The sequence below is a fragment of the Hippoglossus stenolepis genome, chromosome 24 (genome assembly GCF_022539355.2).
Source record: "Hippoglossus stenolepis isolate QCI-W04-F060 chromosome 24, HSTE1.2, whole genome shotgun sequence".
Classification (NCBI taxonomy): Eukaryota; Metazoa; Chordata; class Actinopteri; order Pleuronectiformes; family Pleuronectidae; genus Hippoglossus; species Hippoglossus stenolepis.
The window spans coordinates 1,081,115-1,153,203 of record NC_061506.1 but is presented as its reverse complement, the minus strand read 5'-3'; the positions used below and the strand labels follow the sequence as shown (position 1 = coordinate 1,153,203).

At 48.2% G+C, this 72,089-nt stretch overlaps 1 protein-coding gene across 1 annotated transcript; it reads right to left on the bottom strand.

Moving 5' to 3' along the window:
- Positions 1-37,714: 37,714 nt before the first annotated feature.
- Positions 37,715-71,380, bottom strand: klf7a (Kruppel-like factor 7a). Its single transcript, XM_035150691.2, has 4 exons — positions 71,065-71,380; positions 51,727-52,351; positions 45,649-45,772; positions 37,715-41,946 (listed from the first exon to the last, which is right to left on the bottom strand). Exons 1-4 carry the CDS (start codon positions 71,164-71,166, stop codon positions 41,895-41,897), a joined length of 903 nt encoding a protein of 300 aa, XP_035006582.2. The 5' UTR covers positions 71,167-71,380; the 3' UTR covers positions 37,715-41,894.
- Between the last annotated feature and the right edge of the window lie 709 nt (positions 71,381-72,089).

The window sequence follows — 72,089 nt, the reverse complement described above, 5'->3', positions numbered from 1 at the left end:
CAAACGCACACTCACATGCGAGACTACACACACGTGGCCTGACGACAGAGATGGAGAGCTCTAATTTCCACAGGGCCCACAAAGTCCGTCCATCCCTCTAAACTCAATCTCCTCTTTCTCTCTCTCACACGGACACACACTCTTCACAGAGAGTCACACACATACAGACGAGGACACGCACACAAATCTGCAAATATGTGCACTAGAACGAGTAAATAGACAACAAACCTTTCTACTAAACACGAATTATGAAAAGGAAGTTGTCTATTCCGTCTGTTTGTGTTGCCTCCCCCTCCCTCCATCGTGTTCTGCTGCTGCTGCTGTGACTCTGGTCACACGTGCACAGTCAATTACGAAGATTCACAACCAGAGAGAAACTTTATTCTGGAACTGAAATAGTCGGAGGTTTGATTCTGACACTCGGAGTCCGTCAGTCACCTCCTGTCCCGCTGTGTTTTCTTTACCGGCTCGCTCCGTCGCTCCCTGCTGTGGAAGCAGCCTCAGCTAAATCTCCAACACGTGACGCCCGGACACGTCCAGATGGCGGGCAGCCGCTCGCCGGTTCGTCAGAGACAGTGAAGCGATACAGGGAGACAAATCAAACAGAGACAGACCCCAAATGTCCATTGTTTTTATTTCATACGAGGAAAAAGCATGAAAGATGGATGATTTGCTTCAGAAACAATGATTGTGCCTCAGAGCCGACACAAAGCATCGTTAGGCTTCTGTGGAAACGTTGGAGTTGAGAAGGTTTATCCCAAAATGTTCAAGTCTTTCTTCTGAAGGCACAAAATGTGACATTTGAGTGTTTTCAATTGAATCTTCCTCGCTTGTCCCACTTGTCAAAAGTTACATCTTCCATGACGACATCTTAAAAGAGGTTAAGACAAAGCTTCAGAACTATTGCGTGGTGTTGTGGAGTTTTTATTTCTAAAGACGTTAAGCCTCTGTCATCAGTTCCTGTTTTATCAGGTCGAGTTCTGAGGGGGACTTTGTCTCCGTTTGTCCAACTGAGGCCTGTTTCTTCTGCAGCATCGAACCAGGAGTGCGACAGACGCCTCAGATGTTTCCTGACGCAGACACACAAAGAAGAAGTCCTCTTTGGTGTCTCGCCCCTTGACTCCCAACACTTTGATGTGGGCGATGGGAGCCGGGGCGGCGGCACCCTCCGCCCACCTGCGTCCTCTTTCATCCGCGGAGCGATGCTGGCCTGCGGAGGGGGACTCCTGCCGACCTGAGAAAGGCTCCGTCAGCAGAAGTTGCTTTTATGTCGTTTTACTCACCGTGAACTCCTGTGATGACGGGAGACGGACGTGGAGCATGCGTGTCAGGATTTGTGTCTTCAACAGGAGAGGCTGATCACTCATGTGCATGTGTGTGTGTCTGTGTGTGTGTTTGTGTTTGTCCTCCCAGCTCCTGCGGTGACAGAGTGTCTCTAATTGAGTGTGCTCGCTCAGACAGGAGGTCTCAGACAGTGTTGACATTCAGGCGGTGGAAGGCCACCATTGGGGATGACAGCTGATCATTCTTCCAGCCAGCGCCCTAATTACCCGGGGATGGGGGGGGGGGCAAAGGAGAGAGGCATAAACAGAGAGAGAGAGAGGGAGATAGAGGGAGAGATGGAGTGGTGGGGGAGGCGTTTGAAACAACAAACAGGTTCCGGTTGCCTCCAATCAAGATTCCCGTCCTGCTGTTTCTTCCATTCATAATGGGGCCCACCCCCCCGCACGCTGTCGGGTAGAGACGCAGCCAACGCCACGCTGCCTTCCTGCTCTCTGACTGCGCTCCTGTGACCACAGCGCCCCCAACACTCAAAACCCAGCATCCTCCACACCACTTTCCCAATTATACCCAAATCCTGCCTCTGTGTGTGTGTGTGTGTGTGTTGTGTGTTTGTCGCCTGAAAGCAAAGACAGGACAAGCTCTCTCTCTCTCTGGGACACACACACACACACACACACACACACACACACACACTTGATGTATGGAGTCAATCAGACTTCGTTGGACAGTGTTGTGATCGCCTCAGGATATTAGCGAGCTCACTCTCCGCTCACCCACATGATAAACTCTTTATGTGTCCACAGGCTTGTGTGGAGCAATAACAGCGTCTCTGGCCTTTCTCACCTTTAGCCATCCATTTCAGGGGGAACTCAAAAAGTGTGAGTGGCGTGTAGCGGCGTGTGGCGGCGTGTGGCGGCGTGTAGCGGCGTGCGTGGCGTGTAGCGCCGGCCATGACTCAGACGAGCAGGTGACCTGCCGACACACGGGAGCAGGTGAGTGACTGTATGTTCATTTCTACTAATCAACAGTTCCTAATAATAATAATTTGTTTATAGGCCTCTGAGCTTTTACCACTCACACATCTGTTGCATTGTTAAACACACTGACACACACATGCATGAATTAAAACAATGTACGCCACACACACACACACACACACACAGACACACACACACACGTCATGCACGTGAACAGGACACTTGAGATTCATAAGCTTCTAATGAGAGTCTTGTGGGTGGCGGCGTATCTGACCTCGCTCACACACACACAGGACGCTGACAGGGAGGTGACAGGTCTGTGTGTGTGTGTGTGTGTGTGTGTGTGTGTGTGTGTGTGCCTGATCACATCTCTATGTAATAATTGTTGGCATGTGAGTCGAACACACACACCCTCTCTCTCTCTGAGCGTACGCACATACCTCTGTGATGGAGCGGCCCTTTGAAACCTCGGTGGATGTGAGCACACGCGTGTCTACGTGTGCACGTGTGAGCGTGTGGCTGTTCAACATGGTTGTCAAGTGCTCGAGCGAGCCAATCTCTCATCTGCCGTCGGCTCGGATGAAGTGACGTGCGACATAAAGACGGAGTGGAAGCATCACTATGCAGCGGTGTGGTTTGTCCTGACCCTGTCTGGGGCCCTCTCCTCTCCGCTGATTCTAATGAGCTCCCCACGGGATTAGACTTAGTGCGGCCAGCGTCCCAATGAGGAGCTGTGTGTGTCTGTGTGTGTCTGTGTGTGTGTGTGTGACAGCCTGACAGCAACACACACTCACAAACATTGTGCCCGTCATTGTACATCCATCCAGATGCACACAGCTACTTTTTCTAAACACACATGAAACACAACTCCCTCAGGATTTAACCGTGTGGAAGAGAAAATCTGATATATATGTCCACATGATGGAGGCTGGAGTCCCCGCAGGTTCGATTCCCTCCCGACCCTTCGCTGCTTCCTCTCCTTCACATTCACTCTCCGGACCTGGAGTCCACGTCCATCACATATTTGTGTTGAAGTAGAAGCACAAAGAAAAGAGATGTTGTCGTATTTATCCGCTCACAAAGTCCGAGTGTGTGGAGATTACCTGCCGTCCATCCACAAGCGTCCACCGCTCAGTTCCTAAAGTCACGTTCGGTCTTTAAAGTGACACCGAACCCTTATTTCCCTGCGATTTCCCTCATTGGTATCAAAGGTTAAATGGTAAAAGGGCTGATCAGGTATTGTCTGCGCTAGACAAGCTCATTAATGTGTCACAATTCATTATCAGAGCCTTGTCCTCACCTTGTCAGGTGGCTAATGGGAATATCAATCATAGGCTTCCCCATCACGACCCTCCTCACATCCCCGCCTCGCATCTGGCCTCTGTTGACTCCCCGTCCCCAAAATACCAGCAGCCCCCCGAACAGATCCGTCTGGAACAAATGTCAAACACACGGTTCTGCTCGGGAGTAAACAGCCACAAACATGGCCGACATACAGAACCACGCTCGTTCCTCTTCACGCGCGTCGTCCAGCCGTCGTGTTCACGCTCAGTGTTTTCATCGTGTTCGTGGGAAACACGATAAAAATATACAAATAGAATAAACACTCCACAATATGAGCAGATGATCAGATGACGGGTTTGAGTGGCGTCTCCACCTGACACTGACAGTCCAGATGTGTAATCAGTTCCAAACAGAAGATTCATGAGTCTCTGATCTTTTTAATTATTCCACACGACATGTGAGACACTTTTCATTCGCAGCAAATATTCTTTATCTCACCTGCAGCCGACGCTGTGAATAAACACTCTCCTGTATAATCATTTTAATTTGCTTCTGAATTCATTAAGCAAACATAATAACTGTCAATAATAAAGTTGGAGGGAATCAAAGCTGCTTATTGAAGGATTCTCACGTCGTTATCGTCTGATTCTCTCCAATTTAAATCTAATAAGTTACAACACACGATCCCAGCTTCATCCAAAGCTCTCGCTGTAATGAGTTCATGTGGATAATTATAACAGCAAATCAAATCACATCACATTAATGTGTTTGTGCATCGGTGGCGCTGGTTAAAGTGTCATTCTAACTCTTTTATGATGGTTGCTGATTGTAGGAGGTGGAGCAGGAGCAGGAGAAGAAGAAGGCCGAGCCTCCACGTTTCTTCTTCTCTCCTCCACCTCCTCGACACGGAGCCAGAGGTGAGAGCGGTTTGACTCGGGCGGCTCGATACCCGGCGTCGCCTCCCGAGCTCCTCAAAGAGCCTGTAATTTCATTTCTGTGCGTAAATATGTGTTTCTTGTCAGGAGCGTGGCGGCGGGAAGAGAAACAGGCAGGCGGACGTCTCTGACAAGCAATTACACGGCGCCTCGTCTGGGCGGCAGGTGGGGATGAGCTCCGGCCGGCTGGGGGGGCAGAAGATTGAATACTCCAGAGACGGAGCAGAAAATGGCCGGAGGGAGAACACGGTGGTGGCACGCACACACACACACACACACACACACACACACACACACACACACACACACACACACACACACACACACACACACACAGCAGGTGAGAACAAGTGTGTAAGATCTACATGTCAGATTCCGCTTGTTTCACATGAAGATAATTATGACGATGACGTCTATGAATCCAGGTTTGATTCCACTTTTTAAAAACAAAATTAGTGTCGATCAATAATCTGTAATCTGTCAGAATCGCTGTGAGGCTGCAAATCTGTGAATGTCTCGTTCCCACGCACGCTTCAGTTGCCATAACAACTTTAAGATTTGTTCGCTCTTCCCTCAACTCGCTCTCCTCCTGCCCCTCTTCGCCCTCTCCTGTGGTTTAGCCCGGTCTCTTGAGCGTGGTGGTGTTGTCTCTCTGCTGGTTCCACAGAAGAAGACAGCTTGAAGGACGCTGGGTCGCTGCGTGTAACCGTGCCGCCATCTTGCCTCTATGCTGGATAAATGACTTTGCTGTCCGCTGATATGTTTGAGTTGAATCTGGACCCGGCGGTGACTCTGTCTGCAGCGTGACGCTCCTCGAGGCCACAGCCTTCACCGCCGCCCTGCCGTCGAAGGCGATATCTCTTCAGGAGTCCACAGCGGTGCGGCGGGCCGTGCCGGCGGTGGTTACATCTGATTCGTAACCTTCCCACACACATGTGGATGTCAGGGTATGAGGCGGAGGAAGCGACTCTGACAGATGGGTGGGCTTCTCTCACTTCTCTCCCCAGCCGTGAACCGGGAAGTCTCGCCCTCGGGGGTGAGTCCCAGGGCGCCGTGAGCCGGCTCAGTGGGAGAGAGTACAGTCAGTCCTTTCAGGGATGTGCCATTAACTTGATTAATGGACCAATTACCGCCGGTAAACACTCCTCGGAGATAGGAAGCAGGAAGGAGGAGGAAGTTTGGGGTGATAGATTCTAACTGGTTCATGGTCGGCCAATTATTTGTGTTATTTACTTCCACTTTAAACTTATTTAGACCAGGTTTTAACCTTCATTTAGCTGGAGAGGGATGCTCTCTCCTCCAGGACTCCCTTCATCCACACTCAAACTGTCAGACATCATCTGGAACACCGGCTGTGAATAAAGACGTACAGAGTGTCTCCACCTCCGCCCGGGATCCAGAATGAAGCTAAAATATCTGGTGTGGACGTCCTCCTGAGCTCACGTCTTCAGAAACCAGCCGGTGAACATAGAGGAGCATTGAGCAGCTGAAGATCTAGAACCTGCATCTCAGAGCAGGTTTGATTTGGCAGGATTGACGTTGCTGAGTCGAGGTCAATCTGTGATGAATCAAAGTTTGTATTGCATCACTTTAGAAGCTGAAAGAGAACCGGTCCAGAGGCCACGTTGACCAGCTCGAATTCAAACGAGGAAATGATTCTGTTTGCAGCTTTTAAAAGAAAAGACTTGATTATTCAAAAGGTTTAATGCTGAATGTAAATCACACAAACACATAATTACCAACCGAAGGAAACAAGAAGCCTCTGATTGTGAAACAAACACTCCGGCGTGTCTGGTGTCCCCTCTGCCATCTCCACCCGCCGTGTGGGCGGCTCGCCTCGGCCTCGCTTCCCACCGTCTCCCTCCGCACGTGGGTTGGAGGATTTGCGCGGCCCCTCGTGCTCTCTCTGAGAGGGGGGGGGGGGGCAAAGAGGCGAGCCTTCATCCTCCTCCGCACTCGTCTGAAATGCCGCCAAGTTCAGCGAACCCGCCCCGTGCAGCACTTACAAGAGGTTCAGAGGCTGCTTCCTGCTCCGGGAGGTGGACCTGAGATGTGGATAGTTACTGGAATAAGTGGAGATGATTATACGATTTATACCATCAATGATTTCTCCTTTGAATCTTTATTATGTACTAACTGTATTAAAGCAACACTTTCTCAGAGACTTGTTGTGTCTTTGAGTTGTTGGAGAACTCTCTCTCTCTCTGCAAGTTCTTCATGTCAGTACATCACCGGGTCGTCGTTGTCGTGACGTCGTGGACTTTCTCTGGAATTCTGACATTTCCCTTTCAACTGGGCTCGTTGGCCCTTTCCCAGTCTCACGTGTATATAATGAGACTCTCCTATATTGTTTTCATTGATTCTGTCATGGCGTCTTTACAGCAGAGCCCTGCTTCATAATTGGATCTCTGCATTGGACAGAGCAGGCTTCAATCCCCCAGTAAAGAGCCCGGGGGAGACGGAGGAGGATGGTGGAAGTGTGTGTCTGTGTTTGTGTGATGAAGGATCAGATTGCATGTCGGTGGCGTGTCGTGCGTCAGATGAAGATAAAAGGAGTTGATTCTCTTTGTGTTCCCAGGACTAAGTTTGTTCCTTGTGTGCAAACGTTGGTTCAAACCCAGCGAGGAGAGATAATAATTGTATCATCGGACTTTAATGATGAAGGATAAAACCTATTTTCTTGCGTATGTCTTCAGGCACAGTGTTTCTGTAAAGTGTTATCACAGAAGCCTGAATGCTCCCCTCCCGGTTGTTTTGGAGATTTGCAGTAATTGGGTGAAATTAAGAATGTGCCTGAGACGAGACCAAATCCCAATCCGATTTAATGTCACTTCTGTAATAAAGGAGAGAGCGAACAGCTCGACGCAGATCGTTTCCTGGATCTCCACCTTCGTCCTCCAGCACCTTCTCCTCGTGGAGCAGAGCGGATCAACAGATGGCCTCTCACAGCCTCTCATCCCTCCCAGTGGCCGGCTCTCCGCTGCCACTCTGGACACTGTGCGGCAGAATTCATTACCGGGATCAGAGCGGCAGTAATGAGAGAAGGAGTCGCTGGTCGGACTCTCTCCTGTGTCATTTCCTTCATTCATTTCTCCCCCGGCTCAGTTTGTCAGAGTCGTTGCTGCTTCCGGTCCAAACCCTCTCACCTCGGCCGGAGAACGATTATCACTTAGCCTTGCCGGGGGAAGATCCCCGAAAAACGAGTCATTGATTCGGGAAATGAAACTATCGTGAGCTAAACGCGAGTGTGTGTAAACACTCTTTGTCGCCACGCTTCAAAATAAATCCATACGGACGCCACAGCCCTTCAGGAGGGGATTTTCAAACGCCTCGCTCTGTCACAGGTCCGGATTGTGCCGGCGATAAACGGATCAAGGCGACAATTCACAGTAGAATGACCTTTGCCGACGACGCGCTCTCACCTCATCGCCGGCCGCATCGCAGCCTCTTGTGTTTGGCCTTTTTACACAAATCACATTACAGCCCGTTGGCCTTTTGCAGAAACGTCCTATTCAGAGGAATGAATAGGAGCGAACCGGGCACTTGTGCTAAGGAGCAGCTGCGTCATCGGTAGTAAGGCCATTGTGCTCCTTGTGTTCCGCAGTGAACTTTACAAAGACCCTGAACGACAGAGACGCTACAGATCCAGCTCCTGGTTATGAGAAAAACACTTCTCTGTGCAGCTGAATTCACACTTATCTATTTTTTACCTTATTTGGCAACAAGGCTCCTCACTTATATCTCCTCCTTTGCATGAAGGTGCGATGGCTTCATTTGCATTCTGGCACAAATCAAAGATATGGCTGCTCCACATCTGGTGCCGTCTGCTTCGTCGGCGAGCGCGGCGGTCGTTCAGGTCTATTTCTGTCCGGTCCAGTCAGCCCGCCTGTTTGTGTGCGAGAACAACTTAGTCCCCAGAAACGAGCAGGAGCTGCAGCTCTGTTCCTTATTACTTATTCCCCCTGAAGAAGTCCACACTGTGTTCTGCTGAAAACTCCCGAGACACGCCGACTCTCGCTCTCTCACACAAACAACATGACTCCTGGATTTCCAAACCCGAGCTGCATATCAAGGAGGGAGGAGAGTGCAGATGTTCTAGTTTCAAGTCGGATCTGTTGCACATAACTGACCTTGTGGTTTCGCCTGCGTTTTATAAAAACAAACCAGTAAACATCCCGAGAGTTGAGATTCCAGCTTCACCTGTTCGATCGGATTCACCTCGGCCGCGTTCGTCAAACACGCGGAGCCAAAATAAACAGTTTTCTTAAATTATACAATGTGTTCTACCAGAGTAAATAATGATTTTTCTCACATGTCTCTGCAATATGCATCATCAGCTCGTGTCTGAGGAGCAGGGGGGGAATTTGGCAGATCAGGTCCAACAGCACCACCCTCTGCTCAATGCGAGGAACTGCAGGTGGTCTCCAGTTCTCATGGATGACTCATAATAATCTGAGAGAATATGTGCAGTGGGGGAAGTTAGTGTGATGTTAGAAATAATAGACGTGTGGAGGCTTGAGCTCGTCCATCACTCACATCTGAAGTGGCACCTTCTGCTTTGACTCAGTTAAACAACGATGAAACCGAAGCAAATAAATACCACATTAATATCCTGTGTTCTCCAGGTACTGAGCGACACGGGGTCGATTCCCCGGCTTCCTCCGAGCTGTTTGAGCAAATCTGACACTTGTCCACTCGTCCGCTCCAACCAGCTCCTCCAACCCGTCTCCTGAGGGTCGACCTGAGGCCCGGCGCCGGCTGAGAATCCCCAGTAACATTGTGTCAGAGTTCCTGGACGTGCTCCTCGTCCCATACACTGCACACACACATACGTGAGAACACACACACACACACACACAGTTAGAAGTGCAGGCACATCTGCACACTCCTGTCTGTCACCACTCACCACCGGGGCTGCCACAGACATGCACTGACATCACAATTAAACCGAGAACGCCACGGCTCTGCACGGTCATCCATCACATGCATCCCCCCCCCCACCCCAAACACACACACACACACACAGTGAGACAGCCGAGCGGTGGCAGGAGTGTCTTCCTGAATGCTAAGAAGCAGGCTGGCGCCTCACGCTGGGGGCTCCGGACCATCTTGATTGGGGTGTGAAAACGAATGTTCAGCCTGGATTGGACGCTGCTCCTCCACTGTGCATGTTCCTCCCAGATAAAAAGAGAAAGATGTCCCTCCACCTCCGACTTTCTCCTTTTCGCTCCCTCTGTTGCGCTGCTGTATCGTAGTATCATGACCATCCTATGTGTTTCCTGCTAACACCCCCGTAGCTCGTACCCAGTCGTGCCCCAGAGGTGCAGATAATTCCTTGAGTGTGGGGGGAGATGCCCCCTGCAGGGCCCCCCGGCAGCCTGCAGGCGGGCGGCCGTCCCCCCTGACTCTCATCCCCATCATGCGAGCACGTCCGCCTCCATTAGTCTCCGGCATTGTGCTCGAAATTGCTCTGACTTGTCGGGTGATTACCTCAAATGAACAATTAGGCGGCTGGCTGTCACAATAACTTGCTCCCTGTCTGTGAATTGGCTCGACAGTTTTAACGGCTGCTGCTGCTGCTGCTGTCATCAAGGTGCTCCGGATAAATGATCCATAGTGGGGGATGTCAGCCAAGAGCCCTCCTAACATCTAGTCCCATCCACTGTGAAGGGCTGAAGGGGATAGTGCTGTGTTTGGAAAATGAGATCGTTGCCAGAGGAAGTTTCTTGATGGAGCCGTGGAGGCATGTTGTGGGTTGGGGGGGTCTGTAATTAAAGGTTTTAAATATCGTTTTGATTTCCACGCTCCCACTCGAAAGCTGGTGCCTACATTACCCACAACGCAACACGACTGGGGGAGGTTTAGCTTGTGTTCTGCTCATGATGGCAACTGTGGAATCAACTTCCTGCAGCATCAATCTGACGAGGGATATTTTGAAGTACACGTAAATCAATGTTTTTCTCATTTTACATTGAAGTTTGGTTTTAAATGATTATTATAACGAGCTGAGACGCCTTGATTGACAGCTGAGACTGACTCCTGACTGACTCCTGATTGGTCGAGCGTGTGTGTTGGCACCACACCATCACTACTTTGCAGCCTTTTACCTTTTTTACTTTATCTCTTTGCCTGAAACTCTCTTGTTTCTTTGAAATTGTTCCTCTCTGAGTTCAGGTGAAGATCTGCTGTAATAACCACTCGTTCTTTGTGGAGTTCAGTGACTGAGCGGCGTGTGACGCTGGATTTGGGACTTGGGGACCTTTTGTTCCATCAAAGCTTTTTATCTTTTCGCTTTTGTTTCAACTACAACAAGGAGACGTGTGGACTTCATCTGAAAACACGATCGTTTCGTCAGGGAGTCGACTTCTAGTTTCTCCTCCTCCTCTTCATCGCAGAACTCCATCGCTCTCAGCCCAGAGTCAGCTCGGCTCTGATTGGTCTCTTCACGCAGATTGTAACGCACGTCTGTCTGTACGCGTCCAGTCCAACTGAGAAGAGCCGCCGCCCCCAGGAAGGAAATCCTGCATCAGTTCCGACCGGATTACCGATCAGGAGCGTGACCGATGTCGGAAAGCGCCGAGCGGAGTAATGTGGCCTAATGGTGAGACAAGCCGGGGACTCTTTAATGGTAATGAATACACAATGTGAGCCTGAGGCGCGGGGAGTCGTGACCAGACTGGTGACGAGATAAGAGAGAGAGAGAGAGTGTGGGAAAACCAGAGGAAGGTGTAATGTTCACTGTGTGTGTTCAGAGGGGGATCACAATCCAGTTTGAAATCCATCAGCTGTTCTGCAGGAAAACGACAAAACAAAGATTTTATTTCTTACCAAAAACCAGTTGCTGTGCGTCGCTACTTGTTTCCAAAGCAGTTTACAAAGTTTATTTCCCATTTTCCTGCAGAAGAAGAAAAGTGTAAAGTGTGTTTATGAGACCTAACTTTGAGTGTGAGAGGTTTTACATCTCGAGCGGTTCGTGTCGAGTCCCTCCAGCTTGATTTGAATACAATATGCACACAAATAGAAGCCTGCACCTGCTGTTTTAATGCTGTGCTTGGTTCCAGCAGCTCATTTTAACGTCCTTAAAATAAACATAATGCATCAAATGTTATCAAGTCAACATGTGCTTTGTGTTTACAATCCTAATTCTCCAGGTAGCTACCAACTACAGCTGTTAGATACACGAGGGGGGGGAGTAGAAGTGATAAGTTACCGAGTTGTAACTGGGAAACGTCTCTTCAATATGTTTCCTGAGGATAAAAAGGATTCAAACATTTGCGTCGGTCGTGTTCTGAGGTGTTTCTGTGATTTCGTCCTCCTCAGATTTGTCAGTTTTCTCAGTAGCAGCAAACAGAGAGAAACGAGGAGGTCGGAGCTCGTCTTGTAATATTCCTCACTCACTGTCCCTGTCGGCCTCGTGCTCGGCCTTCCTCTCCCCCGCGTGACCGCTCTCAGCCCGTGTGGAACAAAGGCCTCCTTCAGCGGAGCCGCCGCCAATAGAAAACGGGGAATTGAGCGTGATCGGAGCGGCTCTTCACCTTCCACGCGTCCTCGGGCAGGAGGCCGCGGACGCAGGCTGCCAGCTGAGCCTCCTCTGCAGCCGTGTGTGGCTCTGCAGCAGAGGAGGTCTGTTTTCAGAAAGAGCTCAGTCTTTACTTTGAGATGATCCGTGTCGTCTGTACGTCACGTTGATGGACGCCGGTTTCCACCAGGACAAAGTCTCAGACGTTTAATTTAGTGTCTCATTCTTCTGATTTACGACGAGTCACGGCTGCATTTTATTAACCAGCAGCGCGGCCCACCTGTCAATCGCACCTGTCAATCAGGACTTGAACTGTCATACAGGCTGACGTGACATCTTACATTTGAATAACATTTCACTTCTTATCTCATGATTTAATTGGATCTGCTCCAGTTGAGATGTTTTTAAAAAGTCTTTTCTTTGTAGAACTTAGTGTTAAACCCATGAAGGTGTAATGTGTTAAATCTTAAAACATACAGTGTCCTCTTATAATCCGTCCTCGCCTGAGCAGATCCATTATTTGGATGATTACCTTTTCCGCTCATGAACCAAGTTACTGCGGCAAAGTGCAGCCGACGGTCGTGAAGCGGAGCCGCCCTCATCAACATGCAGCTCCGACTCCCACACGCAGTCTATTGGATCCAATCAGGAGGTGGAATGGATCTTTTTCAATTCACGTCCCCAGATTACACTTCACATTAGATACTGAGGGATCGAGAGCAGAGGCAGAGATTCTCCTCCGTCAGCACAACAGGGGAGAGAGGCTGATTCAGTCTGGGTGTTTCAAAGCCTGAAGAAATCTATTGGTGTTCGGTGTTGGAGACAGAAACACAAACTGAACTCTATATTTGACTGTAAGATATTCAACATTATAAATTCATGACGCTGCTTTATGTTGTTTTAAAGATCTGATCCAAGCAACTGATGAGTGTTTTCTCTCATCCTTCTTTATTATCTAGGATCATTTAATCGTCTTTGGACATTTCTTGTGCAATCTTTAATAATTTCCAGCCTGTATTAAATAAAGACAGAGACTTTATAAAAGCAGAGACATCAGCCTTGTCGTCCTCTGTTTCTCAGAAGACGTCTTGCAGCTCCAGGGATCTTTTTCTCTTTTCTCTTCTGTCAGTTTTGTCTTCCATCTTTGCACATGCCCCATTAGCCGGCATCTCCCTGCCTCTGTTGGCTGCGTTTGTTAAAAGCTGCAGTTTACTGCCGCCACGCTTGGTCGGGCCTGTGATCCGCAGAAGATGATGAGGTAAAGTCTTAAACCTGGCCAAAAAGTATATGGCTCAGAAAATGGATGGAGCGGCTGCGAGGCGCTGCGTGATTTAACCGGGCAGAAACTTTAACGGCCTTAACGGTGTTCACGCTTCAGACCTTTAACACTCCTCATATTATGTCAAGATTCCTTTCGCCTCCTCTGTTTCCGTTCGGCGGCGAGCCATCGACCTTCTCGTGAGAAAGTCATCAAGCACCATCGACTTTCCCTGACCCGCTTCCCGTTTTATTTTAAAGCCGTCTTAATTTGGAGTCATTGCTCGTGAGCGTGGCTAATAATGTCTTCTTCCTTAGCCGGGGAGGAGGGATAAGTAGAGGAGCATCTGAAATCAATGGCGGAGGATTACGGAGGACCCCAGGGCTTCCTCCTTCTCTATTCACACTCCTGCAATGAACACGTGCGTCTCCGTCGCCCCCCGAGGACAGGAGGGGGGATTACCTCCAGGCTACACCTCAACCAGCGGCTGACCTCCCTCCATTTTGACGCTCCAACACTTCCAGTGACATTTCGTTGGATCCACATGTTTCCGCCTGCAGCCATCTGCTTTTCTGTTTATGGTTTAACTCGGACAGGAGTGTTGCGTTTCTCCGATTGTGAGGAGGTAACCGTGTCGTACATCTCGCTGCAACACAGGTGGGACCTTTAAAGCTGACATTTCACTTTCAATTTAAATATGCAGCGTAGCATCGGAGCACTCTGAGGCCGCACGCCGTCACGGAGACGCCGGGGGAATTCGCGGAAATGCAAACCTCAGCAAGGAAGCGGCTGCCCCTCAGCGAAGGAAATTACACTGCGACAAAATAATTAAAAGCCATGTCTAATTTAAATACATGCCTCCGTGCTCTGAAACACCCGTCAGACCCCTCGGTGCCGGGGCGGAAAATGCCGCTTCCACAGGTTTTGAAGTGAAATCACCCGCGGGCGTGTGCGCCTCAGCGACAGTGATTGGACCTGCCTGTGAAAAGTGTAATAGAGAAGAAAATAAGACGTTACCCTTTCAGCAGAATCAAAACATTGCCTTGATCTGTGTGTGTGTGTGTGTGCGTGTGTGTGTGTGTGCACGTGTGTGTGTGTGTGTGTTAAAGAACAGTGTGGATCTGTGCAGAGAGAGAGAGCAATGAGGTGAAACAGACACGAGAGAGAATAGAGTGGATGCAGAGGAACGAATGGAAATGGAGACAGAAGAAAAGGAAATACTGTGTGTGTCTGTGTGTGTGTGTGGTGCGTGCGTGTGTGTGTGTGTGTCAGCATCTTCCTCCATTCACGAGTGTCTCTCCTCCCTGCGCGTGCACGTGCTCACACATCTGGACTGCATGTGGCCGCTGTAGGTAACAGCCCCATTACGAAGCAGCCAAGCGGCTCGGCCACCGTCTCCGGGCCTCGCTGACAAAACTCTAATGTATAGGGCCGGGTGCTCTCTGTGCTGGGATTCAATTAGGCTGCCTAACAGTGGGCCCTGCCTGGAATGGGACGGAGGAGTTAGAGCCCTGTCATATGGGCCCATCGAGGCGGCAAGCCTCCACTCCGTCTGCCTAATACCGGTGTCACCGCCGCAGGGAGAGAGCCGCCGCCCCCACTCTGACTGACGGATTTAACTCACTTTATTTGTTTTTGTCTTTTCCTCTGTACCGCGGCACTAGATAAGAGTTTTATTTCAAAACAGTGTTCTGTCAGCCGTGGGTTGTGGATTTATTCCCTCAGTCCAGATGAAATTCTGCTATTTACATTCTGCAGGCTGCAGGAGGAGGAGAAACCGAGAGAAAGATCGGACCTAGTGCAAAGAAATTGTTTTATCAGAGTGTGAGGTTTGTTTTTTGCAGCTTGAGAAGAGCTGGTGGTAAAAAGGAGCTGGTGGCATGTTGGGAAATGTCTGGAAACCACAGTATGACCTTGAATACTTATGTTAAGGTCATTTAGCAAAGTATAAGGAAAAAGTTAGGTCCAAAAACAAATGCTGCAGCGCCAGAAGAAGAATTAAAACATTTTCCGGAATAATTACCAAATGAATCTTTATTTTATCTTTCTCATGAAGACGTCGTTAAACGAGTCATTTCCTCAAACGGGAGGAAAAGGTCAGGGAGTGTTTGGATGAAGCCCTGAATAGACTGAGGTCTTCACCATGGAGACACGGCACCTGAAGGACTTCTCATCATACCAGATCCTGATGCTTCTTTCTGTCTGAAGTACAAACGCATTAGCTGATGAGAGTCTGAGGACGAGCTCAGATCAAACATGAGTGAATCATGGACAGCGAGTCAATGATTCACTCACTTGTTTCTCACCTTTTCAGGGGGAAGCCTCAGGATTTACGGTGATTACCCGATGAAGTCGTGTCCACAGGGTTTCACTGTGTGATTATTCGTTTTATAAACGTCCTGCTGACGACTGGATTCTACTCGGAGCCTGACTTTTAATAAACTTGAGTTTTCAGGCTGCAGTTTGCGTCCATCGTGAGAAACCGACTTCCAGCTCCTATTTGCCATTTTCTGACTCGTCCTCCTTTGTCCAAACATCACGCCCGTCTCCTTTCACCTCCCTCTGATTGGTGCATGCTGAACACCGCGCCCGCGTGAGGCTGTGTCTGCGAGCCAAACCAAACAACTCTCCCCACACGGCACAGATTGGAGCGTAATCAGGGACAGAACCTGTGAAGCACATCGCCCGCTTCAAAACACTCAACATGAGCAGATAAAACATAACCAGGTAGAGCTATTCCGAGCACTGTCCTCCGCGCCCGGCGCCCGAGGCCGCAGCAGGACGGTGCCCGGCCCCACCGCCGGCCTCTCCTGCTATCAGCAGACCCAGCGTGGGGCGCCATAATCACCGCCCCACCGCCGGCCTCCAGCCCGGCCGCTAACCAGCCACTGAGTGCAATCACGGAGAGGGAGGCCCATCACAGAGAAAAAGACACCGCGGTGCCTGCCTCCGTCTGGCAGATGCACCTCAGCAGTGACTCCAACACAAGAGAAGTTAGTGGGTGAACTTCAAGCTGCTGGAAACCAGCACGAAGGGAAAAGTTCAGAAAGTTCTTTCACAATCAGCAGCGAGGACGTCGACGAGTAAAGAACAACGTGTCTGACATAATCAACCTTAAAGACAGAAAGAATTCAAATACTTATAATGTGTCTTCATACGTCTCTGTCTCTGCTCGTGTTCCAGATGTTGGACTGAGGCGACGTCCACACTGGAAAGTTTTAGTTTTAAAACTAAAACTTTCTCCATCTAGACGAGTGGTTTGGATCCGTATCAGAAATAACCTCCGTCCACATTAACACACCTTTATAAAGTTTCATTTCATCATGATTAGCTGAGTTTGAATCATTTATTTCAGGCTTTACACTTTAAGCCTCCGTGTAAAACTTTCATCTTTACTTTTATCAGATTTTGCTTCATTTTCTGTAAACTAAACATTATTTTTCCTGAATTTGCGTCGTTAACCTCTTTTTCTTCTGCCTTTAATGCACCTAATTGCGTTTCTCTTCACAGATGAACTCGCAGTTTTTGTTATAACTGCCAAACGTACAATTACAAGTCCCATTAACGTCCCTTTGTGACGGGCGCCGCTGCACAAAGGAGACGGACTGGATACACGAGACCAAATTACAGACAGTCATCGATCGTCATGGAAACACGCTGGCGGTGAGGAGCGGCTCTACGGCAGAGACGCAGCGCTGGTGTTTGTGTCTCGGGGGCGAGCAGGCGGGGGGGTCACAGTAAATCACACTTTAATTCAACAGAAGATGACGGTCGATGTCAGCGGATCCAGTTTAATCCCTGAAGGAGAAAGTAATTCAGCTCCTTCCACACGACGACGGAGACGAGTGGAAGGAGCTGGTTTTCATTTTGAATTCTCTTGGCGTGTGGGCGACGCTGTAACGTTTGTATTCTGGAAACTTTACGTGTGCTTTCCGTCGACCCGTCAGACCTGCACGGCACCGTGAGAACATCTGGAGCCTCACACGTCACTTTACACTCTGCAGCTTCACCTGTACACTCATTCTGCAGGGACGTGAGCACCAGGCTTCTGCTGTGCCCGCACTTCATTGTTCAGCTGCAAAGCATTGTGGGAGTTTTTTTTATTTTAGTCAGTGAAGCGTCTGCAAGTCTCACATGAAAGACGTTTTTGAAAGAGTCTTTGAAAGTGGGGGACAATGTCCTAAAGTGTCCTCAATTAAATAAGAAGGGACGGTGATAGCAAGAGGGTCAGAGACGCCTGGGTCACCAATCTCCAAAATCAGATTAGCGTGTGTGTTTGTGTGTCTGTGTGTGTCTGTGTGTGTGTGTGTGTTGTGGACTCCACATCCTCCGGAGGAATCTTAAAAAATTCATGTTTGCTCTTCGGCAACAACCCGAGGTTTTGTTTTGTCCTTCCTGGCAAATACGCAGGTTTCTGCTGAACACAGAAATGGATTATTATCCTGTCTGGCAGCATCAATATGTCTGAGTGGAGAAAAAAAAAAACACAAATAATCAGAATTCAGAGCGAGTGCGTTCCACGGAGATGTTTCTTTCTTTGCATAACATCAATCTGCCGACGATTCAAAACGCACACCTCCACCTTTAACCCTTCAGGAAACAATTAATATCCCGGGTTTTGTACTTTCTGTGTTTTCCGAGGCCTGATTTGATTCCTGGAAACTGACGTGAACGGGAAAATGGAAGTGATTAGGAAGAGGGGAAGGGAAGGCTAACTGCTGTCAGCGGGTTCCTGCGTGTGATCTATGAATCATGACAGGTCGGCACAGCGCGGGATATGTGCAAAGAAAACACAAACGCCGTCTGAATTTCTATCAGACGCTCTAAATGATAGATTCCAGGAGTCTGACTCGCTTCATTTCCAAACTCTGAAGTCGACTTTCTTCCGCTGCCTGATTATCATTTTAAAACGTAATGTTTTTGGTAATATACACTGAGTCATGCTGCCTCTCTCTGAAGCACATCCTCGGACCATGGCTCCGTCCGACAGCGGAGATAAGACGCCTCGAGGTCGAGTCTCTTCCGTATCAGTGTGCATCACTTCTCACGAGCGTGGAGGGACATCGCCAGCATCGGGACAAAAGACGTGGAGAGAGAGACGAGGCCGCCAAACTGAGATGTTCACACGCGGCCACTTTATCACAAATTCAGATTTGACTTTTCGTTGTTGGCGTCCTTGCAGCGTCGCATGTCTTGGTCCGTGTCCCGTCTGCTAACGTGGAGGAGGCAGGGTTCACGACCTCTGACACCATCCTGTCGTTGGTCTGTGTACGGGAGGAGGGAAGCACGAAGGCTGCGAGAGGACAGTGAGACGAACACGAGGAATCTGAGGCTCGCTCTGCTCCGTGCCACAGTTTGATGTTTGTTTACTGTCTGAGTCATCAAACATCCTTGGGACCTATTTCTGCACTCGAAGAAAGCAGCAAGCGACACACACACACACACACACACAGACACACACAGAGAGAGGGAACGAGACAAGGCCACACCTCCTCCCTGCTCATTATCAACAAAGGGGGTCGGGTCAGACACAAGCTCCAAACAAAACGCAGCACAAAGACACAAACATGGATTAAAACATGAATTTAAAGAAGTAAACGGGGCCGCGGCGAGAAGCTGTGACTAACGACTGGCTCTGTTTCACAAGCATGTTTCACAGGCGTGTGTTTCCTCAACCCGCTTGAAAAACACATAATTGGAATGCGTTGTGGAGAAGGAAGCGCTCGCTCCGAGGATTTCATTTGTATAGGTGCAGACGGAATATGAGCCGATGTGATACCTGCTCTTTAATAAAGCTCCAGCCTTCGTCTGAGGCTTCACGGCTGAATGAGAACAGAAAAAGACTAATGTGGAACTTTCTCTAAAGAAAAGCTGCAGTATAAATATCATGTTCTTATTCAATCACTATTTGAATCATTCCTGTTTATTTGATTTGACAAATTTCACTTTTTAGCAATTAACGGGAAATGTCTGACTTTAGTTGACATCTAATTGGTTCATTTAAAGAAAAAACATTTATCTTACAAAAACATTTGTACAAACCAGCACAAGGACTTCACCAGATTTCATAAGAATGGTTTTAAATTTGAAATGTGCAATGGGAATAGATTTAAAAACTTTGAGACGTTGTGATGTAATATGTGGAAGTTGCAGAGCGTTGGTTCCTCCGGCTGTGGCAGCACGTCGCGGCGGCAGCACGTCGCGGCGGCAGCGTCCCGGTGCCGGGGCCTGGACTCCCTGCAGGGCCCGAGCCGAGGCAGCGAGCGAAGCAGCAGCCTTACGATTCCCTCCACGTCCATCTGATTCCCAGCCACTCACAGATCAATAGCAGTCTTTGAGCAAAGCAGGGGCCCTATTGTGGCTGCGTTCACCGGGGCCAAAGCTCCGGCCGGCGTTGATGCAGCTAAACCATGACGGATTCATCTCCGCCCGGCCCTTCCATTAGTCACTTAATGGGAATTTAATGCACTTCAATGTACCTGCAGCCAAATAGAAAGAAAGCGGCGGCTGTTCCCCCCCCCTCCCCTCCGCAGGTGATGACTCACAGTGGATATTAGATCTCCACAGTCAGCGAGACCAACATGTATCAGAGCCTCGGTCTCTTTGTGTGGAGAAGCTGCGCTAAATTGGAATCAGGGCACCGAGGGCACTTGTGTGCTGCCGTCGGGTTTACGGCTTAGTGGATGGATCGTTTTCTTTTACCGGGGAGGAGGTGTGTGTGTGTGTGTGGTGTCTGTGTGCACGTGTGTGTGTGTGTGTGTGTGTGTGTGTCTGTGTGTGTGCACGTGTGTGTGTGTGCGTGTGTGTGTGTGTGTGTTCTCCTCTCAGTCATGCATCATGTCCTCCGCTGCTCCCAAACAAGAACGAGGGATTCACCGTGGTGAGAATCAACTTTGTATTATATTAGAAACTATACAGTTATTATTAACTCTGTATAAAGATGGACGACATGACAGCTCACCACGCAGCGTCCCAACCGCCCCCTGGTGGCTGGCTGCAGGATAGGTGGTAATCGCCACCTCCTCCTTGTTAGCAGACGGGACACGGACCAAACTAAAAAGTCAAAGTACACGTTAAATACTTTTTAACCAAACCTGCTTTCTTCTCCATCGACTGTAAATAAAGATGGCGTCTCCAGCTCCTCCCTTTATCCAGAATCTCTCGGACATGAACGTGAGTTGAGTGACTTAAACAACCCGCCAAGATTCAGATGCAGAATATTGCTGAATCCTGATTGGTTACGTTTCTTTTTTCCCATAAGGCCGCAGCAGAATACGTCTCTCAGGTGTTTGTGTTGTGTTTTCAGGACCTTTAGGAAGTGAAGGTGACAGAAGGTGAAATGAAACCTGGTTTGGAAACAAATACTTTCCTCCTTAAAAGTCTAAATAAATCAGGGATGTGTGTTTCAGATGCGTAGATACTGTATTTGTCCTGAATGTGTCGAGTTACGCGCTCGCTAACAAACTCCCCTCATCTCAAAAGACTGATGACATGATTTGGAGGCGGCACACGATTCCAATCGCCTCCCCCCCCCGCCGTGCCGAAGTTCTCGCCCTGCCGCAGGGAAGCCGGCTCAGACACTTAGGCTAACCGCCGGCTAATAGCCACAACTACCTGGATCCCCCCCCGTGTGAGTTGGGAAACACGCTGAGCGCGTCTCATCGTTCAAAATCACATTAGTCCTGAAAACCGCACAGAGGAGGAAGAGGAGAGAACAACCATCAAACGCTGTTTACGTGATGAAGTCGATGTTGAATTAGACGACGACTCAAAGTGTTTCAGTCTGAACAGAGTCTGATGTGACGACGTTAGAGGAGAAGGTGCTGAACATTCATCAGTTACATCTCAACAGCCGCCGTTCTGCTGCTTTACAACTCAACACACACTCATCAACACACACATGTCAACGCACACGTCTATTCATCATTTATTCATCCATTTATCCATCCACCAGTCTGTGGGACGAAGTTTCTGAAGTTAAAAAGTTTCCAGAAAGTAGTTCTGTGTCCTGATCTGCAGACAAACGTCCTGTGGGTGAAGTCACACTTTGTTTTTAGACCAGTGACTAATCCCCAGTAGCACCAGTGAGCTTCTTGGAGGAGCCTGTGTCTTGTTGCAGGCTCATGACTCACGCTGCCCCGGGCCTCCCCATCTCCTCCCCATCTCCTCCCCATCTCCTCCATGTCTCCTCCATGTCTCCCTCCATCCCCTCCTCTCCCCTCTCCTCCGTTAAATCTTCTGAAGCTCAGATGGCGGCTGACAGCGGCTACTTCTCATCACGCGGTGACACTTTTATGTGTCACAAGCGCTCACTACACATCGGACAGAAGCGTGCAGGGTCATCGTGAGACCCAGCACCTTGGGGGCGACCGGGACCTGTCAATACCGTCATGTTTTATACTCGTCCCCCACTCGGAGTGTGTGTGCACGTGGGTTCCGGCCTCCAGCGGCACTCGGCTCCCCGTACGGCTGCAGGGTCGGTGTCACTCGGTCCTCGGTGTGAACGGCACAAAGGGGCCGAGGGAACACGGCCTGCCTGCTTCCCCTGATGTTCCGGCTGAATGCACAGAATCACAGAGGGAGGATCCTAATAGCAAACTGTTCCTGGAAGTGCCGATAAAGCAGGGGAAGGAACTTATCAGCGGCGTAAACTGAAAAACTGTAAAGGATTGCAAATGCCGGCCCGTCGGGACTCGACTCCGCTGCCGAGTCTCGCAGACAGAAATCCTCCTGATCCTCTCTGCAAAGTGTTTAGCATTACAAACACTGTTTACTTTCTGCTCTGCGCTTAAACCAGCGGACACTCTTAAAATATTTACTGATATTCAACACACTGTTAGAAGTGAGAGCGAGCGCTCGGCAAGGGGAGTCAAACCGAGCAAGTAATTAGATCAAATAAGGCGTCAGTCGTGGGGAAGGGTTTCACCCAACGCTGAATGCTAAGCAGGGAGAAGGGAGGAGGTTTCACTGAGAAGAGTTCACAACAATAAATGTTTGATAACTGGTCATTTATCATCAAATATCTGATTCAAACCAGACGGATCAGACTCATGAGCAGGAAGTGGGAAGAGACTGGTCGTCCATCCCAGTTCCCTCTTACTGGTCCGTGCAGCGTCGCCCTCAGACACATGAAGCTGTCGGAACCCGAGCTTCAGAGGGAAACTGAGTTCTTTAAGTGTTAATTGAAAAAGCTTGGAGGGCGACTGCAGCAGTTTTACATCTGAACGTGTGTTTACAGGTTTCAGGAAGTAATCAGAGGAATCCACCGGCTGAAGAGTCACAGCTTCTGTTGTGACTCTTCAGCTGCTTCCTGCCTCAGGTTGTGTGACATCTTTAATCTGAGGAGCAACAGGTCCCAGTGATCAGCTCCAACCCTCCTCCTCCTCCTCCTCCTCCTCCTCCTCTTCTAATCCAACCCTGTTTTACTTTCTGTGCTTTCAGGAGCCGGCCTCTTTGTGTTGCTGTGTGTTTCTGGTGCACGGCGGCGGGACGTCTCGGGTCAGAACAGAATCCTAATTTCAGCCTCTCCCTGTTTTTAGAGGGAGAGAGGAGAGAGAGAGCTTCCTGGGGGGTGCTGAGTGAGCGAGGAAGAATGGGTGAGGAGGGGTGAGGAGAGGTGAGGGGGTCTCGTGGCTCCACACACTCAGAGCGGAGCCTGGTTTTAATGAGGAGCCTGTTTATTAAGTCCACTCAGGGAGGCTGAGCAAGTGCTTAGCATTTGCTCACTAATTAGGAAGCTAAACAGTCCCTATTGCTGAGGGCCAGGGGCGGGGGGCTGGCATCGCTGTGCAGGCAGGAGATTGTTCTGGGGGATGGGGGCAGTTTGGGTAAATAATTAGTTTGAATTTTCAGAAAGAGAAATTTTCACAGTGGAAGAAAAGAAGAAGAAGAAGAAGAGAATCACGTGCACAGCATCAAGCAGGCGTGTGACAGGAACTGTGTCCAGCAGCTTGGTACAAGGACGCCACCTAGTGGCTGTGGGAGGGAACTGCGTGTTCACCACCTTTTCTCTGTGTGTGTGTGTGTGTGTGTGTGTTCAAAACAATCCATTGCAAACAACAGATACTAAATGAGTGATGTGGGAGTCGAGGCTCGTAGAAGCGTTTCATTAGAACCTGGTGATGAGCGGTTCTGTCTCCGGCCTCTGAGGGACTGGAGCTCCTGAAGGTTCCAGTCCTGAACTGGATCTGGATCCAGTTCTCGAGCCTGGAGCTTTGAGAATAAAGTTTCCTGGAGACTTTTAATAGTTCCTCTCTGGACACAAGGTGGAAACTTGTCCTCATACATGTTGATATTTATATAACGTGTGTGTCTATGATCCAAGCTTCATTCTCTTGCACTATTTTGGTGTGTGACTTTGTTGTGTCCCTGTGAGCAGCAGCAGCAGCAGGACGACAGGATCGGGTGTCAGGCTGCAGAGCTGCCGGGGAGCAGAGGACGCAGGGCGGACACAGGGGGAAGGTCAGGGCGGGGGGTTACCAACCGAACACTTCAGCAGTGGTGGTGGTGGAAACAGTTTTCCCAGAATGTGCGGCTGGGGCTGGAACACTGGAGGGACAATGGAGCGGTGGATCCACGGGGAGTGAGCAGGACGCGGTGGACGTGGTGGAGCTGGTGTTTGTGCGCAGCATGGCTCCGGAGCGCGGGACCCTCCTCACAGCGGGGGGGCTGCTGCTGCTGCTGCTGGCTGGTGAGTGGCCCTTGGGTTCACACTTAACTTTACATCTTGTATGTATATGAGAAATATGATGTTTTATGAAGAAGTGTCTGTGTTTGTATCATTTCTAATATTGTTTGTGTTGTTTTTTTATTGTTCCGTCCTCTTGTTTTATTCACTCACCTCTTTAAACTGTTAAATGCAAACTCGTGTTATTTTATAAAATGTTATTAAATGTTAATTCAGTAATTTTGTGTGATTTCAACTTAAAAGAGATAGTACAAGAAGTGTAAAGCTGTACTCTACTGCAGTGTTTGAGTAAAAGTACTCACAGAGTGGATGTTCAGCAGGTTCTGAAACGAGCTTGTAACCTGCACAGAAACATATTTATGTCACTAAATGATTCCCTGGACTCGGTGTAATCAGAGGAAGACACAAGGACACGTCGGTTTTAAAAAGAGGAAATCTTACATGTGGGAGAATCTCTTGTTTCTTTTTGATGAGCTTTACTTTGGCTCAGAGGAGAAGAGGAGAAGAGGAGAAGGTGAGAACTTGGTTCTCTGAGCGGCAGCAGCTGGCTAAACATGACGGACACGTGAGATACTGTGAAAACATCATCAGAGTTTAAAATCCATAAATATCACCAGAGAGAATTAACGTCTCCTGTTCGGTGGAAGTTAAAAACCTGAAGGCCACGAGTCCTGGTTTTTATTGGAACGTGAACATGTCTCCACCAGCCGACGAACAGAGGACAGGTCCCCCGTCCCTTGTCCTCTGAGGTTTACCAGACTTCACCATATCCCTTACATTAAAACCCCCTCATGTCAGCACACTCCGTGGGTTTGAGCCCAGTGAACTCAACAGGCCCAGAGTCGGCCCTTGTCAGGCCGCCGCAGCCCGGGCTTCCCCACGACCTGCGTCTTGTCCCGCCAGCTGAAGCTGCTGTGTCTCTGCAGCCCGTGGTGTTTCACCCTGTGGGACGACCGCCTGCCCCCATGTTCACAGGCTGACTGCACGTCTGAAGTAAACAAACGGGATCAGGGACTCGGACTCAAATCTTTTCTCAGGGAAAGTTCGTGCGTAATGAGGAGGAATCGCTCCTGAAGGGATGAACCGCCGCCGGCACACGACCTCGCTTGTTGCACTAACACAATAATTCTGATTATGTAGAAATAAACTGAGCAGATAAATAACCTCTGCACCGCTTCGTCAGATCTCTGGGATCTGCACAACGATGCAGAGCTTCCTTCATCACTGACACACACAGTCAGAGGCTTAATTCTAAAGCTGTATACTTTCTACTGTGCTCATCTCAAAATGTTCCTGTAGAAAATGAAATTAAAGATTTTATTAAACTGATTTGTTCTAACTTGTGTTGCCTTGCAGTTGCAGCGTTTTGCCACCAGGAGGTAGTAAAACTCCTTCCATCGTCACATTTATTAACTTTAACGTGTTTTTTCTTCCTTTCTCTCGTCTCCTCTCCAGTTCTCGTCGTTCCGTCGGCGTCCGGCTGTAACCGAGGTTTCTACGAGCGGATGATCAATGATTTCTGTTTCACCAAGTTCGAGTTGGACATGGGAGGAGTGGAGCGCGGCCTGTGGTGCAGCTGGCCCGACACCATGGAGTGAGTCACAACGGTTTATTAAACACACAAAATAAAAGACTAAATCATCAGAAACAATCAAAAACTAAAACCAAACACAATAATCTGAATCTCTGCAGAAAAAAACATCCTAACTTAAAAAGACAGATGTTTGAAAATATGTAAAATATGAAAATACTTCATATACAAGCAGGGGTACGTCAAGTCGCAGCAATGCATTCTGGGTGTTGTTTTGATCCATTCTTAAAAATACCTTCATACAATAAACCGTCAGAATGCACCTTTCATGAAGGGGCTTAAACACTGTGAGCCTCCGGACCACTCGCCCGCTCGGCCCCCGGCTACGCACACAAACACATGCAGCGGCCATCTGGAAACACAACCCCTCCCACTGTGGTGCAGAGCGAAGCAGCGAGGCGCTGCCATGTTGGAATGCGTCTCCGTTTCTCCGGCCCGCCGCCACAGAGCCGTTATATTTAGCCGCGTTAAGCTCCGGTAACTCTACACCGGGCCTCGGTGAGAGGACGTCACCGCACCGAGGGGACGTCCTCTTCAGCCTGGGACCACAGAGGAAACCAGGACCGTACATTTCATCCTGCGACGCTTCTTGACTCCATTTGAATTCTCTTTAATGTGAACCCACTTTGCTTTGTCGCCCCCTGCAGGACGTACGAGGCGCTGACGAACTGCAGCTACCAGGTGGCGCTGAGGATGGACTGCTATTGGCCCAATCAGGTGGTCGACCGCTTCTTCGTGCACATCCATCAGATCTACTTCCAGGACTGCGCCCTCACCGGTCGCCTCCTGCACGACCCCCCCGTCGGCATCCTCGGGCCCTTCATCGCCGTGCCCGTCCTGGTCACGCTGCTCATGACCGCCCTGGTGGTGTGGAGGAGTAAACGCACCGAGGGGGTGCTATGAGGCCCTGAGGCTCCACTGGACTCTGCACTCACGTGTGAGGTTGTGTTGTTCTTGTGTTATTGTGAATATTATAAGTGAAGAAGCTGTTTGAGATTCCGAGGCTTCGGAGGAGGTGCGTGTTAATCACCACCTGCTCCCGAGGCCCGAAACAATCTGTGAGCACATAAATAAGGAGGTGGGGAGAGGAGGAGGCCCGGAGGCGACAGCTGTGACGCAGATGAATGAGGAGGAAACAGGAGAAACAGAGAGGAGAAGGAGCTCGGGGTCGTTTATCACCGAGAAGAAAAACAAACACGATCCTGGTTTTATTCTCGTCTCATCCGCCGCCTCTAAAACAGATATAATCAACCAGATGTTCCCTGGATCACATCTGTATCACTGAGGATTTCTGACGGGTGAATTGTGTCACGTTCATCTGCAGAAATCAACCATATGGGGGCAGTGTTTAAAATGTGGATTTCTGTTCTGCTCATGAGAGAATTTAAAGAAGTATAAGTTTTAAAGACTGTGTGACAGAGCTCCCTCTAGTGTTCACTCCCTGTTACAGTTCATATCGATTTTTAAATGTTAGTATTTAGTTTTTAGTTCTTAAATCACGTTGCATCAAAAAGTCTTTGTGGATTTATGAATGGAGCCCCGACATCGCACTTTTCTTTTTATTAAAGCTTTTACAAATGGTTGTCCTCCTCTTCTCCTTCTTTCTCCTCGTCCTCCTCCTCCCTCTTTTCTTCTGCTGCTTCTTCTTCATCGTCGCCCTTGTCTCCTTCTTCGTCCTCCTCATCCTCCTCTTCTTATTATTCCTCTTCTTCCTCCTCTTCCTTCTCCTCTATTTCTTTTATCTCTTTTTCCTTCTCTACCTCCTCCTACTCTTCCTCTTCTTCCTTTGACCTCTTCTTCTTCCTCCTAATTCTCCTCCTCCTTTTCTTCTGCTGCTTCTTCCTTGTCGTCGTCCTTGTCCTCTTCTTCTTCGTCTTCCTCCCCTTCCTCCTACTCCCCCTCTTCTTCGTCCTTTTCTTCCTCTTCTTCTTTTTCCCCTTCTTCCTCATCCTCCTTCTGTTCTTTTTCTTCTTCTTCTTCATCATCATCCTCTTCTATTAATTATATGGACTAATGGCTAAATTACAATTTAAATGAACTGAAATATTTTTAAATAGTTGTGGGGACACAGGTCAAACTCTACCTACACACACACACACACACACACACACACACACACACACACACACACACACACACACACACACACACACACACACACACACACACACACACACACACACACACACACACACACACACTCTCTCTCTCTCTCTCTCACACACACACACTCTCTCTCTCTGTCTGTCACACACACACACACACACAGAGCAGAGGTGTGTGTAAATCTTCCCAAACTGATGGTAATTAAATACAATGTCATACTTTTTTTTTATCCATGTAAAAGTTATGGCTCAGCACTTCCCTCATATATTCTGCTTGCGGGGCTCTTCTGTCCCGTCACAGGCCGGGGGAATTAATGGCGTCTATATTATCAAAGCTGTAAAAACCTTCGCCAGTTAAGCTTAGTCAAGCAATGTTTGGCTTTTCTGATTAATGTCCGAGACTGTGGCAGCATTCAAAGACGACTTTCAGCAGTTTCTGATGGTGATAAATTAATTTGTGGGGGAGATTAGCAGATGTGAGATCAGCGGCAGGTGGGAGCAGGTGGGAGCTCAGGGCCGGAGGATGGAGATTAGAGCTGAGGAGGAGCTGGAGGTCACGTCGTTCACACCGTGGAGGCTCCTCCAGAGAAACGTCTCCATCGGGCCAACACGTCCACTTTTAAAGATCCAAACATCATGGACACAAGCCTACATTTCCCAGAATGCATCATTGTTCCCTTCTGAGCGTTGGGGACATAGACTGTATGTAAAAAAGTTGAAGAGCTCATGTAGAGGAGCAGAACATCTATTTACCTTTTCTACATGGAACTCATGTGTCAGCCTCATGTAACAACACTTTGACAATGAATATAAAAACCTGACATATTTAATAAAGATATAAAAGCTTCACTCACCATCTGTCTGAACACATACACACGTGTAACTTGCAGGTTTAGTCCCAGTTTAAACAAAAAAGAATTCCACAAGATTTTTCAGCTGCACTTGCTTAAAACTACCAGCAGGTGGCAGTAAGTGCACATAAAGTACATTACAGTTGCTGAAAAGGAAGAAGCTGCTGATTTCACATTTAATTATGATTAATTATGAATAGATATTTGATGAGATCATCAATTAATCACCTTATTTAATCTCTAATAGGGATTTTCTGGAATTGTGAAATTGTTCATATCTGTATCAAGAGAATATAAATGTGTTGCCACAGATTTTAAGTCTCTTCAGTTCTATTTGACACAGAAATATGTTGTTGATTCTTCTAAAGCAAAATCCACCCTGTTGGTTATGTATTAAACAATAAAATCTGTTTCCTCAGTTTATTCCGACATGATTTAAGTTCCCGTAAAAACAATCCTGAACCTTGGCGAGCAGCCTGAGCTCCGTATTTTCTGCTCAATCAACAAGCATTGATCTTTCCCGCTCAGCTGATCAATACCCATTGTCAGATATGGTTTGCAATAGGGCTGTGTTAACAAACAGTGGGGGTGGTGTGTGTGTGTGTGCTGAGACACTGCAGGAACCCCGAACCCTTCACCTCTCCGTGTTGCTATGTGCGGCCCTGCCTCGTGTGCTCCAATCAATCAGCTCTGATCAAACCTGTCAGCTGCTCTCCAGTCACACACAAGTGTCCGGCTGCTGGAGCGTGGGGCTGAACACGCCGTGGAGGACCATGTTGTCATACACGTGCTCGCTCACACATAGCCAATTCATCTCCAGGTCTTATTACAGTGTCCTCACACACACAGACACACACACAGACACACACACTTCACCATCAACAAGCTATTAAAAACACAAAGTCAATGGACTCAGACAAGCAGCCTCATGTCGGCCTATTGCTCTCATTTCTGCAGATGCATGAAATGTGAGTTTACAAATATGATAAAAGGTCAAATATGAGTCTACAAATACAGGCACATGTAAAATATGAGTCTTTAATATGGTTTAATGTGTAATTAATCTATATATATCAAGAAATTGTAAAATATAAAGTCTAAAAACATGATAAAGGTCAAATATGAGTCTATAAGTATGATAATGTGTAAAATATGAGTCTAGAAATATGATTAAATGTAAAATATCAGTCCATAAACATGTTGAAATGTAAAACAGACTCGTCCGCAGGGGGCGCTGTCGTCCAGGTGAGTTGACGCAGGTGCGAAGAAGAAGCTGTGGCACCTGACTGAAGAAGATGCTGAGAAACACAAACAGAACACAACAGTTGTGTTAAAGTCGTGTGTCTGTTCGGGTGAGTGAACAATAACAACAACACAACAAACACACAATCACACACACGAGTCCAAATGTGTCCGAGACGCGTGTGGACGCTGTTAGCTCCAATCAGGCTAAGCTAGCTAGCCGCTTAGCAAAGATGGCGGACGTTCCCGGGTTCTTCTGTTTACGGAAGTGAAGCTGAGCGAGTGTTTCTCGTCACGTGGGCTTTAGAGTTTAAAATACAATAATATAATAATAATCTCAGTTCATTGACCCCGATGGAAATAAAGATTTATACAAGTCTTAGTTTTATAACAGAAGCTAAATACAGAGATAATCTCTGTTCTGAACATCTACAGGTCGATTAAAGTTTAAATCTGACCTGAGAACAGAGGATTTCACTTCATTTCACCAAGTATCAACAAAATAAAAATATTGAAATGATACAAGAACATGAAGAACGTACAAGTAGAGTCAGTTCAGATGAATGAAATTAACGAAACAAGTAAATTAGTTTAGTTCTGACGAGCTAACGAGGAAGTGATTCTATAAAACGTGTCTCTGTCAGTCTGATATATGTTCACATGAAAAGGATCAGATGATATTCCCAGTTCCAGCAGAGGATCAGAGGACGTCAGGGCTTCAAACCAGCAGCTCTCAAACCAGTGGAGGACGTCTCGCTGACACTGATGCTTCTGTGTTTCCATTCTTCTCTGCAGAAATGAAACGTGTTGCACCAGAGTGAACTTCTCTGTCTTACCTGTGAAACACAGTCATGGTGAAATAATAAAAAAAAACACCCCCACTGTCTTGGGAGCTGTTCCATCGACTGTGACGAGCAGAGCTGCTGATGCCGCGCTGGGAATTCTCCTGAACAGTCATCACACAGGTAATCTACAGGAAAATATCTGAAATGTTGAGTTTAAAGTGGTTTTTTCTCTCTGCAGTAAACCAGTTTGAAAAAGTGTTTGAGGCAGAATTTATACGTGTGAATCAGGAATAGAGGAAAAGGGGAAGAAACTGAATATAAGAAGATGCAATTTTATGCACTGGGTGTGAAGAATATGCGATATAAGCCCAAAATAGGTGTGTGCGTGCCGTGGTAAATACCCGAGCACGGAGACTTGCAGGGTAGGAGGATAAATATGGGCGTTGAGTGTAAAATCCCACTTCCCTGTGGAAATATCAGCAGGTAAAAGCAGATTGCAGCTGCCGGGTGAAATCCATGAATTTAGAAAACCGTCTTGTTGCCATGCAATTTTCTGGGGGGGGGGCAGAGATTTTGTGATGGCTCTTGAGGAGGTTTCACGGGCCCCCGGGTGCTTTAACACGCTCTTTGCATAAGGTAGCATGGAAAAAAAGGGATCGGCCTCTGAAACGAGAGGTGCAGCAGCCGAGCTCGTCGGCAACAACCGCACAAATTCAGCAGCACGATTACAAGTAGCACCTGCGACCCAGTCCTGAGGCCACAGGCTGAAGATCCCTTAAAAGAAAGAGGCATTAGTCGAGTCCTTCCTTGTGTCGTTTTATTGTGGAGTCGTGCTTTGGGCCCAGCAGTGCTCGCAATCTCCGGCAGGATATGAAGATCTTAAATCTCCCCCCATTAAAACTTCACTTGAGATGCTGTGTTTTTCTCCTCAGCCAGTTGTAAAAGGACGAAATATGGAGGCGGCGCCGCTGACGCCGAGGCGGCGCTCTCCTCGCACTCGAGAGGCCTAATCCCGCTCTCCGAGGAGGAGAGGTGGGTATTGGCTTTGATGATAGAAATGGATTAAGCAGATTACATTAAAGGCCAGTTTAATTGAACCAATCTATCCTGATTCTGCGGCTGCGAGATAAATGATGAGGAGGCCTGATAGAATACACTGTATAGGTCATGTTGGGGGTTTCTCATTTACACACTCGCTTTATTCATGTGGAAAAAGGCTCCGTTGAGGTGCAGGAAATATTCCAACAAAAAATATCTCTGCATGTCCGTACTTCTGCTTTTTATTTATGGACTGTGCAAATTCATTTCTGCCAAGAGAAAATAAACTACTACCAATTTATGATACACGTAGGAATATTTCCAACACATTTAGCCATTTGTTGAATAACTTGTGCCGCCTGTAAGTCAGTTTGACGTCAGCATTTATGTTTTTCCCTCGCAATATAACTTGTCAACACATTTCAGCAGCTCACCCCTTCCAAAAAATAGTGCCGGGACATTTTGTGTAGTTTTGTGTTTCTCATGTGAAGCAGCAGCAGGAGATGGTCCGGGTCAGACTCGTTCACTCGCTGTGAATCCTCCTGCTACTGACTCGGACATTTGCATTCTCTCATCCGGCCCCTCTGGAAAACCTCTGGACTTCTGGACTTCAGTGCAATAAACCACTCGTGCTTGAAAACCCCTTAAAAATATGAAAAGGGAATAAATATCCACATGTTTTTTACAAGTTGTTTTTCGTTCTTCAAGTGGTTTTAAAAGATCTTCGATAAGCCGAAGAGGTTTATAGGTGAAACATGAACACGCCAGCCGGACCCTCAACGAGCCGCTAATGCTGCAATTAGTATTTCAGTGGAGATTTTTAATGACGTTCCAGAGTCTTTTTCTAATCACATAAAAATATAATTCAAGGAGAAACTGAAAACATGTAAATTTATGGCGAAAACCATAAAATATCCCGTCTCTAAATAAAACGCCCATAACTCCTGAGAGTTGAAACAAATCAGGATGTGAAAGCGAATCTAAGAGTGGTCAGCACATCACAGCGTTTGACTGATTAACACTGTGTGTGTGTGTGTGTGTGTGTGTGTGTGTGTGTGTGTGTGTGTGTGTGTGTGTGTGTGTGTGTGTGTGTGTGTGTGTGTGTGTGTGTGTGTGTGTGTGTGTGTGTGTGTGTGTGTACCTGTCCTCCCAGGCAGCCTCGTTATTGACGGTGTCCAGTTGAAGCGAGCGTGACAGGGTGACCTTTCCCTCCACCCCTTGTTATCAGAGCGAACTCGTTAAGCAGGACTGTTTAATTAGCGGCGGGATGGCAATCAGGGCGGAGTCAGGGACCTCTGTAGTCATAGACACGGATCAATGGTCTTCAGGGAGACTTTGCACTCGGCAACAGGGGACAGCAACACACACAGCATGTGCATGTGATGTGTAATTACACATGCAAGCAATTATACTCTTGGGAAAAATTGTCTCTACTTGGCTGATTTTCATGATCGTGTGCTACATTGATGGAGATACACAGACTTATCCGAGACGTTTTCAGCTTTTAGCTTAAGGTTCCACTGGCGCCTGTGCAGTGTGGCCAGAAGTGTGTCTACTACACCCTTCACCCGGACATATGGTTCATGCACTAATTTCAAAACCATGGGAATTAATTAGCTCCTTCTTCTGCAGGGTTTTACTGGGATGAGGGACTGCGTTCAGCCTCCAGAGCGTCGGGGGGCTTGTGGGATGATAAGGTCTGGCTCGGAGTCCGTGTCACAGTTCATGCCAAATGTGTTGGATGGGGTTGAGTTCAGGGCTCGGAGCAAACCAGTTCACCTCCTGACTGGGAGAACTGCTTCTTTTCTGGCTTTGTGCACATGAACCCTAAAGGCTCATTTATTCTCAGTGGTAAGGACGGAGCCTTCTGTCTGTACTACGTTCATTTTGTCTGAAATCACCATGTTTGTTGGTATCAGAAACTTGAGTCTCGGTGCTGCCCTCTAGTGGATGTGTATGACACAGGGGGGGGGTATGTGGCCAGTGATGGTTACGTCGTTTGAAACGGACGAATCTTCTTTCCCCGATACCGATACCTAGACTTTGCATTTCAGCCAATTTCGTGCTCGCCAGTGGCAGAGCAGCTGCTGGTTTGTAGCTTCGAAGTGATCTGATGTGGGATATTTACCTACATTTCTGTACTGGGAGTATTGGAAGCCTTTCTGGTGCTGGTATCAGAAGCACACAAGAGTGTGAGCCGTCCCTATACTCTTGGCCTCAAAGTGCAGGTTTAATTGCACGTTGTACGAGCCACCGTTGACCCTGTGGGATCAAATCACATCCTCCTTCCCTCATAAAGCGGGAAACACCACCGCCAGACTAATATCCCACTTTTATTAAAAGCCGAGTGCAGCGGAAAACTGATAAAAACAGACAAACCCTGGCTGACACGCTCACACACACACACACACACACACACAGTCTGAAACGTGTGTGCAAACATGTGCATGTTTAAACTCGCACACAGCCGTGCACTAACACTCGCTCAGGAGAGTGAGAGATGCGAGGCAGCAGCAAGCGACGCACCTGCACCCGGTGAGATGTATGTGAAAGTGAGAAGCATAAAAAAAAGAGCTGAATGTTCGGGTCTGTTGATCTATTTTTACTGCAGAGCAGGGGGCAGAGAGAGGGAGGGAGGGAGGGAGAGAGGGAGAGAGGGAGAGAGGGAGCTTCCTGCATAATGCATGGCCCCGTAGAGCAGCGGTGGCTTCAACACTGCCGCTCTCTCACCGGGCTTCCAGGTGTCCTGTCAACCCGGAGAGCCAGGTGCTCTCACCCTGCTGCCCTGCTCGATCTGCCTCCGACCACCGGGCCCACGTGCCGAAGCTCGTCCCTTCTCCGGATGCAGCGTCGGACCCGCAGCCCCGTTCAGATCTGGATCTGGAGGGAGACAGCTCTTTGAAAACAGAGCTCTTGTGCATCTAAAGCAAACGCACACTATTGTTTCACGGGCGGCGCAGCTGTTTTTGTAGAGGATCTGTGCCGTGGCAGCTCTTTAAGTGAACTCCCTTCCTCAGAAACAATGCTGCTACAGTTTGGATCCAGATTTAGCCGAGGACCTGTTTCTTCAGGGATATAAACACGTTGTAAAAGCCACAATGTGCTTCTCAACTCTCCTCCCTCAAAATAACAGTTTAACACTTAATTATTTAGTCTTATTTTGTAGATCGTTTACAAAAAGAAAATGCTTTATTGAGTCTTTAATGTATAATTTGAAATCCTGCACTCTTGGACTGCTAAATACAAAGGTTGGGTTTGGCGACAGGCCGTGTGAGCATCCATAAAGGGGGTTGGGCTGCTGCCGGGCGCCACAAGGAGGGAGACTAATGAAAGCTTGATGAGGATGCTTCTCTGAATCCACCGGCATGATTAGGTTTTAATTACCAAGGGCCACCTCGACATATTCCCTATAATTGGAAATACCTAAGCACTCGGCTGCTCGTGGCACGAAACCAAAGAATCCATGTCTCCCGACCGATTGTGGGACGCTGCGTTGCTTCTGCAGGAGGAGATTTCAGATTGAAGCCAGTATGTTCGATGCAATCCTCGCCAGGACTTGTTGTTAGTGTCAGAGTGCACTGACGGTCTGAGCGCTGAATGAGATGTTGTGAGGGAGGCTTTAAACTCGGAGCTGCTTCCCAGTATGTCGGCGTCTCCACGTTGCCAGATGTGACAATAACATCCCGACACGGCTGCCAAACGCCTACAAGACACCCACAGGCGTTGGCAGCCTCCTTGGCGAAATCTTCTGTTGCACAACCACATGAGGGGAAGAGAGAGGCTTTATTTTCTGCTGGTTAAGTGAATCACTGCTTCGCCTGAAGAATCAGCCTTTTCTTTCTTCAAATCAGCGCAGTCACACCATTTATATCCTCCTTCAATACCGGAGCTATGGCTAAATCATTGTATGTAAAACAAAGAGAGCGTTTGTGAACAGGGCTCAGGTGTTCGGGCGGTGAATCGCGGACCAGAGGCCGCAGACGACTCAAGGACAAGCCGACAAGCCGACAAGCCGACGGTCGATGAGACAGTTTATTCTAAAAGCGTGGAAGAAAACTGTGGTGTGGTTTTTAAAGTTTATTTGTTAGAAATAATCAGCTTCTAGGAGCTTATTCTCTCCTGCATAGAATAAACAGTACGTACATTTACTCAGGTCATTTACTTTGAATAAAAGATCAAATCCAGACACATTGGAATTATCATGACAAGATAATATCCTGGGATGTTGTAATCCCATTGTCCGACAGGATTTACGTCGATGTTATCGCCTGATGCAGATAAGCGGGAACAACAGAGGCAGACGTGGTTACTGAGAACATGAAATCAAGCGCCGGCAGCCGTGTCTATCAACGCAGCGCTCCTGTGATTCACATCCTTCTGCTCGGGATCCCCCGGTGTAATTAACAACTCCACCTCTTTCCACCGACTGTCATTGTCTCTGTGAAGAACATGTGAGGAGCTTTCACAGGTTTTGAGTTTAATCGCCTCAGCCAACGTTCTCTCTCCTCTCCGCTTGTTTGTCGTCAGGGTTCCGCAAAAAAAAGGCCTGACTGGATTTCCATGCTCGACGTCAGACGAGGTTGACGATGACTCCACGTTGCTCCGCTCGTCTGTGGCTCCTCCTCCTCCTGCGGCCTCACCTGGTGGAAGGTTCACAGGTGAGCACGGAGATTTGATTTCGTAAGACTGTTGTACGGTACAAACACGACAAACAGCCTTATCTTTGTTCGTTACTTTGCTACTGTCCTCCTTTTTCCGTTTATAAAATTCTTAGGATGCCGTTATCAAAATGTAATTGAGGTTTGATATTTTGCAGTTTAATACAAATGATCCGGTTCGATGCGTTTGCAGTGAGATCAAATGGAACAAACACACGAAGCCTGGTTCAGAAATGTGTTTTTATCAGGAGGCTGTTGGGCCTCGGTGGAGATGTGAGCTCGACTGAGTGTGATTCTGCTTGTTCGTGAGATTATGTTCGATCTGAGACGTCAGTCAAGTTGGATGGATGGATTATCATTTTCCTCCGGCGCCGTGAGGTTGACATTTGGGTTTCTCGAGTGAGATGAAACACCAGCGATCACACGTCGTCGTCGGGATGAATCATCATAACATTTCATGATCCCTCAGCTTTTTCATCCACCGCGTTCATCGGGTCAAAATCTTATTTGTCCTTCCGGCTTGAAACTGCATCCTGCAGCGTTTGTGAATGTGTGCGTTAACCTTTTGTGGATGTACAGCGAACGCGGCACTTTCCCCACTGAAACACATTAAGAGCGTTTAGCTCTTTTGCTGTGAACTCACACGCAACCTCATATCCATCAGATGGAGTGGAAACGACGGCGGAGGAGCGCTCCTGGGACGTGCGACCTTTATTGAAAAATGACTCCATCGTTTCTAATTTTATAACGCGTCCCTGGGATTGACGCAGTAGGTGTAGTTAGGTAGATAATATGCGGCTGTCTGTAATTACAGATAAAAGAACATTAAGTTCGACAGATACATGTAAGCTTCTTGATGAGGGTGCCCATTTCAATTAGGGAGCATTAAATGAAACAAAAAACCTTATGGGAGTTTCTCACTGCCAGACCCGAGGAGAATTAATCCACTGCATAGGGCCATTTACCAGAGAGTAATTACTCCCTAATTATCCATTAGTTATTCGATTACCCTTTTATCAGCTAGTCATGGTCAGAAGGCAGGAATAGAGGATAAGTCATCACCTTGGTTGGTAACAGATGTAATTAACGTGCCGTGGCTGCCTCTGAGGGAGACGGCGAGGGAACGCATTCAGGCAAAGTGAAGGTATTTCTGGCACATTTCCCGCGTTTGATCGAACGGAACCATAAATCAGAGGCGTTTGGTGCAAACGGCACCAAAAGGAGGGTCTAAATTAATTTCCCTGCCCACTTACCCAGCTGGTTTTGAGGATTCAACTCACCAGCGGAGCGCAGAGTGCACTGGTCAGTGGGAGTAAAAGCAAAAGGCTGCGTGAATGTGCGCCGAGTGCTCATTGTCCACAAACTGAATGGCTCCGTGATTGAGGGTTGATAAGAAATCAGAAAACATTCTGTGAGGAGATGGATGATTAGGTGCGTATTGTTGCCGGACGCGAGCGGCATTAACAGACGAGCCAACAACCATGAATACTCCACGCCAAACTGCTTCTACCATTTATTACACGTAATTACATTCTTAAATAAAAACGATTCACCGAACAGTTCCTTGCATAGAGATATTACAATACCAATTTAAAAAAGAATTATGAAACAAACCAGTAACAAAAATAAATCTTTCTCATTTTTCCATAATAAAGAACATTATCGTACCCATACATCATAATATACAAATGATAAATTTGAAACACTTTGTACAGCGAAAGGAAAGGAGAAAGACGATGGAGGAAAGAGGAGGAGGAGGGAGGAGGAGGGAGGAGGAGGTGGAGAGGAGGTGGAGGAGGTGGAGGAGGAGGTGGACAGAGGGATCATGTGTGAGAAAATGGAAGAGGGGAAGAGAGGAAAGCGATGAGGGAATGCTGGTAGAAATACGGGGAGTGTTTGATTTGAAATTCAGACCTGGTGGAAACAGAGGTGGTGTCACACATAGTAATGCTCCCCCCCCCCCCCCCCGCCCCCAAACGCACACAAACACACACTCCTCTGCCTACGAGAGCTGCAGTCTGGATCTCCGACTCTCACAAGGTGGCATGGAAAACGGTGAACAACACAAGGAGAACAGGAAAATAAGTGTGTGTCTGTGAGCATGTCCAGGCGTGTAGTTGTGTGTGTGTGTGTGTGTGTGTAATGTTGGCGTGTGTCGTTTGCATGGATGTACATTTGTGCTAAAAAACAGCTACTATACAGACTTTGTGATCCGTGTCTCGTCTTCCCCGGGGGGGTCGTCGTGTGTGAGATGTACGAGCGGACAGAAAACGGACAGATATGCAGAGTGCAAATACAAACAGACGAAGAACACACAGGCACAGCAGAATTGACAATCGTTCATTAAAGATGACACAAAACCGAACCGCGTCCTCGGACACGACATGAAAAACAAACCTTCTCCCGGGAAACACATTCACATTTGAAATCCACGTTGTTGTTTTTTCTTTTTTTTTTGCCGTTTTTTTTTTTTGAGCTCACACAATTTTGTAAGAAGAGTCCGACCAAATTTTTACAATCGGAACAGAAACGAAAATACGAAACTCCAGAGCTGCACATTCCCGCACATACGCAACAGTTCGGTTTCCCCCCCCGCTGAAATACTGAAACACACAAGTAGAGCTGCCGTTGATGATACCGTTTTTTAAAACCATGGCTTGAACTGCTAGTCCTCGTTTTTAATCTTCCAGGATCATTCAACCAAAACTTTCTCTCGTGTCTTGATTCTGTTTTTAACGACCGGTAGCATTGATGGTGTGGAGGGAGGAAAGGAAACAATCGCTTAAAGCCTGTATCAGTTTTTTGTCTGTTGCAGTCACTGCCTCCTCCGCTATTTGCACATCGAGGCCCGTCACCGACAGATAGTATCAGCGATCAGCGAGTGAATTATGGAAGAGCTCGCTGCAAAGAAGAATACGAACCTACGTGGGATTATTTTGGCTTTAAATCGGACGCAGCCGGCAAAACGAAGGACTAATTCTAACGATTGAATCTGCCTCAACTTTCATTTGCAATCCGTAAAATAAGAAACATGGCGACACTGGACGACTTCTCAAACAGCGCTGATCTCTCGCCCGTCTGTTTTTGTCGATGTTTGTCTCTGTGGTAAAGACGCGCTGCTAAAAGAGAGAACATCTCCAGCCGTAGATGTTTAATGAAAAAGGGATCCTGGCTTGTTTGTACGTGAGGAAAGAAAGTGTTGGGTGTTTACTCGAGGCCGGAGTTGATTCAGTATCCTCCTCCAGAGCTGCAGACAGATCATGACGAGATATGATTGAGCTGGTCTGCATTCATACCCGAAATTGAAAAGCGCCTGTGGTACACGGAGTAAAATCAATTTTGTGTGTCCCTGGCCGAGAAGCAGATTGCTGTGTGCTCCACTTTGCCTCGAAGTATTAAAAGGCCGGTAAAAAAAATAAATAAAAAGAATAAACACATCAATGAAGCTGTTCCCAACCAGGTGCATCAGTATCTTGATCATCTGCTGTCGCCCAAGCTGCCATTTTGATTTGTGTGCGTTTTGATCTGAGTGGATTTTCACCCAGAATTCATATGTGGATTAAAAACATGACACTTTAAAGCGTAATGTGGCAGAAAGCTTTGTTCTCTCGGAGAAGAGTCAGGACGCCGAGGTGGATTCCAGTTTCCTGGGAGGGCCTACGTGTGTCTCCTCCAGTTTCCTGCCCCCTACTGGACTCATCGCCTCCAGCTGGTCCAGTACAACCAGTAACATGTCTACAGCTCCCACCTGTGGCTAGCAAGTTATTCTAAGTCCTTCTATTTGTTATCTCCGCCCACAAGGTCATGTTTTCACCTCTGTCCGTTTTGTTTATCAGCAGCAGTACATAAAAAAACTACTGAACAGATTTCCACGATGCGGATGCAGGTTTTTTTTAATCACTTTCACCTTCAACATTGCAAGATTAGGATGTTTCCCAAGAGATAATTCATGGATCCTGATGAAAACATATTTTGAGGACTGATATCTATGAGTGTAATTTGGTGCAGATCCAGATATAAATCCAGATAAGAATCCTGATCTTGCAGATTGCGGTGTGTTGGGCCTCGGTGGAGATATGAGCTCTACTGGGTGTCATTCTAGTTTGCAATGTGAAAAAGAGAAGCTATGAACATGACTGGTGTCGTGTATGTTCGTCCCATGGGCCCCGCAACATGTGCAGACTTACAACAGATACATTCACATTGATTCGCTCGGAGAAGAGCCACCCAATTGATTGAATTCGAGTCTTCCTACAAGTCCTTTCCGTGTCCGGCAGCGTAGAAATCTGCGTTCAGACAAACGCGTGTGATCAGGAAGTCAGCAGGAATGTTTTTAGATATGCATAGGGGCCAGATTAGATTCTGCTTTTTCTCTGATATGAGCTGCGAAATTGGAAGAGTTCTGCATGGGTGGTGCAAACAGGAAATAAAACCTTCCTCTACCCAGTGGTTAGTTCGGTGCCAATCACTCTCAAAGGCCAAAGAGATCATGTCAGGCATCTACAGTCGACACTTTTAACCTCTTTTTCTTTTTTGGCTGCATCCATTTCCAATGTGTTCTTCAAAACTGTCTTTTCAAATTGTTTTTGTTGAACAAATATCTTCTTAGAAACAATAGGGCCTTTACATACATGGTGATCTTGTTCGTGTGCTATCGCAGTCAGCGAGCTGCTTCGACTTTGTGCATTGTGGCTGTCCACGCTCAGCCAGCGCTTCATGAGGCCCAAATGGTCCGAGACGGTCGGGGCATTTTTTACAAAAAGTTTGCAAACAGTCAATTGTGCAACAGTTTCTGACAAGAGGAAAAAAAAAAACGCTCTCAGGTTCAGCTGACATTCTCGGAGAGGAACGGTCTTTTCCCAGAGAAGATGAGTTAGCCTCATCCCGCGGTAGCCCTCAATGGATGACGCTCGTAAAGCGAGCCAGGCCCCGGCGTGACCTCCATCAGTCTCCACAGCACATCAGTGCAGAGCGCACATCCTCCAGTCTGCGGGAAGTCTGCGTTCAAACATTTGCTCCGATGCCATCGAAGCATAAATGGATTCACTCGACGTTACAGAGGTCAGATGAAAAACTGTCAAATTATTATCTGTCCTATAATGATAATGATAAACCCCTTTGGCGAATTGTAAAGGCCATGGCAACTCTGAACAAGGGAAACTGTTCTCCTCGGCCTCGGGAAGTTTCCAAGACGAGAAAAATCGTGAATATACAAACAGCCGCTGTGCAGTCGGCACGCTAAAGTTTACTGTACAACGGTGCAGCTTGGCGTTGGCGTGTTCGCTGACATGTGGAGCGACTGCTGCGTGACGAGGGCGGACATTTTGGAAGCAACGAAAACAGAGAGCTGCCAACCACAGGGGCGTGGTCCACCATTCACCACGTGGAGCGACTGTCCGAGCGACTCCTCCGACGAGACGTTTGTGAGGTGGTGATGTTTCGTAGTGGAATCGTGGACCAGCTGGTTGAGCACAGACCCACTCGGGATCTGTCTGTAGTCAGCCGCTCTGTGTGGTGCCCCTCTCCCCCCGCAGTCCAGAACGGTCAAATCCGCCTTTAGAGTCCATCTCTATCTTTCCTCCTTCACGTCCATCGTGTTATTTTTCTGTATTTTCTATCCTCCACTCCGCCTCTATCCTCTTCCCCTCTCTTCCACTCCCGCTGACCTCTCTCCGACTCCTCAGATGTGCCTCTTCATGTGCAGCGCCAAGTGATCCGACCGCGAGAAACACCTGCAACCAAAGAGAGAGGAACAGAGAACAGCTTGTTAGCGTGTTACCAGCGCCGGGGCGAAGAGTTTGTTTTGTTGATTGAGCTAAATGTTGCTGTTAGCTAGTGAGTGCTGAGCCACTAATGCACACGCAATTAGTATATGTGTAACTAATTCATAATCAGCATTTTCAGCAGCACTCCTAATGACTTCAGCTGCGCCATGAATAACTAGAGAGCCCGCAGATGGATGTGTTGAAACACTGCGGAGGGGAGGAGGACGGGGAGAGAAATGCAGCAAGCAAAACATGTGCTGTAAAACGATAGTTAAATTAGACGAATCGAAGCCTCTCGTCTGAAACCCGGCTCGTGGAATTGCTGGGGCGTAGCTGCACGCCGGAAAAACGAAATTGCTCTGGAAGCACACCGGCCTATTTTTCTTTTTTCCACGCGAGGGTTTTTTTTTTTTAAACCTTTTGATTATTTCAACCTGATTGACACAAATTGACATAATGTATGCTTTCAGCCGGTGTTTAGTCTCCCGCTCGCGTGCTTACATACAGATGCAGCCATTACGCGAGACCTACTTTCTCATCACAGCGACGAGATCAACAGTGTTTCTGTCGCTCGCTCGCTGAGCTAACGTTACAGCTCCGCTCCCGAGAGGAATGCTTTGCAAATAGTCGCTTTCTTTGGGGTAATTGGAAGATGCAGATTCTAGTGATTAGTGTGTGGAGAAATATTTGCGACGGAGGCTTGTTTTAGAGTTCACTGACGCGGCGGCTCAGTTTATATCATGTTTAGGAGGAAAACGGCTCCCAGATTGGAGGATGTTATTTTTAATTCTGTGGCAGAAGGACGGGAAATGTTTGAGTAGATAGAGAACATGCTGTGTCCATAAAGTCGGGTTGTTAACGCCGCGATGAAAAATCACTACAGCAAGGTTTCAACAAGTTAAATTTAAGACTTTTTAAAGGGACATAATGAATTAAATTGAAGATCTATGTCAAATCTGACAGAATGATTGAATATCAGAGTCATAACAGAAGATAAGGTGAAGCAGGGGAGAAGAGAATGACCCTGGAAACGCCTCGTTTTGTCTCAATCGCAGCAGAGACAGTGGGAATCTTTAAATCAATCAGTTAAGTGATGTAATAATTGGTCTTTGAAAAGGGTCTTTAACTTATAAACGCTTTAAAAATGTGTGATTTACTGCAGAATAGAACCTAAGCACTTTAGTTCATGTTTTACTAAAGGATTGTTTTGAATTATATCTTTAAGTCTTTTTAAAAAAAAAACAACAACAAACAGGCTCGGGAGAACAAGTTTTAAAATTAGATGAACTCCAAATAATTCATGAAGTAAAACCAAGTTCTAAATAATGAGAGGACGCCGTCGCTCCGTGTAAAGCGTCGACGCACAGAGCTCCGGCTCGGCAGCTGTGCAACTGTTGATTTCTGACACCGGTTTTCAGATTGGCTCTTTCCACTGAGACATGGACGACTGTCTCAGATGTCAGCATGAATCAGTGTTTGGCCGAGAGGGGGAGTTACACTGTGATGAGCCACCACTCGTCTGTCTTACTGTCACACCTGCATATGTGTGTGTGTGTCTGTGTGTGTGTGTGTGTGTGCACGCAAACAAACACATGTGGGATCAATGGATGGCCCCGGAGACGCTGATAGGTGTGTGTGTGTGTGTGTGTGTCTAAATGTGTGTGCTCTCTGCGAGACAGATGGTAAAGTATGAGTCACGACTTGCGGGCACGACACCAGCTGGCACACCGTAGGTCTGTCTCCTCCTCCTCCCCCCCTCCTCACACCCCATCCTCAATCTTCCAGCCCGTCTTCCCTGTCTCCCCCCGTCTCCCCTCTTCCTTCATCTCAGCAGGGTGTGTGTGTCTGTGTGTGTGTGTGTGTGGCTGGAGGGGTTGTGAGTCTTGTGACACATGACAGAGGTGGGCCCGAATTAGGGATGTGCCTGCAGGGGGGAGGAGGAGGATGGGTCTGGTGGTGAGGGGTGGCAAATCAGTGGGGAGGGAGAGGGGGGTACTGTATTTACAGTCCGTCCAGCTGAGACCTGATTAAGTTGACATCGCCTGGCCCTCTGTTCCCTCACACACACACACACACACACATCTCTGGTCATGCACTGATGACCACGACACACACTTTCACACACATTAGGGGGGGGACCCTCCGCTAAAGAGGGATTTTCTTTTGTCCCGTCATAATGAACCTATACATGATTCAAGAGGTCACATGTTCTCTATTGTGACCTGCTATTGTCTCTTAACTGTGACAGATGCTGCAGTTTTACAACACACACACACACACACACACACACACACACACACGCACACACACACACACACACACACACACACACACACACACACACACACACTATATTACAACTTTATTCTTGTAAAATTGTGATTTCTTTTTTCCCTCATAATGTTACGACTCCTTTTCCCTAATATATAATAATATATCTAAATAAATGTAAATGAAATTAAAGTTCTCTTGATGTTGACAAAATTCTATGTAAATGTAAAAAATAATAAAATGTAAATATTATAAATTAAATACACTTTTTTAAAAATGTAATTAATACAACACACGTTCTTTGCATGTAGATAGAGAGAGAGATGAACACTGGTGCTTTTCCACTCAGTGGCTTTATGATACTGACACAATGTCTTGTTGTGTTTATATTGTTTATATTTAGTGCAGCAGGAATAGAAATATATGACATATAGTAATATTTCATAAAGCCATAGATTTGCAGTGTAATACCATCAAAATGACCTTTTGAACCACGGTCTCACCGCAGGTCTTTTGCCTTAAACACTGTGGCGGCTCCTGCAGACAATATTGCTCAGAGACCCCAGAGGTGTCAGCGAGCGACGGCTCACAGACAGAGGGATGTAATTAAAATAGAAGAAAAGATTTTCTGTGTCTCGAGTCGAGACGATCTTTTTATAGTGAGCGAGGGCCTCTGGATGCTTGATGATTTCGTCAGCGGCGCCGCGGCAAATTGACATTTTGCTGTGCTTCGTAATGAAACAGAAGCCAGGGAGAGTAATTAAGAAGCAGGGGCAGAGTCGACCCTTCAGAGCAACCGAGCCAAGAACCTCCGCTCCTCTGACTGCGACCAGGATGTGCTGCGTACGAGCGCTGGACAGAAGTGTAGGAGTGTCTTTATAAATCCTATAATTTTACTACAAAGTATTGCAAAAAGAACGATTTCAAATTAAAATTCCGGACCAGTGACGTGTGGTGGTGCTCACGACTTCCAAAAGCCTTTCACACCTCTGTCCTCGTGTGAACGCAGCCTCCAAATCAAGGCCGTGCATCGCCATGTGAGAGGATTCACCATTAATATTCTGCGCGCGGCCTAATGCGTGTATAGAGCGGATCCGCCAATTCCCATTGAAAGACTGAGCAGGTTGGGTCCTGTGTGTGTGTGTGTGTGTTGCAGAGGAGCACACATTAGTAATCCTACCAGCACACTTCTAAACTGGGTCAGTATCAAACACGTTGGGGTGTGTTACCAGCATCTGGTAGCGTTCCTTATAGCACTAAACCAAACTGTGTACAAAACACAATGGGGGAAACGCAGACCCGCTGTGCGAGTGGAAGTACTTCAAATAACCCTCGGAAAAAAATGCCAGAAAAACATACAAGCGAGTGGAGAGGAGGGAGAGTTGTGTTTTGACAGACCTGTCACAGTGGTTGCACTTAAAAGGCTTGGCGCCGGTGTGTTTGCGGTAGTGCCTCGTCAGCTCGTCGCTCCGGGCGAATCGCCACTCGCAGCCCTCCCACGAGCACTTGTACGGTTTCTCACCTGGGGACAGAAAACCAGACAAAAAAGAGAGAAGAATCACACACGAGCACCTGTTTCATCATCACACGTCCACCAATCACACGCTTAGTTGTTGTTTGTGGTCATGCAAACCCCCCACCCCCACCCCAGAGAAATCATAAATACAAATATTTGCCGGCTTAAAGTTGATGTGCGCTGCAAATTTAAAAACCGTGTCCTGCATATTGATTTCTTTGTAGACTTTCTTTTTCACAGATAGAGATCTCGCTCACACACTTTTTTTTTTAGAGGTTGGAAAGAGACCAAGACGATGTTTAACACTGGGATAGCGAAGCTCCCACTGGTCTCCAATCCTGCTGAACATGCAGAAGCAGAGTGGAGGAGAGAGAGAAGTGGAGCGAGAGAAGAAGTGGAGTGTGTGTGTGTGTGTCGGGGGAGGAAAGGTGGATGAATGAGAGAGTGAGAACAGGAGGTGAGACGAGACCAGGAGAGGGAAAAGTGCAGTAGGAGAGAAGTGCGGCAGAAGTGGATTAAGGCAGAGGAGACTGCAGATATGCTGGCAAGGGGGGGGGGGGTCGGTGATAATTAGGCCAGTCACACGGCGTAATGGCAAAGAAGCCACGATCTGCCAGCTGCGTCCAGCTCCGAGGATGTCACCTGCATCACTCACGTCCCATCTGGACCACTGGCTGAGCACACACACACACACACACACACACACACACACACACACACACACACACACACACACACACACACACACACACACACACACACACACACACACACACACACACACACACACACACACACACACACACACACACTACTGACACACTACTGACACACTACTGACACAGTGACCGGCTCCGCTCCGGTGGCTGCGGCACAAAAAGTGTCTTAATGTGATTATCAGAAGGAATCAATACATCCACTGCTTTGTGACGACAGCTTTGTGGTTTGTCTGTGCCAACTGTTGTGGAAATCTACAAATCTGCTTATAGGGTAGAAGCTCAAAAAGATCAATAACGTTTACAGTACGTGTGTGTTCCAATTAAAAAGTACATTTCTGGGTTTTCACTGCGTTGAATGTCACTGGCATGGACTCTCGACATGTGACCTGGCCGAGCAGCCTGCGTGGCACAGACCTCCTTTAGCAGGAGGGAGGTTCGATGGTGAGAAGCGAAGGTGCGTTAGGTTGCAGCTGTGACGAGGGGATAAATGAACGAGTGAGAAAAGAGCGACCTGGAGTCGGCGACGTGAAGAAAACACCTGTGAAAACAAGCTGATAACACCTGATACGTGTCGATTCATTTCTATGTAGATTAAGAATGAGGTGCATCCTTTAGAGTGGAGATCCAGACATTACCCTGGTCCCCTTCAAACTGCTTCACTTCCCAGAAACACCCAGAACAGCAGGCCGGGGCCGTCCGGCTCTGGCCAATGAGAGTCCCGGGAGGCAGGGATGCCTGATTGTGTTGCCAGGCAACGGGAGCAAGGAGGCGGGGTGTGTATATATATGTGTGTGTGTGTGTGAGAAGTGGAGGGGGAGGTGGGTTTGTGTGTGTGTGTGTGTGTGTGTGCTGAAACATGAGGAGGCAGTAGTCAGTGCAGCTGGCTGGATCTGGCAACGGCACGCTGCCATGCCACCGGCCAATTACCGAGCACGCCGGTATAGAGCACGGAGGCAGTTGCCTAGCGACGGTAACCGTAGAGCTGTACGGGGGCAGGAGGGGGAGGGAGCTACAAGGCTGGGGTGGTGATGGCGGCGGCGGCGGTGGTAGTAGTGGTGGTGGAGGGGTGGGAGGAGGGGCACTAAGAGACCAGAGCCTGCAGCAGTACATAACCACTCAGCTACCGACTCCTCCAACGATACGCTGCCCTCCATTGCCTAGCAACAACCCCCCACCACCACACACACACACACACTCTCCCTCTCGTAGGTACACACTCGCTTTCTGAAAAACAGACACACACTCTGGACTGAAACTTTTATTTTACAATGCTACACACAATATGACTGATTGGCAGTTTAAATGGCAATCAGCAACCTAATCCACGGGATTATCCCCAACTCGCCAACATAATCAGATTACGCTCTGTTGCTTCTGGATTTCTTTGCCTGTAGAACATATAATGCAGACCATGAAGCTAAGTGGATTATTTCCCCCTGATCCAAAGAATCTGCTTTTTATTATTTACTCTGCGTTTATTTAATCAGACGCACATCAGCTGAGCGTCTCAAGAATCATGTGCAATCAAAACCTTTTTGATTTTTTTTTTTTACTGTAATCAAATAAACATATTTCTCATCTGTAATCTGATAACTGGGTGTTTCCTGAGTCCCTGTAATCCCATTATGTGTAATCTGTTACTTCCAAATGCCCTCTCTCTCACTCACACACACACACACACAAGGACTCACACACACACCTATGCATGCATGCACGCCCTGGCCGCAGCCTCTCAGGTGCCAGCGTGGAAGTTAATTGCATTCCCTCCATTAGCCGGAGCCGAAGCAGGGCACCCGGGTCTCTGGGGTCATTAGAGAGGCTCTCCGACTGCGTTTTATAGGCTCGGGCGAACCGGCGAGAGGAAGAGGGCGAGAGGAAGAGGGCGAGAGGAAGAGGCTACGAGAGGAGGATGAAGGAGAAGTGATGGGAGGAATAAAGGATGTTGAAAGGAGGCGCGCGTAGAGCTGAAAGCTGAATGTCTTTATTAACAAGAGCCATAATCATTACTTCAATTATTTATTGTGTCATTTACATAATAGATTATTTAATTGTAAGTATTATAACTGTCGTACTTAACCACGTCTCGGAGCTTTAGTTGATTTTCTCAATTCTCAACGACAGCTGTAATTAAGAGACTTTTAATGTTGAGTAAAGGTTTAATATGAAATTTCAAGTTGTCTGGAAACAACCTGTGTTATATATGATATTATACACTCTTTGGATCGTGATGGTTTTTAACTGGAGGAAGGATTTCTCAGAGAAACGAGCTGAGCCCCTCAGGGACGTCCGGTGTATTAACATCGCTGAGAACAATTTCATTCAAATGTTTTCCTGAATATATGTACCTCTTTAGAGTGTGTGTCAAAATAAGAGCACGAGAGGGAAGGAGACGTCCGTACACAGACATATTACGAAACCGCCGAAGTACAGCGAAAGGACGAGAGAGCGAGGGAGAGATGAGAAACAGCAAGAGAGCAAGAGGGATGAGAACCAGGGAGAGGGAGAAGAGACGGAATCACCCAGCAGTCGTCGTGTTTTACCCGTTCCCTCACCCTGCCCAAAATCTAATTGTACCATTCCTTATCTGCCATAAGCCTATTCACAAAAAGCTCTACAGGGCACTGTCATTTCAACTCAGCCCGTCTAATTCCAGATTAAATCGTAGCCTTTTCTCCGTCGGTAATTTATGGAAATAACAACTAAGAAAAAGAGGATTTGAGTAATGACATCTTTAAACTTGTCAGGATAATGGCTCAGTGAATGGGGGGGGGGAAGCCTGTGGCACTGCTGTCTTTTTCTGAAGAGGGTCGCTCTACTGTACACCCCCACCCCCTCTCCCCATCCTCTCTTCTGTCTTCACCTACTCTTTGTTTCACTCCACGTCACTCCTCTCTTCTTCCTCTGCCTTCTCCTCAGCTTCTGTGTTTTATTTTTGTCATCTTGCGTCAACATTTCCTCCCTTTTATGATTCCCCCCGTCGCGGTTTGAATAACAACACAGATGCACTTTGCGTAGAAGCTTTTATCCAAACCACCTGAAGTAACAATGATAGGCTTGAAGAGGAGAAAGAGGAGGAGGAGGAGGAGGAGGAGGAGGAGGAGGAAGTATGACACATTACATGTCATTTAAACAGTGTCCTTTTAATTTGACTAGGATGAAATAGAGCCTGACATGTGGATTTTAGGGAATAAAATATATTGACCGATATCTATTAAAAGAAAATTGTATTTAATTGAGGTTTGATATTTTTTGTTTAACTTTCATATAAATAACTGGAAATAAAAAGCAAATACAACCAAATACATAGAACTGGAATTAAGAAAACTAACTTTTTAGGATATTTTGGGGCTTTCGTACAAATCCGATACTTGAGCTGATGCGTCTGAGTTTTACTCTCCCAGTAAAACCCCTTGGTCGTGTTATGAGTGGGCTGCACGAGTGCCACTGGTCTCCCAGTGCTTGCCCAGTTGGCACACAGTTTAATCACAGGGGCTGCAGACACGGCACACTGGGCAAAATCGATGATTGGTGCCCTCGGTCCCAGTCAGACTGACGCCAAAACCTGTGGTGTGCACTGCCGAGGGTGTGATCACACATATGGCGTGTTTTCATCATCCTTGACATGCAGAGGTTGACAAGTCTCTTCACACGCCCCCAAAATGCAAGACAGCCAGAGCTACTAGTAAACACGTCACATGTCGGACAGCTTAGGTGATCTGTCAACCAAATAGTGCGGGGATTTAGACGGCGAGGTGGGGGGGGGGCGAACAAATCTAATTTCAGTCACTGTAACTTCATTGAGGATGATGGACGCTGCTTGCTGTATCACCTCCATGTAAGGAAACAGCTGCAGCAGCAGTCCAGATGGCAGTCCACCACACTTTCATTTGTTATTCTGGGCTGTGCGAGCACGAGCCACTGCCGCCTATCAGGTGTCGATATTCATCTCATTAGAAAAACCAAACCCTTCCAATAGAAACGAGTCTACGAACGACTGTTTTAGCATCAAAAAGAAAAATGACATACTGTGCATTCAATGGGGGGACCCCCCGCTCAGCGTGGGGCCCCTGGTGGTGAGGTGGGGCCTTGGCAGTGGTTTGCACTTTTCTCATCACACGTGTTTGGTGTGCACACGACCTGTAGGCAAATTTTAGCCGACCTGCCGTCTTCGATTATAACTCACCGCTGTCTATGAAACATATTCCCCTTGTCTTAAAACGATCTTATTACCGCCTCTGCAAAATCAGTCTCCAACCTCAGATGGAGAAGCACTGACCTAGACTAATAGAGAAGAGTAGAGGACGAGAGGGCCTGAAATAAAGCGGGGAAATGGCGGCCTATCCAGGTCAATCCATCCATCACCGCGCAGTTACTCAGACGGAGGACAGCTCCCCGACAGGGGTCTGAGTGGTTTGGGATTGAGATGGAAGAGCGCGAGAGTTATAGCTCCTGAACCCTCCCCCTCTCTTCCTTCTTGAGAAGAACCTTGACAAGGAGGACCCGTCCTGGTTCGGCACAGAGAAAACCACCGGTAAAAGAAAACTGGTGTAAGGAAAAACATAAAAGAAAAAGCCCAAGTGCATCAAGTCCAAATCCATCACAGGGCCTTCACTTCTGTTCCTTCAGTTTGTAAGTGCGGTTACAGATATTCTGACATTGTCTTCTCTACTGTGCAACGACTGGTTACCTTCAGCATTGAGTCACTTTAAACTGTCCCCAACAATCAGTGTCAATTCATAACAAGTGGGCAAGTATCAACCGTCACCGTGACGTCACTCACTGGTTTATGAGCTGCCGTTTTGAAGCCACGCGTTTGGCATTTTGTCCAGCGCCGTAAGTAACCATATTTATTGACGAGAGGATCGACTTCCAACCGTAAATACTTCAGTTTTTATACCCAGTCTATGCAGGCGGCCTCTGGTTTGGAGAGCCGCTCTCAGGACCACTTACAGACACGTGCACCACTCAATATGCTCATATTCACAGATAACCTAACCTTGTGTCTCTCCCGTCCATAAACAAGTCCACACATTTACACAAACTACTGCACGTTAAAGTGAGTAGCGATTCCAAACCGGTCCTGGAGCTAAATGAATGCACATACTGAATGAGGAGCCTGTGCATTTCATTCCCTTGTGCTGATCATGCAAACTGAGGCATTAGAGTTAAAGGACAAAATAGCTGAACAACTCCCTTTTTTTTTTTTTAAATGCAAGAGCTTTGTGTCTGTGGACGTCTCACCTGTGTGTGTCCTCTGATGAGCCTTCAGGTGGGAGCTCTTGGTGTACACCTTCCTGCAGCCGTTGAACTGACAACGGTGAATCCTCTTCTTGTTCTCGGGGAGCTCCCCGACCCCGATCACGCACGCGGCGCCCTCCTCTTCGTCCTTCATTCGGACCGGGAGGGCGTGGGCCGCCACCAATCGGGCCGCGCTGAGCCCCACCTTCCTGGCCACCAGCTTCAGGGTGAGCGTGCCGTCAGCTGAGGCCGTCAGTGTCTGGTTGGGTTTGACGAGGTGGCGGCCCAGCTCTGGTGACGACGGGGGTGTCAGGGAGGTGACGGCGCTCAGCTGGGCCTGGTGGACGCCCTCCATCCCTTCTACATTTTCCAGCCCCTGGCTTTTGAGTTTGAGGTCCCTTTTCATTGCCCCGGTGGAGGGGAGGTTCTTCTTTGTCGGGCAGAGGATCACTGGAGGGCTCGGAGGCTCAGGGAGGCTGGGCGGGTCCGGGAGCAGAGCATCTGTCAGCTCCTCCTCGCCATCCTCCTTTAAGTAGGCCGGAGTTAGGAGACCATCCAGGTCTTGGTCGAAGAGCTCGGACAGACGCTTGGGCTCCGTCTGCAGATAGCGCTCCAGTTCCAAGCAGGTCTGCGAGAGAGAGAGAGAAAGAAAACACTCGATTTAGATTCAGCTCAGGCAAGTTCACACTTTGGGCCAACTGCTCTGAAAATACCCCGTCCTCACTCTTAAACCCCACTTGACCATTCCAACAGGCTTCAGATCCTCCGATATGCCGTCACACGCCGTGGAGAGGAAATCTGCATGGTGCCACCCGCTCACCCAGACAGGCAACTAGCAGCTCTGCCAGCTGTCACATGCACACACACACACGCAGATAGCCTCCAAGACAGCCTGGATTACCTGGCAGCTCCGGCAAGACGGCTGATTACACACTGATTGATTGCAACCGCTGTAGCGCGGAACAAAAGCGAGGTGAGTGGATAGCGAGAGGAGAAGTCCTAAACAGCACAGAACTCCTATCAAACAACATTTTATAGAGCTCTGACAAGCCATGTGTGCACCGGCTTCCTCCACCGAGCCAAGATAGGAAGATTTATTCAGCTGTAGTTATGGTCTGCTTCATCCCTATTACACCAAACACCTCTCCCCGCGGAGGGCAAATAAAAAACTGCATCCCCGATTTGTGTGAACTGGCATCCTGAGAAGTCTATTACTTTGCAACAAGCTGGCGAGGCTCTAAAAGGAGAGCCGGCGAGGGAAGGAGACGCTCCATGTCCAAGGATGAAGCTATTACGTCTGAGCGGACGGCGCCAGTTTGATCCCGGGGATCGTTGTGTTTCACTTGTAGCCACTAACCCGTTTTGACAGCTGAGATGGAGGCTAGCAGCTCCACTGGGCGCGTGCTACTCGCCACTTCATTTGTGTGTAAATAGGCACTGACAGACAGAGTAGCTTGTTCCATTATCAGGAATAAGGTTGTACAGACTGAACACATCAGAGACATTTACAATCTTGCAGCCCCCTTCTCTTCCCTTGTTTGCACCTTCTAAAAATAAAGCCGCACATTTTTTTTTTTTTTTGCAGGGGGGTGGGGGGTTCTGTTGCTAAGGGAGCGTGATATCTCCTCTAAGTCGCCTTGTTGCAAGGAACAAAAAGGGATTTGGAGTTTTTCTACTTTTTACACTATTTGCATACTGGCATCAAATTAAAAAGCTGCTCGAGACCACGTTTACAGTGAGAAGTGAAGATAATGTGCGGTGCCCCCCCCCTCCACTCAACGCCTACATGTTTTCTTCTTTTCTGCGACGGCTTTAGAAAATAACTTCTTTCATGCTCTATCTGTGAGGTCTCTACTGTTTCCTTGATGGCTGCGGCCAGCGAGTCGTGAATTCAAAGAAAAGGGCTTTTTCCCCCCCCTCCCTTCATTCTTCCTTTCAGAGCACAATTAAATATTGAAGGTGTTGAGACATGATGAAGGGAATAGCATGCGCTGCTCCATGAGGTACTGAAAAAATAACACAAAGCTGCTCTTTACACAGTCTTTCAACCTCAGACACACCACATCGCTCTCCCTCTCTCTCATTTTCACCATTACCTTTCTCCTCCTGCCTCTCCCCCCTATCTATTCCCCCAAATCACCCTCTTTTCTCCTCTTCTTCCTCTCATTGTGGTCTCCTCCTCTCCCAAGGTGAGGACTAATTATCCACTAAAAACCAGCCAGTTAAAGGAGACTTTATTCAGCAAAACGCTGAGGACTGCAAACCAAGGTGAGGGTGTGTGTGAGGTAGAGATAGTTCAAGGGAGCGGAAAAGAGGATAGAAAAAGATAAGTGAGGGAGGGGAGGCGGCTGAGTGGAAGGAGAAGAAGAAGGCGGAGGTGGAGGAGAGTGATGGAGGGACAAGGTGAAGGAGCCTGGAGAGGAGAGAGAAGAGGGAGACGGAGCGGAGGAAGGTCTTGACTTCATTTTCTCCGCGGGGGGTGAATCCGTTTTGGAAGTGTGACATTTGGCATAACGGGATCCTGTCAGCGGGCAAACCACGGGCCTCACGTGCACAGAGGAGGGTTCGTGCACACTCGTGTTAGGTTACGATCCGCGCTGACGTGCTTGCATGCCCGTGTGTGTGCGCACATACATGCATACCATACTTAAGAGTGTGTGTGCATGCGTGTGCATACAGAACATGGGTTTGACGGATGAAACGGGCTGCAGGTGAGGGGGTGGCAGGTACGACAGGCTTATCCTGCGCTCTTTCTCTCCATCCTCCCCTCCCATCACTCCATCACGGCCCCTCCTCCTCTTCCTCCCTCCCCCTTCCTCCTCCCCAGGTGGTGACATTAACATTGTTAGAGAGAAGGTCATGCAGTTGATCAGCGGTTTCTGTGTGTGTAGCCTAATGTGGGTGTGTGTACTGTATGTAGCTGCATGTAATTATGCTACTTTGTATGTGCACGTGTGAGTATAGCATTATTATGCAGCTCTTGTGTGTGTGTTAGTGTGAACACCTACGCACATGCATAAACACGTCTATTTGCCCGTCTCGTGGGCTTAAGTGAATGTGCAACTTTTCCTGTGTTTGTGTAGGCAACGAATCCAGAGCCAGAAGCACTGCAGCACAATGGCCAAGATAAAGAAGCGCTAATGAATTGTTTCAGCGCTGTTTGGATGAGCGCCGCTCCGTGCAGAGCCAACATGAATTGGCTCTGCACGGAGCCAGCGTCCAGTTCCTAAAACGCTTTAGGGATGATTCCTTCATGACCAAGGATAATCCGAGACAATCCGGAGCCTGTTCCAGCAGATCCACCTTCGCCGCCTTAGAAAATGGTTTTGTCCGCTGACGTGGGACTCGAGCATTTCTCCTGAGCGAGACAGTACGAGTGGGGAGGACACCAAGTATTTCATAAAAGTGCAGATCCTGAATGAGTGGATGTAGGAGTGGAGGTCTATAAACCAATCACAGTCAGGTGTAGGGAGGTGAAGACGACAGGATGGAGACATGTCGTGCTAGGTTTTTATCTGAGACGAACATTAACCGGACATGAACCTTGGTTTCGGACTTTCAGGTGTGAAAATACCCTGGTTCTCGAGAGCGTTCTTCTGGAGTATTTACTCTTGCGCCACAGTCGTTCTCTAATGAACCGTCCCAGTGTCCCCGTCGGCCGTGACAGATGAGTGACAGCGAGGCAGCGAGCACAATACCAGGACCCTGAAATTGAGGCAGCTAAATGGAATTCAGCCACCATTAATTTTAATATTCACACCTGTGCTTTTCCTCGCTGTGACGTGTCAAAAGGAGCCGTCGAGATCAATCAAAGTGTTGTCGCGTGCGTGAAGACGAGTTTGACCTTTCTGTCCTTTTCAGGTAACGTCTCATGTAACGGGTTGATCAGCGAAACTAAACTAAAGAAGGTCAAAGGTGAAACTGATGTTTGACGGCAGTGATGAGGCGTAGAATCCAAAATGTCACCCGACTGCCGGGTCCATGATTACTGTCCTCTCCAGGAGATGGAGATTTGTGTGACCCTGCCGGCTGTGCCGTATAATTTGTATTAATTGTCGTTAAAATTTAACGGTCAATTAACGTGCCAAATTACTTGTGATGAATCTTATCGTCTATAAATTGTTCAAAAATGTTTTTAAAAATTTGGCCCCTGGTCGAAATGTGTGGGTAGCTCTGCTTTATGTCCATTCATCATTTAAACATTTCCAATAAGTGCACACTCGTAGTGTTTAGTACCGAGTGTGCACGGGGCACAAGGCTTATTTTAATTTTATTGGGGCGAAGAACAACTGATGGAGACACATCTGTACATAGAAACGTGGCGAAAGCTCAAATGGGTTTAAAAGTAGGAGTGAGGGTTGAGTTTAAACTCACAGTTTGTCAGTTGAGGTCAAATCACTTAAATCTAAGTCGTCTTTACCCACAAGAAACCCATAAATATTTAAAGAAATCTCCCTGCTTTAGAGGCAGAGAAAGAGGGAACCTGACCCATAGATCATATACAAATGTGTATTTTGTATTCATGTTTTCCGCGACATACACAAATGTGCAAACACACACACACTGAATCATGCATGCAGAACACACCTCAGGTTAGTGAGGCTTAAAATACAGCAGGTGCAGCGCGGTGACAAATATCCGCTGATCGCAACACGCGCTTCTCGCAAAGTCAAACCGGCTGAGAGCTGTGAACCAGCCCTGATTCATTCACTTCTACTTTCTCTCTGTCTGCTCCTCTTCTCACTTCTCTGTCCCCCCCCCCTCTCCTCCCCTCTTCCGTGGGGCCCTTGGCCTGGCAGCTGATCCTCTCTCTCCACGTCACCTCCCTTTACATTTGGCCTGCGCCGAGCCGCCTGCCATCACCATCAAAGCGCAGGCTGCCTCCCAACTGTTAGCGCCCCGCAACGTTGCTAATAAAAAGCCTGGGTTATAAATATGAACAGAGGAGCATGCATAATGCCCTAAAGGAAGGCCCAAAACACCACTAAACAGATAAATGTAATGGGGTGGATACGGCTCATTAATTTTAGGATGATCGTGTTTAGTTTTTACAGATGCCGTGATAGAGACAAGGTGCTATGAATAATATTCGGCGCTGATGCTAGCAGGGTTGACAAGGGCAGGACGGTGCGGGGGGTCCCTGAGCTGGAGGGGGTGATGCAGCAGTGAGGCGTGGGGGGAGCGAGGTGAGAAGCTTGATACCACTCTCATGTCTGGAGCCGGAGCCAAGTGACGTTTAGCTTCACTGGGAGCAAAGGCTCGAAATGGGGGGGAAACTTCTTAAAGGTCAAAGTGTAAAAATGTCAATTTGCCAATTTGAAGGGTTTTATTTACAGTTCTGACCCCTGGATGGAGTCAGAGACTTTGTGCTGAGCGAAGCTGATGGATTCACAGGAGAAGCTTCACATAAATGCTACAGACGTGATCATTTTCTCTTTTCAATATCATGTTAAACTATATTTAACAGTTATGGTGCAGCAGGGATTTTGTTTGTTCTCTAGCTTCCTCTTATAGTATTTTGCAGTGCCGGAGGATCGTTAACGTTTGGTGCGTTTACGGAAACGGGCGGCGCCTTCTGGCCGCGCTGCGCGTTCATTTCAGCGTTAAGGTCGCAGCTCGGAGGTTGATGTCGGTTCCGGTAGCGAATAGAAAAAACCGTATATGCCGTGAGTGTGAGACATTTGTGGCGTCACAACAGAAAAACAACGTTTGATGTGCTTTTGATCGTCTGTCTTCCACAAATTGGAAAAAAAATACCCTTTTCGGCACCGACATGACATTTTGATTACTCGCTTCGGCCATTTTCATATATCATAGGCGAGGTTTGATTACCCATTTTAAAAGTGAGTAACATTCACGTCACGGATGAATTAACACTGTTTCTCTTCTTCCGCAGTTTCACATTCAACAACTGACAAGTCTGTTTATTGCTTTTATTTAAATTGCACAGTGTCACAGGAAATAAGAGGCAGCCTGGGCGTGAATACAACAGCTTTGATTAAAATCCCTGAGAGCAATTAGTCACAGTTTCCGCTGCAGGTGAGGCTGAACAACGACCTCGACACTTCTCACTCCAACGAGGAGATCTGAGGCACAAACAGGACACTGCTGCTGGTTCCAGTTTTATGACGCGCTGGTGTTGTTTACGGCTCTTTGTCGTGGCTGTTTGTGATTCTGCAAACACACTTGGCATTTTTTATCTAAAGAAAACTTTGGGCAGGCACTTAATTCAGAGAGCATAGTGTGTGTGTGTGTGTGTGTGTGTGTTTGTGTGCACATGTGTGTGTCTTATCCAGCCGCGGTGTGTTATAGCGCCTATGTCCCTCATTGATCTGGTGAGCCCGGCCAAGCCATCACTTTGAGGTGGCAGCTAAATGACCAGCAGCCCGAGGCAGTGGCCATCTCGCCAACAGCTTGTGTGTGTGTGTGTGTGTGTGTGTGTGTGTGTGTGTGTGTGTGTGTGTGTGTGTGTGTGTGTGTGTGTGTGTGTGTGTGTGTGTGTGTGAGTGTGTGTGTGTGTGTGTGTGTGCGCGCGTGGGTATTGAGTGTGTGTGTGTTTGCGTCGCAGCGCCTAATCGATAGGAAATGATACCGTGCAGGAGCTCATCAGCGGTGGCCATCGCAGCTGACAGAGACGGTAATCTATAACTTCGCTGAGCAATACTTGCACAGCACCCCCCCACACACACACACATACACACAAAATCTCTAAACCCCCACACACACACACACACACACACACACACACACACACACACACACACACACACTCTCCCTAAGCTCCCCTCCAGGGTTTTTGCTCTTTCCCGTGCACTCGCTAAGAGCCCCGGCCCCCAGATTTCAGACTCCTCAGAGAGTAGTGTGGCGTCATCAGCGGATCCTGGTTGAGCGGGGGGGACCTGCCTTCAGGGGCGAGGAGGAGGAGGAGGAGGAGGAGGAGGAGGGAGGGGTGGGGCGATAATGCTTCATTTTCCTCGACACTGATCTGAATAGCAGGGCGCCCTCGCGTCGCCCTGTTACTCTCAATGGAGAGCGCGGCAGGGGGTGCGGTGTTTGGCCAGGAGGGATCTTGGAGCTTCTGACGCCCCGACGGGGTTCTGGGGCGACGAGGCTCAAGCAGAGATGGAAGGAGCAGAGACACAAAGAGAAAAAGCTAGAGGCTAGAGACAGAGCTAATTTATCTGCCGTCCCAGAGAAGAAAGAGGCCGACGGGTCAAAGATGAAGAAACAGGCCTCTGCACAGGCTGTGCAAAGAATTAAATCCCAGAGCACGAGAGGTGGGTTCGAGGGGAAGGATGAAGCCGTGGCGTCTTCCTACCTATAGCTGCATAAACAAAATAAATATCCTGGCGCAGAAGAAGAAGACAGGAGTCGTCCTCCTCCTCACTGACTAACAGCTCCATCTCTCCAGGCTGCCGAGCCTCACCTAGCTTCAGATAACACGCCACGGAAACAGCTTAATTACACACGCGGCCTTATCAGACGACATTAGCCTCACAGTAATAATCAGAGCCCCCGTCAGCTCCTCCGTCAAAACCTGGCAACGCAGCACCTTGAGGCACTTTTACACAGTGTGGGCTTCAAGCTGATAACACGCTGCCAGTTGTTAAATCACAATTTGCTGACGGAGTTTGAGGGAATAATGCTCGTTTGGTTGTAAACCTGACACCTCCTTTACACTCAGTCAGTTTTTGTTTGGATGGCTGCACTAATAGACACAACGGGCACTGGAGGCAGCATATTCAATTTAGTTTTGTTGGACTTAACGCTCAGATTTAAACACTTTATTTCAGCGCTTGGCTCTCGGACACAATAATTGCCTGTTTCTTTCCGTGTGAGGTTCAGTTTGTTGGTTTCTCAGGAAAAGACGTCTCCCCCCGCTGTAAGCCCTCGGTTTCTGGAGGCCGACGTGACACGTGCATTCGTGTGATGGGGGATCTTCAAAGCTGCTTTCATCCGGCAGGAAAGCCACAATGATGGAGCACTCAGAGCACACAAACCTGGTGACCCCTGCTTAATGGAGCAGAAAGACATTTCCCATCGCTTTCTACGAGCAGACACAACAGAAAACACACATCCACCGACACCGGGGACCTCCCCTCTCTTCTCCCAGCGATAACACAACATGGACACCAACACAAATCAAAGGACACATTTAAGGAAATGTTACTGGTTCCGTAATTACCTCCACCAAGGAGGCTATATTTTCATCTGCATTTGTTAATTGGCAGGATTGTGCATAAACTACTGGATGGATTTACGTCCTTCCAGATCCCAAACTATCACAGGATTCTTTGCGCTTCGGTGACAAAACTTTAGCTGGAGATTTTTTTTAGAGATTAAATAAAGAATAATTAAAAGAAACATGCATTTCTGAAAAGCTGGATCCAAACTGCGGTTGCATTAAAGACAGGACTACGACAGACACCTCGATCTTCTCATCACATCTCAACTTTTGGAAAGTAATTATATTTTATATCCTGAGCACACACACGGCCGTCTGTGTTCTCAGTACACACATTTGCTTCCGTCACATGTGGATAATCCGCCGCTCCACGCTGACAAAGCTACACATGTTTCCTCTAAACGCTGCAAGAAGCTTGACTAGTAAACAGATTGAACTCGTGGAGATCTGCTGACCTTGAGCGCGACTCAGACGTTTATTAAGAGGTCTCAGCATCGGGACACAACAAGTGTAACTGCGTATAAAGACCTCTACGGCTCCGTCTAAATGGCTTGTGACAAAGTGTGGAAAATGTCTTTGTTCTGGTATTAAGTCGAGGATGGGAGAGGTGGTGAGGGTGAAATAGGATAGAGAAGAGAAGAGAGGAGAGGAGAAGAGGCACTTTGAGACGATGCACGATGGAGAGGAGGATGAGATTGGGGAGAGGAGAATAGCAGGGTATGGAGGATGGGTGGGGGATGGAGGGGGGGTTATAATCCCAGCGACTGAAGCGGTGTTGCGCTCGCTGGGGAGGGGAACTCTGTCTCTCTTTAACTGGATTTGGGTGAGCTGCTGTTTATCGGCCTATGAGTCGCCGAGCGCTGCCTCTCAGCTGTCAAAACCGTCCTAATCTAATCAGGAGACATTTCAGCCATTTGCTTTCAGCGCGGCAGAGTGCAGAGAGCAGTGTGGACACGTCTGTGCTCGCTGGAGCCAGGACGCGTGCATGTGTGTGGGTGCGTTGATAGAGGGGGTCGGCGACAACAGTGGTTTTACAACAGTGGTTAGCAGCTTGCAGCAGGATTTGGGGAGTCTGCGCTCCGGATGCGGGGACCCCATTGTGTGCGGCGGGCTGGCTAATCTTCATTACCGCACACAATGACGGGGCGAGAGAATGGGGCCTTGGCTGCAAAAGGCACGGAGAAACAAAAGAGTGGCGAGCTGCGAAAGAGAAAGAGAGAGAGAGGGGGGGGGCGGAGGGCCGAAAATAACACAGGGGAGCGGAGAGGGGAGAGATAAAGGGAACAGTGAAGCGGAAAAACTCTGCTTCCCCCTCATACAGTGGCAGGCGGAGAGGGCCGCTCGGTACCCCGCTCACGTCCACAAACCGTGAAGTGCAACTGTGGCGCCGAGCCCGCGCCGATAAGAGCCAAAACGCTTCATTCTTACACGCTGCTCGGCGGCTGAATAAGAAGCCACCTCCGTTTATTTTTTTTCCCAGTCAACCTGTCGGTGTTTACCCTGCGTTTGCCTCGCAGGTGTTTTGTAACACTTAGCATGTCTGTTAGCGCGCCACAGTCTCAGCATTACGATCCCCGAACTGCACGGTTAGCTAAGAAGCAATGGCGGGGGGGGGGCTGGTGAGTGAGTGAGTGAGTGAGTGGCAGGAAAACGAGCGCGAGCAGCGAAAGCAGGTCAGTGGAACAGTCTTGCAAGGCCAAGGTGGATTAGCTCAGGATTGCAGACGTTGGTAGTCGGTGAATCTGTGCAGTTACGCAAGAGTGTGTACATCCCTGTGACTCTATGTGTATCCGAGACCGTGCAAACAGGAGGTGGGGCGCTGTCGCTCCCTCTATTATTCCACTAACCGCTTTCAAAACAAACCTGAGCGACAAAGATGAGCCCAAGCTGCTTAAAATATTGAAAGACGTCTCCTTGCCGCTGCTGTGGGCTCTCCTCCAAGGAGATAGGGCAGGAAGAGAGAGAGTGCATGTGAGTTCAGGTTGTGATGCGGATGGGCGGAGGCTGCACGGCAGGCTGAACCCGTTCACCCTGCAGTGCAGAGTGGCTGGCTCTTCAGCGGGAAGCGCAGGCGGAGTGCGAGGACTTTTCACCCCAATTTCATCCTGACAATGCACGGCTGCTCGGCGGCGTGGGGGAGAGGGCGGTTATGTGCACTAAGAAAGGTGCGAGGAACTCATTGACTTTGGCCTTTCGCTGCGTGTGTGATGCTGTGTGTGCGTTTGTGTGCTCTGACCGCTGTTCCACACGTACAGCAGCGTTCAGCGGGTGATGCCAGGGCAAAGTGTGAGGCCCACAGTAAGAGCTGCATTAAGATTTGGGGTTAAAGTTTAAAGGCTGGTGAGTTAATGTGTTTTAAATTAAGATGGGGGTCACGACAGGTGCAACATAGGAACATGCATGTGTTGGAGCACACACATATACAGTTTACACACCCACACACACACACACACACACACAACATGCGCCAGAGAGATCCGCCCACGTTTCTCTTACCAGGCACACACAGGTATAAGCACACACATAAACCCAATAAACCCTGTCGCCGTAGCGCTCTCCCTCCGCCTCGCACTTTCTTCCTCAAACACGCACTCACATACACAAACATAAACCAATGAAAATTATTGATGTGCTCTCTTATAAAACAGTGGCTGCTCCCTTAAGTATTCCTGGCAACATCACAGGCTGAAAATAGCTGCCGACCCAAATAACTTTCCCCGCCGGAGCGGAGAAGGAGCCAGACCACAGCCACCGGCGACTGGCTTTACTAATTGGCATCATTTTACAATGAAATAATATCTGGGGCAATAGACTGAGTAACACGTAGCAGTAAACCGGAGAGCAGGAGGAGGTGCGGGTGATTGGAGGGAGGGAGGGTTGAGGAAGAGGACGGGGATGCCTTCGTTCTTGTTAGCATAAGTTATCAAATTCTCTTCCCTGAAAATACGCACGGGGGGGAATTGGATTGGATGGTGAAACATTCATGTGACAGCGTCAGTTTAGTAAGAGAAGAGGAAAAACATGCACAGCCGGGATTCGTAAATGTTGTTAAGTCACAAACTGGTATTTATATCACACATCCCCACGTACAGAGTTTGCTTTTATTGATTCGGCTCTGAACGGGAGAATTTATCACATGTACCCCAGGGAGAAAAACGAGTCTGTCACAGGAATAAGTTATAGCAAAGAGCTCAATTCTTGTTTTTAGGATTCAATTATAAACAAAAAATGACTCGACATCGTGGATTTTATCTTTTAGGCAAGAATTTTACACCCAGAGTTGTTTAAAAAGTTTAAAGGTCCCACAAGGCGCCAAAATCCCCATTTTCGATCAAAATATCAAGATCGCCAACGCTGTAAAACACATCCAACGAACCGCTCGTGGGACGGTATAAACACAGATGTCTTCTGGCAGCTCGGGTCTTAATTAGCACCAGGAGATTCATCTAATCTAAGGGTTGCCAGCCCGTCATTAAGGCCAAAACACACAGTGCTCCCCTCACATACCAGAGCAGAACAATGGGGAGCAGAGGTACGCTGTCACGCTGATGAATGGCTCTTCCCACAGGTCTCATTAAATCACAGAGGGGCACTTCCCAGGCCGCTGGAAGAGTTAAGCTGGGTGCAGCGTCCTCTCGGCCGCTCTGGCTGTCTACGTTGACACTTTTCTGTCAAAAAAATGTATTTCATCGTGAAAAATTATGCTTTCAGGCTTTGACATATCAGCAAATCCCAATTCAAGCTGAATCTGCCTCGTTTTGAGGACACAAGTCGTATCGTATTCAGACAACTCGAGCCTGCAGGGAATAGAAACGACTGAAACCACATGACGGACCCAGTTGGCCGGAGAAACCAGTGTCTTTAGGGTAAACTGGGACCCAGTTTAATCTTTTCAGCTGCTGACAACTGAAAACATCTTTTATCAGCTCCTGACCACCTCACCTCTGGCTTCAAGCTGCAGAAGCAGGTGTGATCGGCTGTGGATCTTAAGCAAATGATGTGGAGAAGCTTGGAAGAACAGAAGAAGTGACAAAGAGGAAGATTGGAAGAGTAAATGCAGGATTTTTTTGCCAAAAGGTGAAGTTGTCAACTAAACCACCTGAAGAATATAAGGTTTTAATTGAAAATTTAGTTTAGTTAATGGTGGCGAGGAAGAGGGGGAGATAAAGGTAGAAGAAGGGATAAGGAATCGTCAAAGAGTAGACAGAGGGACCGATGCAGGGAAGGAAACGATGAAGGTCCCGACTCACTGGCCAGCCGGCCGAGCAGCTTTGGAGCAGCGAGCCATAGCAGGTGGAAAAACACCACTGGCTTTGCATGAGCGCTGAGGCTGGCATGCAAACCACAAACTCTCACAAACACAGACACACACACACACACTGAGTGCATGGACTCCCACAAAGACACACACACTTTGTACTGCTTGCATAATACAGCTGTAAGTCAGGCACAAATCTCAAAAAGTGGACTTGCGGCGTCTCTCCTGGTCTCAACCTCAAGATAACATCCTCCCACAAAAACACACACGTTCTCCTAAAGTCACCACGGCTCTGACGACTGCGCTCGGATCTCCACCAATGACTGTCTCCCTTTATAAAGTGTCCAGCCAGTTTCAGAGCGTGCTGCGTCCTTGCGGCTGTCACCACTAAGAGCTTGGGGCCGTGATTGATGACTGGCTTCAGATGACAACAACAAGCAGCGTTGTTTACTCAGGGCAAATTGCCCTTGTCTCTCATACCCCCGTCCATCTCTTCCTCCCCCCGTTGTCTCGCTCCATCTTTGGAGTGAGATGGTCCACATGGCTGGATCTCTGGTTTCTGGATGGCTCCCCGTCCCTCGGGGTGGGATTAGCCTCTCAGACTGACAGCTAAACAAACAAATAGGCCAAAACTGGTCTTGGTGCTTGCCAAGGCTGCCTAGCAACAGGTAGGCAGGGAGATGGGATGTAATGCTTGGTATGTCGCAGCCAATGATGGCTGTAAAATGCCTGGACACAGTGTGAATATGTGGCCGCTATCAAAGCCAGTGCATTTCCAAATATGTGTGCAGGCTGCAGGATTAATCAAACTGTGGATGCAGGAGGAAGATGTGGAGAAAAAAGGAAATTAGCTCTTTACTGTAACTTATTCCAATGACAGACTCTTCTATACATGTTTCTATTATCTCTGTGGTAATGAACCTACACGATATGCATCTAAGTCACAACGTTGTCTTTGTGATAAAATGTGGAACAGCTGTTTCTCTGCCACCTTCTCAGTCGATTTTACGACTCCTGACTCGATCCATCTGAGCCGAGTGAAGGCTTCACATCCCTCTGACGGAGGCTGAGGGTTTGTGGCCCACTGAGCAGATAATCTACCTTCTAACAGACACATCTGGAGCGTGGGGATCATCGTCATCTTGTCTTTTCGTGGCGGAAAACTTAATGAAATATCTGTGGAAATGGATGTAAATTCTTTTTATGCATCAATTTCTTCAGCAATTTTTTTCCTCTGCTCCTTTTATTCAATGTCGTCGCTCCGAATAAAAGAACCTTTGTTCAGCAATGTGCAAAATTTTGATTGCATAACTCTCCCGAGTTCAACTTTCTTGCGGAGGGACTGACTTTAAACCGGGGTGAGAGTGGAGCAAATCAAACAAGGCAGCTGTGATTTCCTCAAAACTGTCTTCTCGGAATTTGTCAAAGAGAGAGCGAGCAGGAGACATCATGAGATGAAGAGAGAGAGAGAGAGAGAGAGAGAGTGATTCCAAAGCAGAAAATGAGTCCCTGAGACTTTCCTTCCTTCCTCTTGCTGTCTCTTCTCTCCCTGCGGTTTCCACGCCGGATGGCAGAAGCGAAGCATGTCGGATCACTGTAAGGTGCTGTAACGGCTTCCCGATTTCGCCTCAAATGATGTGAAAGTCATTGCCAAGCCATGCGTGCTGGTGTGAGGAGAAAAAAATGACTGGCTCCTCTTCTCACTGTTAATCAAACCTGGGGTGGCAGAGCGTTTCACAGACGGAAGCCATACATAAAGATATGCTTGTTCACCGCACTCCCTCCCCCGTCCTCCCCCCCTCTCCGCTCTCCCTCGCACTGTCTTTTTCTCCGACACCCTCCTCCTCACCCCCGTCCACGTCTCCCTCTCTCCGACGGGCCCAGTCACCAAAGCATCAGACAAATGAATGCTTCCTCCGTCGTCCTCTCTTTCATCAGCGCTTCCCACCTTTTCATCAGCGCCCATAAAGCAGTGGCAGTCACCTATCCCTGGCAATCGCCTCTCAGCTGCCTGAGTGATGAGACAGAGGTGGCAGAGTTCACTAAGCGCTCTTATGGCAGAATGGATGTTACTGGGTCAGGGGGTCGCTCGCACATCTCATTACACAACGTACACACAAACCTGTGCACCTGCATGAGGCGGTGTGTGTGTGCATGCAGGGAAAATACATAGAATGTCCTGCAGCATGGAATTCAGGAGCCGTGCATGTGAGAGTGCATGAGTGCAGCAGAGATAAATGAATCTCTAGAAATGAAATAACAACTGAAATGCTTCGACTCTTTCCTAGAAATCAGCTTGTTAACATAACTGCCGCTGCTGCTACCGGAGCCCAATTGAGTTTCTGCACCTCCAGTTAATTTATGCATTCATACTAATTAGATGAACTCATAGCTCCTTTATTAGCGTCTCCACCACCCCTAAACAGACATGACTGTTTTCTTAGAATCACAGCATTGAGTAATAACCTTGTGTCTAAACACTGAGGAGCATCCAGCAGAGACGCTTGCTGCATTGTGCACCGGCGCACAAAGCCTCCCTTTCATGCCTCTGTGCGTCACGGCCCGAGTCATGTCAAATAGATTCTACGTGGCATCCATCTTCAAGATCTTCTGACCGCTATTGGGTTAGAGGTGAGCAAAACAACGCGGCGAGAAAGCAATTTCATATTTGACATCAGAGCGTCATGAGGCAGCACGGGGTCGCATGGGAATCTGTGAGGACGTCTCTGAATGAACTGCAGCTGGAGAACAGTGCTGCTGTATAATGTGAGCTGTTAGGAACGAGTCTGCTGTCCCATCGGAGGTGATGCTGCAACGCTGCTCTGCTGCCTTCCTGCACATTGTCTCAGGCATCGAGCGACTGGAAGCAGGCGTCAGTTAAACTAAAAGGGACTTAACTAAATTTCTCTTTGGCGAGTGTCCAAACCTGATTTGAGGAATTCCTCTTCTTGTACTTACAGTTGATGTGACATTTTAATAAAGCCGCAGGCGTGGAACGGAGACACTACCAGGAGCTCTTTGGAGACAAATAAGATTAAGCTCCAGTTTGTCCTTCCTCCTCCAGCTTGAAGAATACTGAGCTGTGCCTGTTACAGGATTGATTTAATTTGAATTTGCATAAACTTACATGAAATAGGGGCTGGCAAAAAGGTCACGGTGAATATATGGGATGTGTTTTAAAAACCAGCTCCGCAAAAACCAAAGAAGAGCGATTCGGGGAGCGCTACAGCAGAGCTGAGCAGCAGCGTGGGGAAAACACACGGGTCCTGAGCTTACACAACAGCCCTGCAGAGATGAAAAATCCATACTGTGCTAATTCTATAAGAGGAAAGCAGAAAGAAAAGGAGAGAACGGAGGAACGAGGGATGGAGGAAGACGCAGACAGGAAGGAGGGGGCCACTTGGCTGCGATCCCCAGCACGCCCGCTGTGTGTGAGAAAGCAGCTGTGGCCTACTGAGGATTACATAATAAACTGAGACACACCGGCGTGCACGTACACACACAAATACACTTATGGATACATAAGGATAATCACAGATTTACTGCTGGATCTTCCTCTGTCTTTCTGTCCTCCTCGTGTTCCCTCTGGAGGCCGACGGAGGGGTCACCATGCTGATGCATCTCTGACCACGACTCTAACAACCTGGTGTGGAGCGACACAACTCCTCCATCTCTCCGCCTCCTCCTCCTCCTCCTCCTCTTCTTCCTGTTCCTCGGGACACCATCCAACCTCTTCATCTGCGACTGTCTGTCTGTGTGTGCTCGTCAGTCCTGGGGGGGGGGTTCGAGCCCGCCGGACTGTGAAATGCGAAACCTTGCAGTGGGGAGAATGTGCGTGCTCTGCAACTTCCCCCACCTCTGCACTCAGTGCCCCTCCAACCCCCAGATGGAGCCGCCACGCCGCCGCCGCTCCTCGCGCCCTGCTGCTCCTTCCATATTTAGGAACATGGAAGACACGTACAATCTGTCCACATCCACATATAGTAACCCATAATGCACTGTGCGGCAACATACAGACATTTCGCTTGGGCAGGCATCAGGCACTCAGCCCACATGTGTGTTTGTGTGTGTGTGTGTGTGTGTGTGTTGAGCCCCTGAGGGACAATATATGTGTTGGAGGGTATGGTGTGTGTCCTGAGGTCAATGACAGACAGCCATTTGTGTGGTGTCCTGTTACAACTACCCCATCAGGGTCAAGTGCTGAGGCTGGAGCCAGATCATCAGTGCAACCTGAAAACTCTTATCACATCAGGCTGCAGCCCCGTCCAGATGTTTGTCTCCTACATCTCAGCATCTAAACGTGAGGAAGATGACGCTAACTGTTTGACTGTGAAGCCAAACGAGGTTTTATCAGAGAGAGAATTCCAGTTTACAAAGGAGCATAACAAGCGCTGGAAATTGCAGCCAAGATAACGAGCCAATTCTGTCGCTGTGAAGACGCAACACAACACGTGTACTCTTTGCTTTGAAGGAAAGTGGGTTCCACAAATAATGAGTAAGTTCTGATCAGCCCTGCTTGTTCCAAATCCAGCTCAGCCCTGCTGCTTGTTCCTCCTCTGAACAAGCGACTGTACTGGGATTTGGAAGCGAGACAGCACAGTTCAGTTTGGCACCATTAGGTTCAATAATGGAACAAATAGCAGCCTCAAATGTGCCATCTGCAGACCTCCGAAACACTTTCCCCCTTTTCTACTCCCCGTCCTTCCATAACCGCCTGAATCCTGCCTCACAGACACCAACAGGGGACACAGTCTTCATTCTTGCCATCGCATCTCAGGGAGCCATTTAAGGGCCGACGACAACGGCCTCCTATCTCACCATCAGACCCCATAAAAGCATCAAACTCTAAATTGTGCCGGGAACACAGAGGGGATTGCTCAAACTGCGGGTCCTCGGCTGGAGACGGAGCTTTTAAGGCGAGCCGCGGCTCATAACTCCTGTGTTCACCGGGTCTCGCTGGCGTCTTCATGTCGCCACAGTGAGCGCACGCTGGTTCACCGAGAACACGTCTGTGCTGCGCGAGGAGCGAGGGGGCATGTCACGGTCATTGTGCCCGGAAGGGACTCGCCAAAATCTGGTTTTCATCAATAAAGACTCGTGATGAGACACAAGAGCAAAGCAAATCGGTTTTTAAACTCTATGAATGAGGTATTTTCCCCATTTTGACTGGTTTATTTGAGTGTGCTCCTATTTTGAATTAGAATGATGATGAAATGAAGCTGACACAGGCTGAAGGGGCAAGATCATCGGGATCAGACAACCTGAGACGTTTCTTTTGATTTTTGTGAGTCTATTCTGAAGCCAGGATCAACAATTTAGGAATCGGGCCATGAAAATATAGCATTTCCTCATGTAAAATAATACATATCAGCTCGGTTGTGAGAAATTAAACTACATCCAAATGTGCTTAACAGACAGCGAGTTTCTGTAATTCCAAAATGGACGTTGTCTCGGGGAGAAAAAAGCTGCAGACAGTCAAAGAAAACTGACATTTCCAGTCTCCACAGATAAGAGCTCCCTCAGCCTTGTGCCTATGCAGCTCCCTCCCTCTCTCCCTCTCTCCCTCTCTCCCTCACATTTGCATCAGGTATTGATTTTTGATATGCAGGCTGTGGGTGAGAAACAGCACAGACTGCACATAGGCCTTTGCAATTTAAAATCCACTGACAGCGAAGGCTGGGAGTTGGAGACTTGTTATGAAAAGATGCGTCGGTGGGCGAACAGTAGGATGCCAATTAGGCTGCTCAGACCACAACGAATGGATGTGCACGGTCACGCACCGGTTTCTCTCTCCCTCCCCACTGTCATGCATGTTACGCCTGGAGCAGAGCAGTGGGGAAAGCTGGAGCTCCTATTGCAGGAACAATACCGGCATCAGGTTTCCCTGCAATGATTTTTTTTTCCGCCTGGTCTGTCAAGTGCAGCATGGAAATCATCATCTCCATCACTACCAGCAGCAGCAGCAGCAGCAGCAGCAGCAGCAGCAGCGATGCAGGTGGGCCGGCGGCTGCATGGCCCTTATTTGAGCTTCGAAATGAAAGCACAGTCGGGTGGTTATACAGGAAGATGCTGCTTTCACGCATTAACGGTGCAAATACAAAGATAAAGTGGAACAGGAGCGTTTAAAGCTGAGAATTCAAAAGCATTTTTACGCCCATGAAAACCGTTTTTTCCTACAAGTAGCAGTGACAGTAGAAGCCGTTTAAATGTCTGGAGGATGCACATAACAAACACAGCAGGTGTCACAGTTCACTGGTGTCAAATAGGAGCAGAGATGGCTGCGTAAAGTGCCGGCGCCTCCATCAGCATGTGGCCGCGTGGATCCCTGCGCTTTCCTCTTAATATTCACCCACTGAAGTTGTATGAAGGGAGAGTGTGTGTGTGTGTGTGTGTGTGTCTGTGCGTGTGCATGCAGATGACAGTTATTCTCTCTCCTACACGGCCTTCCTCGCACGTTCTTTCACCCCTGCATTTAAATATGGTACAAAGCCAGACATGTTAGGAAATCTATAATGAATATGGGAAGGGACCTCTCTGCATGCAGGGGCTTCACAACTCAGTAATCTGAGGGATGCAGATCTATTATTCACGACCAATCCAGTCCCTATTATGGGATTCGCATCTTCATCTTCCCAAATCGCATTTGACAGCTTTATTACGCGCCGGCGTGCGTTCGCATATCATCCACTTTGCCATCTCTCGGAGAGAAATGTCAGATATATGAGAGAGGGGAAGCGTCCCCTCGCTTCTCCCTCAACTCCACACATGCATCCACGCTTCTGAGGAGGAAAAAAGTTGACGCCCGCATCCCGAGCGCGCACATCATCACCGGGGGTACTGTGCGGGGAAAGCTCCGCTGTGGAGGAGGAGGAGGCAGGAGCTGAAAGTTGAGACGTACCTGCTGCCAGTTCTCCTCCAGCGACGGCATGGCCGAGAAGTAGCCGGTGTCGTGCACGAGCTGAAGTTCCTGAAAGATACTGTGGTTCGCCAAGACGTCCATGCTGACGCGCGGTGCTGGGAAACAAGAACGGTCCACAGAGAAAGATGCCTCCTGTTCTCGGCTGTGTCACACCTCTACATCCACTTCTCTCATATTAGTCCGTGAGAGCAGCTCAGTGGGTCAGGGTGGCGGCTGCGAGCGTCCCGGTACCTGCGCGCATTATCGTGCTCGGTGCGTAAAAGCGACTGGAGGTGATGGAGGCTCCATGCGTGGACGCGTGTTGCCAAAATAGACAGTGATAGGGAGCCAGAGCCGGGGAGGGGCTTGGTAAACGAAGGGGCGTTATCTGCTTTGTCAATCAACCTCTCCCCCTGCTTGTCCATTTAAGGCAAATGGGCGGCGGAGGAGTGATTAGTGCGGAGCTGGAGCGTGGAGAGGCGGGGACTGGCGCATCCAGTGGTCCGGATTGGCTCCGGCGACACGTCACTCGTGCCAAATATGGGCTCGATAGGTGAGCTATTTATGGATGGGTATATTAGATTTGGAGAAAGGTCTGAAAGGCTAGTGTGAGAGGAGAAGCCGTGGTGTAAACACCATGTGCTCACAAACAGGAGCTGGAAACAGTATTAATAGGCTGATATATTGTTCCGCTGTATAAATATTTAATCATAATGAGCTGCAGGATCAGGCATGAGGCTGCAGGAAGCACGTTTTCCTGCGTGATAAGTGTTTCAGCTCGGGTTTATGACAAATGGACGTTTCAAAGCTGTGAATATATTCTGTGCAATCAAGATTTAATCAGGTGATTTGTTCCAGGATTTACACACAAGTTGTTCTCTGAGGTTGAAAGTCAAAGTGTAACTTGTTGTACTGACCCACATCGATGGAATACAGTGTGTGTGTGTGTGTGTGTGTGTGTGTGGGGGGGGTGATAAATAAGCAACCAAATCTTCTTTGATACGTCTCGTTCGCTGTCGTGAGTA

Bases quoted from the DNA above. Each gene is read 5' to 3' on its own strand.
- klf7a (XM_035150691.2), bottom strand. From the start codon at position 71,166: ATGGACGTCTTGGCGAACCACAGTATCTTTCAGGAACTTCAGCTCGTG. The intron at 45,773-51,726 runs GTGAGACGTCCA...TTCTGTCCCCAG, and splicing joins TCATCAGAGGACACACACAG to GTGAGAAACCGTACAAGTGC. The intron at 41,947-45,648 runs GTCTGTCAAAAC...CTTTGGTTGCAG, and splicing joins AAGTGCAACCACTGTGACAG to GTGTTTCTCGCGGTCGGATC.